This window comes from Elaeis guineensis, chromosome 2 (assembly GCF_000442705.2).
Source record: "Elaeis guineensis isolate ETL-2024a chromosome 2, EG11, whole genome shotgun sequence".
In the NCBI taxonomy this organism is placed as follows: Eukaryota; Viridiplantae; Streptophyta; class Magnoliopsida; order Arecales; family Arecaceae; genus Elaeis; species Elaeis guineensis.
This window is the reverse complement of record NC_025994.2, coordinates 15347520-15419608: the sequence shown is the minus strand read 5'-3', so window position 1 is coordinate 15419608 and position 72089 is coordinate 15347520. Positions and strand designations below refer to the sequence as shown.

The following is a 72089-nucleotide window of genomic DNA, read 5'->3' as shown; positions in this document are numbered from 1 at the left end:
ATGGTCTCTAAAACTGTCATGATGGTTATGAATGGCCATTGTTTTAAAACTTGCCATCCATTTAGAAGTAGGTGAACTAACCATTGAGCTGCGCATGTGAGTTACCCACTCAATAGAAGAAAACTTTTCATTACACACCTCTAGAGCTAATGAAGTCAATAAATATCTACCACTATAGATTAAGTGATTTTGCACATCCAATTCAAAGTTGTGACCCCGTAGGAGGCTACCTAATTTGAATAATGAAAGACGACTGTCATTCCGAAACATTCAACTCATTGATGTGGTCATTTATTTAATTTTCTTAATTGAGTTTAGTTCCTTAGATTAAAAGTGTTTTGCTTGCCAAGCAAGATTTCACGGGTGGCAAATGAAGACTGTTGACAGTGCGGACTTAATTAAACAACGCACAGTCGTGCATGACTGCAATATAATTCTTTCTCTCTCTCTACTTAATTAAACAACGCACAGTCATGCATGGCTGCAATATAACTCTCTCTCTCTCTCTCTCTCTCTCTCATGAAGCACCGTAACACGATTCTCTTCTGTAGTGGTCTTTGAAAGATTGGGACAACAATGGTTCTTAATTCTAGTTGGATTCTATGATTTGTGACGAAATTGTGATGTTTTATTTTCAAAGCTTTTTTATTCACCGGGTTTTGCATACCGTAGATAAATGCCGTTGTACTGATGCAGCATCTTTTATATATAAAAAATATTCATATGATACAGATTTTTTTTATATATGAAAGATATCTATATGATACAGGATCTTTGATACATGGAAGGCGTCAATTAAAAATTGATCAAATTATTTTATCAATATTTAATTTTTATATTTAAATATTTTTTCAAAAAAAATTAGCTAAAAGTTTACTTATTTATTTATTTTTTTTTTCAAGCACAAATTATTGTGTTTATAAATTGTAACTCCTTGAGTATCTTTGGCATCAATAAATTAAATCATATTTTTTTATTCTCAATTATCTTAGAGGTTTTTATAGCTTTGGCATTTTTCTCCTTGAATTATTCGAGAGCCCCAAACGGTGCTTCGAGTTTATCTTTTCTATACTTTGAACTACGTCAGATGGTATCAGAGCCTTGAGTCTTCTTCGACGTTCAATTCATAGCCCCTGGCGATGCTACAAGCGAGAACAACCTCACATGCAATCACTTTGAGGCGTTTTCTTTGGCAGATATAATGGCGACACTTCATGACCTATTAAATAGGATTGACATGATCGACCACCATCTAGAAGGAGTGGAGGCAAAAGTACAAGATCTGTGTCAAATAATGGGTTGCTCTCACCATCAAGAGGAGACCCACACCAACCAACATTAGGGTGTTGATGTTTGTCTTAGGAGTCAGGGCCATCGAAACCTGAACCCAAGGATAGATCATCGAGATCTGTATAGAGGAGCGAATGATCATATCTGAATCCAAGATACCCATCGCTCGTTTTCTATAGATGTGATAGAAAATAGTGATGAAGACGATCTGCTAGAAGAAATACCCCAGCATGGTCGTAGGAACTTATTTGGAGGAAGTCATATGAAGAATGAGATTCCTCCATTTAGTGGCTACATCTTTGTTGAGGAAGTGTTGCCATGGCTTTATGAAGTGAAAAACTTTTTTGAGTATGTCGGCATACTTGAGGAGCAAAAGGTGAGACTTATTGCATACAAGATTCGAGATGGTGCAACAGCTCGGTGGGAAGACGTTCTCGGCATCGTTTGCTCAAACCCCCAATTACAACTTGGACAAAAATGTGAAGGATAATCAAGACTAAGTTCCTTCCATCATATTATGATCACTTTCCATACAAACAATATCATAATTGTCACCAGTAAAGTTGTTTTGTGGGTGAGTATGCTTCAGAGTTCCGATGACTTTGTGCTTGCAATCAACTAAATGAGATCGAATCCCAAAAGGTTGCTCAAACCCCAGTGAAGACGTTCATCGTATTCGGCATCGTTTGCTCAAACCCCCAATTATAATTTGGACAAAAATGTGAAGGATGATCGAGACCAAGTTCCTTCCATCAGATTATGATTAGTTTTTATACAAACAATATTATAATTATCGCCAGTGAAGTCGTTCTTTTGGTGAGTATGCTTTAGAGTTTTGACGACTTCGTGTCTGCAATCAACTACATAAGATCAAGTCCCAGAAGGTTGCTTGTTTTACTATGGGACTTCGACAACCCATCCAAGACCGGGTGCGACTGCAACCTATTGTTATGATGTACGATGCTATCAGTGTTGTTAAGTATATCAAGGAGCAATTATCCTGCACTACCACTATAGCCTCTACGGTGGAGCAGGCACTCTCTGGAGTTGCTCATTTTGACCAAATCCAAAGGAGAGATGAAGTAACAAGCATCACTAAGCCATCTACTCAAAATCTCAATGCATGATCTATGTTAGATGTCTATTATAGATGCAGACAGTCAGGATAGATCAAATCAGTGCCCACAACCAAAAATGAATCGTCAAGCCAATATTGCTATTATCACAGAGGATGAAGATCAAGTTGAGCAACAACATGAAGATGAAGCATATGATGAAGATATGAATGAGGAGGTCAACTATGAAAATGTCGGTGATAGCCTTATCATCCGAGGGATTCTCTTGAACAAAAAGCAAGATGACTCCCAAAAGCACTGTATATTCAAGATCAGGTTTACTTACCAAGGAAAGATATGTAATGTTATTATTGATAGTAGTAGTATAGAAAATCTAGTTTCATAATTTATGGTTGACAAGCTCTAATTGAAAATCATGAAGCTTCCATCTCCTTGTTTCCTTGGATGAATCAAGAGAGGAGCAAAAAATAGTGACACAATAATACTTAGGTCCTATTTCTATAAGACGGTCTTACAAGGATGTGATTCTCTGTGATGTCGTTGACATGAATGTGTGCCATCTGTTACTTGGAAGATCTTAGCAATATGATATAGATTCAACTTGTAAGGGCAAAGACAACCTATTTATTTTCTATAAAGATGGCAAGTAGATCGCTTTGGTCCCAATAAAAGAGAACCAACCCAAAGCTTCTAAAGTGGAGGGGAAGTCTTTCTTAATTGTCAAAGATCTTCTACTCGAACTAGAGGATGGAAAAGATATGTATGCCCTAGTGCTTCCAAGAGCAGTTATCTGACTCCATGAGAATCTCCAAAACCTTTAATGTACAACATCTCTTCACATTTTATGAATCTTCCCAAGTTTTGATGGCAAGTGCTAACTCGATGACGAGTTGCATTCAAGTAGAGGAGATCTAATGCAGGATCTTTTATATATGGAAGATAGCCATTTGATATAGGATTTTTTATATATAAAAAATATCCACTTGATATCGAATCTTTGATATATGGAAGATGTCAATTAGAGATTGACTAAATTATTTGGCCAATATTTAATTTCTATACTTAGATTTTTTTTTCAAGAAAAACTAACTAAGACTTTCCTTATTTATCTTTCCTTTTTTCCTTCAAGCACAAGTCATTGTGCCTATAAATTGTCACTCCTTAAAGGTCTTTGGCATCAATGAATTGAACCACATTTTTTTTATTTTCAATTATCTTAAAGGTTTTTATAGCTTCAGCGTTCATTTTCTTCTCGAGTTATTCGAATGGTGCTTCAGGTATTTCTTTTCCATGCTTCAAACTACGTCAAGGAGAAAGGGTATCATTAGTCCGATATTGGTTGAGTTAAGTGAAATTTTGGCTTATATAGAAAGGGATCACACATCCCATGTGAATTGCCTTTTGGATCAAAATTTAGAGGGATAAAATCATGAGAACTATGGATCAAAAATAGACAATAACTTACATGCCGAGCTATGAGTCATTGACCGCAACAAATGCCATATAGGTTCATGGTGTCAAAGATGTACAAAATGTTCACATATTAAGCACATGTGTGCATGAGTTATTTCCCTTGAACACGGACAGGCACACGTGTGTGTGCATTGACATTGATCAAGAAAGCTCATATGAGAAAATTTTCATATAAGCAAATTTTCCATTAAGTTGTTAATCAAAGACTCAAATATCTCATTCCAAGAAACACATAATTTCTAATAATCCATATCTTTATTTTGTCATTAGACCTGGCAATTCTTGCAAACCAATCGAGCACTCTATTGGCATCTTTCAGCATGTTTGGTGCATTCCCCCATATGACGACTCAAAGTATTTATGCTGGTGGGATACTAAGCCAAAAACAATCATTTGTGACTTCCAAGGATAAAATATGCACATACCCTTGCACAAGGAAGAACTGTCCAGTTCATCACAAAAAGAAAGAGAGAATTGTCCAGTATGAGATTGGTCAAAAATTATGAAAATTACGATCGTGTACCAAATAGATGTTGGTTGATCAAAGTCAGGTTACCGGACAACATTATGCTATTTGATAAATATTTACATTTCAGTGATGCTCCTCAGTCAAAGTTTACCGATCAACATTACTAAACACAAGCTATATATATGAAGAAAGACTTGTTTTCGTAAAGAACTACCACAGATTTAAAACTGGCTGATATCAAGGTGAAAGCAGATTTAATTGGAACCCAAATCAGTGGCATCATATCCAGTGACTTTACCAACGAAACCAGTTGGCATTCTCAAACAACCAAAGGCATTCATGTTTTATTACTACTAAAAGCATTGCTAGTCAATATATTGTTTTTTTTTTTCTGTTTTGGTAAATCAATATATTGCTTGATCACTGAGCATTGCCAATATATCCACACACACATACACATATGTATATATTGCGGTCAAGGGTTGAAAGGCTCGGATGGCTCGGTTGACCTTTGTTCCCGCATGCGTGAGGTATTATCCTTTTTGGTTGTAGCCGTTCTGGCTACAGTAGGTCATATTTAATTTTTCGAGGACTTGTCTCGATTGGCTACAGTGGATCTTGGCCATTTTGAGCTTCACGATTTTGTTCTTTAAAAAACGTTTTACAGAAAGAGAAGGTTCCCTTCTATATAAGCTAAAATTCTTCTTGACTCACAATCTATGTGGGATTAAAGGTCTCCTCCTCTCGCAATGGTAGCCCCCCAATTAAAGGGGACTATATGCTAGGGGTGGACCCTTTCCCTAGGATCATTTTGTCGCGGTCAATGATCGGATAGCTAGACCGATCTCGCTTTTACATGCATGAGATATTGTCCGTTTTAACTCTGACCGTCCCAGCTATAATGGGCCGTGTGGCTACAGTGAGTCACTTGTGGCTATAATGGACCATATTAGATTTTTCGAGGACTTGCCTCGATTGGCTACAATAGATCTTGGCCATTTCAAACCTTATGATTTTGTCTTTTAAAAGACGTCTCATGAGAAAGAGAATGTTCCATTTCACATAAACTAGAGTTTTTCTTGACTCAACCAATATGAAATTAAAGATCATCTCCTGCCACAACAGTATGTATTACTTGAATTTGTATTTATTGTGACCAATCACAGTAACATTTGTATTTCATCATAAATATTATTGAAATATTTGTATTTGTGTTTATGTCGGTAAATCAAATTCTCATCATATTTCAGTAATGTCTTGGTTGACCGGTATTTGTGTAGTATATGAAATCTATATCTATTCCTTTGCTTAGTATACAAAATATTCGAGACCATAGATTTCAAAGGTTTGAAATAAACTATCATGCAATTATTGACTAACTTAATCAAGTCAAGCTTCACAATCATGAAAGGGTACAAAGTGCCAAGACTTTGGCAGGTCAGTTCACCGAGATCAAAATGTTCCATACCTAATGCAACTTAACTGCTTGTTCCCTTTCGACAAGGTAGCCATTGTATATTATGGTCATACTATTGATATAGTTTGAAATAGAATTTTTAATGTCTAGACTATGACAAAGATTTCATAAATAATGTGCCACATAACACGTTTTTTTTTTTACCTTAAAAGTAGATTGGACAAGCAACTCACGCAACTACATTGACCCACTTTTGTTAGAGGAAAGGGATAATAAATTCATAAGCCATGGTTCATCTGCACCTCCTGTTATCATCATGCATGACATCATAGGAGGCATGTTAAGCCTTAGAAAGGTAAGCCCAAAGGCAAACTAAACTTATGGGACTTGACAATGTAGAGGAATCTTGAGACTTCTACAACGGCATCGCATGGTAAAATGATCTCTACACTCCATTGAAGCAATGTACACAATATCTACTTTATATGAGCCAATTTAGGATCTCATGTTTGGCATGGTTTAGAAGAAGATTTAGATACCTAAATGCTTTCAAGGGATGTCCTAATTAGATCAATCTTTAAATAACATCTCTTTTTTTGAGTAAATCCGACACATTAAATTAAAGTAAACATGCATACATATAAGATCAGCAAATAAAATATTTGAACATTGAATAAGAAGATCAGCAAAAGAAACCCATAATGTTGTTTCCATATAGTTAACGATATAAGATGCCATCCAGTCAACAATATTATTATTATTACTTTTTTTTAGAGGATGAACTTTAAAAATTTTAAAAAAAATTTCTCCTCCTCATGAAAGTAATTCATCTGTGTGTGTGTGTGTGTGTGTGTAGAGAAGGAAAGAAAGAACGAGAGTATTCAGAGGATTAGAGAAGGGAGGGCTACTAACTGGCCCATAATTCCGACAATGGCGAGACAAAGGGGCCCATCGGCCGGTACTAGCCGTTGAAAGCCTGTCCGTTTCCCCCAGTCTCTATTCCAAGTCTTGACCCCCCACCGGTCAGTCTTCCTTCCTTGGGTCTTCATGACTTGATGCCCCTCCCTGATGATGTTATCACTTACATTAATTAGCTAGTCAGTACACTAGCTAACTAGTTACCCCACTCAAAATCTCTAACAAATATAAGAGTGGAATCCATGCAGACTATTAGTTTAGTTATATATCATAGTCCTCCCCTATGATCTCCTACCACTGCTATTAACTTTTAACACAGTGTCACACCTTTATAACAAGTTCATTTCTTAGTTTGGCCACAAGGAACTCATGGGTGGCTTAACTTGTCATCTAGTTAGCTATAAAGTGGTGGAGTTGGCCACGTCTCTCTCACTACTTTTCTTCTCGTCTTTTGGTAACCAAGGGTTGGCTACAGTGAGATTTTGGGTCGATTGACTCGGGTTATATGCATGGAAAAAGAGGGGTGGTGAGATGTTTTTATGGATTCGTTACCATGTATGAAAATGTCATGGCTAACCTGCCATATATCTATCTTTCCCTATAGCTATAGCTATTGTGACACATTAATAAAATTTCAACTGAGAAGCACACCGTCAAGCTTGACTTTGGATCTCTTCTTGACCGTCTTAATGGAGCTTTTAGACCATTCCAAAACCTTAATGCGCGTTATTTCCATAGCTACATACATGCAATAAAAAATATGGAAAATTAACCTACACATATATATAATGTGGCTATTATATTATTTGATGAAACATCATGTTAAAATGTGATCAGTCCGTGGTGCATGAGTTATATCTATGCAGATTTCTTGAGAGATTTTTTAGACTAGCAGGAACGTGGGGAGGGAATTTAAAAATGAGCAATGCGCCCCGAAAACATCACAAGGACGCTTCCTGAAAATGATGGAGCTGCACATTTCATGACACTTTTGTTTTCTCTTTTCTAAGAGAGACGCAATTCATGACTCTACTTAGTCAAAATAGAAGCTAAAGAGATCTTCTTTTGCTCTCTTTTCCGTTTGCTTCAAGGGTTGGTCAGGTATCAAATTCAAGAGATGCCCTATGCAGCACAAGTCTCTCCACGTTGTTGACAAAAATTGCGATGACTAACGAAGCATGCGATGGGACTTGGTTGTAAAAAGTGAGGGCCAAATGCATGAACACAAGAATCCACAATCTTTTTGAGGCAGCGATCTTGCGTGGGGGGAGGGGGGCGATCAAATGCTTGCCACCGACAAGTCTAACCGATTTGATTGGACCTAAAATATCTCATTTTTCAAATCATGTGTGCAGCGGGTCAAAAAGAACTCAAAATGGAATTGGCAGAAAGCATAGACATTTAGTGGCATACATGATTCCCTTTCAAACAAGAGATTATTGGTCAGATCAGATCTATTAGCTCAACAGTGGACCAGTCTAATAATGAACCAGTACATATCAAGATGAATAAAAGAAAAACAAAGGAGAAATGAGTAATACACCAGCTTAGTGATGGATCCTGATCCAACTAAAAATTTCACCTTTCAAACACATGATGTGGTGGATTAGCATTATTGGGCTATGGAATGTTTCATAATTTTCTTAATTTCTCTTTCTTCTTCTCCTTCTTCTCTTTTTGTTTTTTTTTTTTAACGCTCATTTTCCCAAACCACAAGGCAATGCCCATCGTTTCCAATCTCATACCACGTTCTTTTCCGGCTTGCCAACATGTATAGTACAAGCATTATAAATGAATCATGGTATGATGATCATAGTGAGGTCCCACCATCATGAAATGCTCACATTCCTCTCATATGGTTTATGTCTCACCTGCCATGTGACTCCATCTCCGGTGCCCGAGGCATGGCCGGGGCCGCCCATCCATGGGTAGCGGAGCTACCTTTTCTTGAAATAAGTCAACGATTGGCATCAATAACCAACCCTTTGTGTTCTTTGGATTCTTTTCTCAGACCGAGAGGCGCAATTAATCTACAAGACCTCAGTATCCAACTTGCGTTACCCCTTTTTGTCCTTTTCATCGGCCACCGACTCACAACCTACTTCCCCTTCCAAGGGAGTGAGTGAATGGAACAACTTCACCAAGGTTGTAATGTAATGGTGGGTTCTGCCATTATAATTCTCAGCTCAGATGTACTCTTTATAATGGACATAACATGGGATGGTGGGTTATTGGCAGTTGGTAGTTTTTTCTGGTGAGGTAGGTTGGGAGGTGGGGATTCCTCATTTAATTTGGAGGGGCACATGATGATGGGGGCACTTTTGCCAATGTTCTGCTGCAATCCCTGAAGAGAGAAGAGCCAAAGCCGGTGGGCCAAAAGGGGAGAGCACCACATGATTTGTACCCCAATCATCATACATTATTCCCACTGGAGTGTTGGAAGGTGAATGAGAGATTAAAATGTTCATTGAAAACTACTTGGAGTGGGGACATGCACAAGACCAAGCATAGATTCATCTAATCATACTCTTGAAGCATGATTCCTCCCCCCATGATTAAATGATGAGAAGGACAAGCTGCACATATTGTTTAATGCCGAGTTTAGCAGATGGTCACACTTAGAGACTTCCCGACTCTTTGAATAATAGATTGTGAAGATCTACCTTGAAAAATGCAGAGGCTAATATGGTGCTTGCACATGTGCCGGCATGTGCACGTTTAGTTCATCGGTGACGGAGGCACCTGAGGCTCGAGGTGCCCGAGCAATCACGACACATGGGTTGCGATCGGAAGTAGTAGTTATCATTAAATTTGCACTGGACGGTCTTAAATATCTTCTGATTAATCAATGGAAGAAGGAAATAGTACTTAGTGCGAGAAACAACGCAAATGACAAAAGAAGACGACGATTGTGGTCTTCCATTAAATGATAACCTTGTTCCTTTAGTCGATTGTTCAATGCAAGTGAAGCTAGTTGATTTATAATAAGCATAGGATTATCTTTTGACGGACGGTGCCTGCAGCGATTTATCGTTGATGCCTAGAACTGAACTAACCTGAGACTAAACAAGTAGATGCTATATTCTCCGCCCGCTGATACACAAACATAGATATGCCTTCCCTAGTTATGATCCACGCCAGAGACTTGGTCCCTTGTTTCACTTTATTCTCCAAGTGGAACTGGGTACAAGATCCACTGCACCACCTTATTAAGTTAATCAGAGACATGCTATTGGTTTATTTTGGTGGTTGTGCAGGATTAGGCCCCATGTGCTGACTGCCCGACACCGTGATAACCCAACCACCTGATCGGCACAGTAACAGATGGTTGGTCGGTCGGTCAGCGGGTATGTGTCGATGATGGTCAACATATACACCAGGGACATGGAGGAATCCCACATTGTTATAGTAATTGATCTAGAACCAAACCCATACCGGACTCTGCTAGCAATAGCTCAGCTTTTTATTTTCCATCCCCTTTGTCCATGCCCTCTTGGGTAACTTAAAGATTCAGGGAAGAAATCTTCTTAATCAATCAAGCTAGACACTTTTGATGATCAATGTTTTGATTTTTCTTTAGCATCATATTGGATCTATCACCGAGTTGACTTCCCTAAATCCTTAATTTCTTCCTATCAACTTACACTCAAAGGAGATTGGTGCATTGATGGGTATCATGCAATGCTTTCCTAGTTAGAATCCGATAGCTCTTGTGATTTGTGATGCTCGATCTAAATTTGCATGTTAAAAGTAGGTGAGGTAAATTATGTACCAATTCTCTGGCACTCCATCTCTGTATCTTGATTTAAGAAGTGGTACATTTCATCCTATCTAGCGAGACATAACCACATGGCTGCTGCTACTGCAAGGGGCCATGAGGTTAGGAAGGTACCTCAAGAAGATCAAAAACGGGCGGTGACCACCAAGTCGGTCGATCCAAATGATAATCCCTCCATGGACAAATCATGCTACTAGGATCGGAAATGATCTTGTGGTCCTGTAGGACAAATTAACCACCAAGGTGGCCACTAATGATCAAATTAGGAAATATAGAAAGGACATGACCATGACTATCGTCGCACTCTGCGACCACAAAGTAGAATCAAGACAGGCCGGTTGGGTCAAGCAACATTACCAACTCGTGCCAATTTGCCAATGGACTACAACTGTGATGGGATGCCTTAACCTATGATAATGATCTCCATGATCCCTATGGCTCACTGTTTGTCTGATCAATATTGAAAGGTTATGTTCAACTGTAGAGAACATGCTGACACAGATGAAGTGATAAATGATAATAGCTACGTTCCCACTTGTTAGGACTTTAACCTGCACAAATTTGGCAGCACCCTTAGATTTGGACAGAGTGGAATTGGAGGCTGTTTTTGATCCACCAATCACAGGAAATACTAGCAATGCTGGGGATTGCAGGGTGGCAACCAGTCATAGTTAGCTCAAGGTCAATCAAGGTCCATTTGAGTAATTGAGCCAGGTTTGGGCCCACATGTAAATGGTCGCATGAGTGAAAAATTTATGTTTTCTGCCTTATAAAACTTGTGCCTGTATTAGTGCTCGAAAGTGCAGAACGGTGGTCCCATCTTCCATCAAATTAGACTCATCTAATCTGATAATAAAAAAGTGAATCGGTCGAAGCCATCGATCTGTTCTGGTTCGTTACAAGTTGGGCCTCCTCCGATGGCTCAAATTAAATCATCGGAATTGGTAACATCACTATTGTTGGTCAATGAAGAATTAGGTTTCTTTTCTTCGATAAATGATGCTATGCTTTACCACCCAATTTCCTTGTTACTTCCTCGTGTTAGCATGGGGAGACGGCTGCGGTCCTGGTGGCTAGTGCAATTTCAACAAATTGATCGAATCACGATGTGACATGCCAATGCAATGTCAGCATGATGAGTCCTTTTGGCAGCAATAATTGATAGGGAAATGAAGCCATGCCAATCTGATTCCTGTATTCAAGTACCTAAGATTCATGCAGCATCATGGACTACGAAGCACGCCATGATCTACTCACATTAGCTAGTGGTATCGTGACAACCACTTGAATCCCAACTACTGGATCAGATTAGAAGATGACCATTAAAATTTGAAATCTGTGGAAACCTGATAGAGTAGGACCCTGATCCAACAGAAAAAAGGGCAAGTGCCCAAAAGAGCTAGCCTCTAAACCAATCTCCATTTCCATTATATCAAATGAGAAATAATGGAGATCGCCAAGTGTATCTGGCTTGTGATGGCACGTGGATCGATTCGAGAATGCCCGATCCAACGGCCGGGAGACATCCACAAGTTTATCATTTCTTAAGCAAATGTAGGATAAAATAATCCCCATCCTCAATGCGATGGGCAGTCAGCCATGAGAGCAGAGACCAATGGTCGGACCCAATCCAACATTTGTTAATTGTAAGTGTGTGTGTGTGTGCAAGACGAAGAGAGATGTGTGGAGAGAGATACGTCTGTTAGCTAATGATTGGAAGCTGAAGCCAGTTTATTTTAACTGAACAATTATAACACTTCTCTTTCTCCTGGTCTCTCTCAAGCACGCGATGGCATGCTCTCATTTCCAAAAGTGAATGTGGAAGGGTTGTTTTATATAATAAACGGGCAAAATATCCGGTTGGATGGATCTTTTGGGTGACAAGAGGGGGTGGTGATCTTGTTTTGTTAGGGGAGATATGTGGTGAAGACCGGCCATTTGACGAAGCATAGACTCCGTGGGCGGTGCCGTTTTGGAAGGGCGCCCATCAGGAGGAGTTGGGTTTGAGGTTCCAACAAGCAACATCTATTCTTGCTGGGTCCCTCCTCTTGTCTTCTTTCATTTTTTTTTTTTTTTTTTTTTGTGATTTTTAAAATTTCTCCTCCAAATATGTGGTTTGTATTACTGCCCGAGAATGGTAATGCTTAACTTGTTTGATCTGTTTAACTTAATTCAACCAACAATAGATTTGATTAGATTACCAATAAATAAGTTCGACCCAATTACCATCCATACTTTCAAGTTGATAATTAGGATTAACTATTCCTTTATCAATTCATTAAATTTTTTTTTAGTAACAAATTTGGAGTTAATAGAATTTTTTTGCCTTTGGACTCCAAATTGTAGGATCGGTCAAGTAAACGGTTAGGCCCTTAATAAAGTGCGCTGCTAGGATAGGTCGACTTCATTCAAGCAAAAAGGCCTTTAAGAACAAATCCTACCAAACGCGAGATGCATTAAATAAAAAGGAACAAGCATCTTAGCCAATGTAGGCAGTCCACGCCTAGGTCTGCCATCCCATCTCACTATAATATTTTTTTGTTTACCAGACATCTGAAGGCTACACAATGGTCACGTACTAACGAAACGGGTAATAATAAATCTTAAAGAATTATTTGATGCCCAAGCGGCCTAATTGGCCAACATAAGGACTGATCAGTCCCTTTCCTTTGTAGTGGGGAAGAAGGAGGACAACAGCAACAACCAACCATTAGAACGATCACCATTTTGCCACCTCTTTTGTTACCAGAGAAAGACCAGTAGTCATTGGCAAAAATTCTAAACACCGCGTTGAAATGACAAAAGAAAGTTTCTTCATTACGTTGGCCGTCTTTTAACTCGAAATACCCGATAAGCACCGCACACGGGGTGGGGGACCTGTAAAGACACAAAACGCATGTCCTCTAATCGTAGCCATTGTCAAGATGTTGATGTGATTCGTTCAGTCAACATGAAACAATAGAGTATACTGTCTTCTTCTCCATTTCTAGCAAAATTTCTATCCATAAATGACATACATGGTAGAAACATAGACAATATTTGCCCTATGAATGAGTTCATCCTACTCTGCCACCCATCTGTCATATCAAATTGGGAGAGTAAGACTTTAGAATGAAAATTGGAACGAGTAACTTTCATTCCAGCTATCTTATCGGAAGGAGTCCTATTTCAATTTCGATTTTCAAAAAAAATAAAAATTTTCTCAATTCTTCAAAATTTAATCTCTACTCTTCCATACACACTTTTTCTCCTAGTATTCAAATGCCATTTTAATTCCTGTTCCAATAATGAAGCAAATGCGTCAGGAGATACTGCCGGTTCTAATTTGAATTCCAATCTATTCTAATTCCGAGCACGAACCAAACACACCCTAAGAGTAAATTTATCTAAAATCCTATTCCACAACACACATAAGAGGTGAAAAAATATGCAACATTTGCAATACATGATATATGTAGTAAATCTTCAACCAAATGGGTGCATCCTCTTGTACCATTTGGTAGGTAGGTGTATGATAAATACTCGTATAGCTACGGTTGCGGTGGTCATGTGGGGTGTGAGGGGAAAACGGGCAGCATGCTTTGCCTAAAGAAATGGGCAGAGAGTGTTGGGAATTATAATGACAGAGAACCCAGTGAGGGAGAGGGAGCATCTCCAAGTCTCAAATTTCTATCAACACATCCCGGTTCTTTCCTCTGGAGATGGACATCCGATCTAAAATTCTTTCTCAAATCTTACTATTAACTATTTTGACTCTGGAGGTAGTCGATACGCCTGGTCTTTCATCTATTTAATAAAATCTAAAAAAAAAATAAAAAAAAAAGGAGACAAATGGAGATATCTGAGCCCACCAACGCAGTCGTGTCACTCTCCTCCCAGCACAACAAACCCCTCCGTCCCTTCTTCCCAAAAGTATTCCCCCCTGCTGTTTTCTTTAACGAAAAAGAAATTTTTTTTAGTTCGGCCATTTAGAAATCCATGTCGATCCCCATTTCTCCTTTCCGTGGAATCCACCACGTGGGCTTCTCGAAGGTGTCGTTGCTCAAGACAAGCCCCCCCCTTCCCCTTCTCTCCCACACTCTATAAATAGACTTCATCTCCCAATCCCCCTCCCCCAAATCGAACGCCTTCAAATCTTAAACAAAAAAACAAAAGGAAAAAAAAGAAAAAAAAGAGGAAAAAAAAAAATCACCGACCCGGACTCCCCCGACTCCCGAAGAAGCTCAAACTTAGAGCCCAAACTCTCCCCCCACCCGCCTTCCTTGCTTTCCTCTCTTCCTCCTCTTGTTCGAACCCAAACCATGACGGCCTCCACCAATCTCCACTCAGGAGTAGCCGACCACCTCTACACAGCCCACCAATCGAATCCTCTCTTGGGCCTCAATCGCTCTAAATCTTTTATCAAATTACTAAGAACGCCTCCACCCCAACCCACCTGCATCCATTGTTCCACCTCCTCCCATTCCATCCTCAACCTCTCCACCCACTCCTCTTCCTACTTCCCACCATCTCCTTATCTCAAGGAGGACTTGCCGTCGCCGGCGACGTCGACCAAGCCCGATCAGCGGAACCACCGCCCCCAGACCGCACGGCCACAGTGGAACTTCATCCAGCGACTGGCCGCCGCCGCCCTCGATGCCGTCGAGAACGCCTTCATATCCAACGTGCTCGAAGGCCCGCACCTGCTGCCCCAGACCGCCGACCCCGCCGTCCAGATCGCCGGCAACTTCGCTCCCGTCGACGAGCAGCCTCCCCACCATGACCTCCCCGTCTCCGGACGGATCCCGCCGTCCATCAATGGTGTGTACGTGCGGAACGGCGCCAACCCGCTATTCGAGCCCGTCGCCGGCCACCACTTCTTCGACGGCGACGGTATGGTCCACGCCGTCCGCCTCCGCAATGGCAGCGCCAGCTACGCGTGCCGGTTCACCGAGACGGAGCGCCTCCGGCAGGAACGCGCGATCGGGCGGCCGATCTTCCCCAAGGCCATCGGCGAGCTCCACGGCCACTCCGGCATCGCCCGCCTCCTCCTCTTCTACGCCCGCGGCCTCTTCGGCCTCGTCGACGCCTCCCACGGAACCGGCGTCGCCAACGCCGGCCTCATCTATTTCCACGACCGCCTCCTCGCCATGTCGGAGGACGATCTCCCCTACCACGTCCGCATCACACCCTCTGGCGACCTCGAGACCGTCGGCCGCTACGACTTCGACGGGCAGCTCCGCTCCGCCATGATCGCCCACCCCAAGCTCGATCCGGCCACCCGCGAGCTCTTCGCTCTCAGCTACGACGTCATCCAGAAGCCGTACCTCAAGTACTTCCGCTTCTCCCCCGACGGCAACAAGTCGCCGGACGTCGAGATCCCCCTCGACCAGCCGACCATGATGCACGACTTCGCCATGACCGACAATTTCGTCGTGATCCCCGACCAGCAGGTAGTCTTCAAGCTCCAGGAGATGATCCGCGGCGGCTCGCCGGTCGTCTACGACCGGAGCAAGACCTCCCGCTTCGGGATCCTCCCCAAGTACGCCGCCGACGCGTCGGAGATGATGTGGGTCGACGTTCCCGACTGCTTCTGTTTCCACCTCTGGAACGCATGGGAGGAGCCCGCCACCGGCGAGGTCGTCGTCATCGGCTCCTGCATGACGCCGGCCGATTCCATATTCAACGAGAACGACGAGAGCCTCAAGAGCGTGCTGTCGGAGATCCGGCTCGATCCATCGACCGGCAAGTCCACCCGCCGGCACATTCTCGCCCCCGACGACCAATTGAACCTGGAGGCCGGAATGGTGAACCGGAACAAGCTCGGTCGGAAGACCCGCTACGCCTACCTGGCCATCGCGGAGCCGTGGCCCAAGGTGTCGGGCTTCGCGAAGGTGGACCTGTTAACCGGCGAGGTGGCCAAGTTCATGTACGGCGGCAGCCGGTACGGCGGGGAGCCGTACTTCGTGGCGAGGGATGCGGCATCGCCGAGGGAGGATGACGGGCACGTGCTGGCCTTCATGCACGATGAAACGACGTCGGAGTCGGAGCTGCTCATCGTCAACGCTGCCGACATGCGGCTCCAGGCGTCGGTGAAGCTGCCATCCAGAGTTCCCTATGGCTTTCATGGGACATTCATCAACTCAAAGGACTTGGAGTCACAGGCTTAGAAGAGGAGGCCACCCCTCTTCTTCTGTATCTATCTTCTTCCTTTGAGGGTGAGGGGAGATTTACCAGAGGGATATGCTTGATGGAGGTCCCCGGAGTCTCCCTGGTTAGTTTATTCTGTTTGGTTTACCATGTTTTGTTTTTACCGTTGGTTTCTTTTCTACAGTTAGTAGTACTTTAGGACCGTGAGAGAGTAGAGACCAGCTCGTAGCTTTGTTTGGGGCTGTAGTTAGGTTTGGCGAGCTCAGCTGGTCTCTGTTATTCTTTCTTTCCCCTTTTTTCCCCTCCTCCTCTCTCAGTTTATAGGTAGTGAGACCGTTGTTGATGATAGCTTTGTTTCCATAATAATTCTCTTCACGATCTTCTCATGTCTTTGTCTATTGAGTGAAGGGGGATCATGTATTCGTGTGTAGGGAAGCACAGGGCCCCATCCCCTTGGTTTCCTGGCTTGTGAATATTATTCAGAATAAAATATATATGTATATGTTGTTGTTGTTGCACAAGATCGGTCTTCCTCCCTCCCTCCCTCCCTCTCTCTCTCTCTCTCTCTTGGTGACAGGATAGTGCAGGAGTGCCAGTGATAAAGACCAACTGATTTAATTTATTTATCATATCAAATTAAAAAAAAAAATTAAAGATCAAAGATTAAATTCTAAGGCTCTTAAAAAGGAGCTACTGTATCGACTTCGGATGTCTTCCCCCTCTTTTTCCTTCTGTTTGGGAGGAAAATAAGATAACCATGTCTCAATTCACAGCCCCCTCTCCGTCTCTCCGCTCCCATATGAAAAGCAGGGCCTTCACCTGGACAAACTTAACCAAGGTTTAGCTTAAGGAAGGATATTTTTTTCTCTTAACATACGTCTACGAGCGAGGGAGGGGAGGGGTGTGTGGGTGGACAGGGAGAACATGAGGTCAAAATTTCCGAGCACAGAGAGAGAGAGAGGTCAAAGTTTTAATGCCTTGAGATGCTCCGTGCCAGAGAATGGGAAGTGCAGTAGGTGGGTACTGTGAAAAAACGGTGCTATAGTTTTTCCGTTTTGCAGGAAAAAAAATGTAACGGAGGAAAAAAAAAAAAAAAAAACCTTACACGTTCTGCTGACCTATGGGACTTGATGAGATAGAGAGAGAGTGACAGGGAGAAAGAAAGTAGGATATAACTTTTTCTATGCAAAGAGGAAGAGGGTGACGTTTTTGTCGGGGCATTCGGGAACGACACGACGCCTCAGCCCCCCTGTCAAAAGGTAGTGCGTGTGACTCAACTCATACCTGAACCCTTCCCCCAACCCACACCACCCCTTCTCTCTCTCTCACACGTACACACACCAAAACACATTGCTATTTGTTAGAATCACAATCTTTGATTAAACTAATCCATCAAACCAAATTATCTAACTTTTTGTCCATATAGATGATATGTGATCTAATTCAGAAGCGCATGCACTTGAATATTAGAGAACCAAAATGCTCCAATGTGGTTTGCTAGAATAATATATGTACATCCTAACCAATCGAACTTTGGCTTTTATGTGATTTGGATGAGATTCACAGCTTCAGCAGCAGTGACTTGGAAGTGTTGAACACATCTCTTTACAAAACTTTATCCTCCTCGTTCTCTTTCCTTTTGTCATAAGCCCCACCAGCTTCCTTTGGTGTCCATCTTAACGAACAAATCCACCGGCCACTATTAATTACTCTTCCGAGGATATCTCATACACACATCTCTCTCTCTCTCTCTCTCTCTCTCTACATTCTCCGAAGGCAGTAGATCAGGGGAAATAAGTCAGTCAAGAAATGAAGCTTGGCTTATTTATGAATTCCTCCGTCACTCTCCTGCCTAGTTTCAATCCTCTCTCACACTATTTTCAGCCAAAAACCATTGTTCAACAAACCAAAAAAATCGCAAAACTTGTCCAGTACCACCTATAACCAATTCACATGAATGTCGATATCCCACTCCATTCAATCAATCGCATCCAATCCTGACATTTGCTGTTTATATTGTAATACAAATGTGACAACCTATTGACCTACCACCAATTTGGATGGCCATCGTTTGCTTTCAACTCCAAATGTTTCTGGTGAATGGCAAGACACCTTGCGCACTCGCAAGTTGCAACATGCAGTGTGACATCCACTTCTCCCACTGGGGTAATGCTGGTCTACCTCCAAAAACCGGGCAAAGCGAGGTTAATAATTAGGTGCACCGGAGGGTGAGACCAACGCAAATACCTTCGTAAAACCATCATTTCCCATCGTCATCACACTATCATCATCATCATTCACCGCCTTATACTGGTCTCATGGCTGTTATTGCATCTTCTAGGTCGAGAAAATGCGATGTTGGTCACACATAGAAGGCAAATCCCATAATCCCTAGGCAGTAGATACAACATTAGGCTCATCAAAGGAAATGCACCCTACTAGGGGTATGGTTTTCAGTCCTAGAAGTGGTTGCATGCGTAGACCACAAGAACAGTAGTTAACTAGAGGCCATCTAATTGGACAAGATGAGGAACGGCTACAAGTAGACATTGGTGGTTCATATGGTTGTGATTCCTTCTCTCATTGAGAGTGAACACTTTGGGTGAAGTTTGTTCATGTTTTTGGGTGAAGTTATTCCAATCGGATTGCCATGACCTCAACGACAAAAGGAAACATCACTAAAATGGGGCACTGCCAGACATTAATTGGAATGAGAACACAATAACAAACAACCAGTTTGTATTACCAAACGTTGGATATATGTTCTTTGGCTTGTTTGCAGGTTAGGTTTAGAGTTGAAAAATGGTGTATTAAGCTGTCAATTAAGACTGATAATTTGTACTAGGTTGGGTATCAACATACTGAGTGCTATGCTGTAGTTTCTTAATAATTGTTCCTTTGAGAAATAGTTTCTTAAGTAATTGTATTATTTCAATGCATATATTGACTTTATGTTAATTTACCTGCCTAATTCTCTCTGGTGAAATAAGACAATATGAATCTCGTAACAAATCAAGCGATCACTCTAGTTGATTCTTCAAGCTATGATATCACAATTTGATAATCACCGTTTAGACATCAATTCACAGTGAATAAAACTTTTCAATTGCCGGTTTCCCTTCAGAAAGCCAAGCAAAGCTTCATCCAGCAGGCACCAGCTAGTTCCCAAGTCCTAGGTTCAAGGGAAGAATTCTTAATACCTAAAAGCAAGATAAGATGCTTAGTAGGTCTAGTTAGCGTTGGATCTCTCTCTCTCTCTCTCTCCCCCCCTCCCCTCCCAAACCACACCCCCCCCCCCCCCCCACCACACACACATATATTAATAATAATCTTGTAACAAATCAAGCAATCACTCTAGTTGATTCTTCAAGTTATGATACTACAATTTGATAATTACTATTGAGATGTCAATTCACACCGAATAAAACTTTTCGATTGTAGGTTCCCCTTCATATAACCAACCAAAGCAAAGCTTCATGGAGCAAGCACTATTTCTCAAGTACTAGGTTCAAGGTAAGAATTCTTTATAACCAAAAGCAAGATAAGATACTTAGTAGGTCTAGTTACTTAGTGCTGTATGCATGCATGTGTATATACTTCAATCCAAGAGGATCCCTGGACCCCAATTATGGACCATGTTGGCCGCTTTGAGTAGGTCTAGATAGAGTTTGCGAGTAAAATCAGCTACATTCAAGACTCAATCAGAAAGCATAACCTCCAGATATCATGACCCTTTTTAAAAATCAGGTATCCATTTTCAGTATTTTAAGATCCAAAAAAAAAAAAAAAAACTCTCATGGAGCACTACAAGGAAAGAAAATTTTACGATGAAATTATTTGCCACGAAAATTTTTTCATTGGTAATAAAGATATTTACGATAGAAAAATAAATTCATTGTCAATAATAAATTATTTACGATGAAAATATTTTTCGTCGCAAATAGTATCATATTAGCGATGGAAAAAAATTTCATCGTAAATACTAATTATTTGCGATGATTATTTTCATCGTACATAATAAAATATTTATTTTAATTTTAAATTTTTAAATATTAATGATAAAAATATTTTCATCGTAAATAGTAGAGTATTTGCGATGGAAAGCAAATTTTCATCGTAAATACGAATTATTTACGACGTAAAATTTTCATCATTAATATATAAAAAAATAAAAAAATTTAAAAATTATAGATTATTAGAGATGAAAAATTTTTGTTGTAAATAGTAGAGTATTTACGATGAAAAGTCATTTTTCGTCACAAACACTAACCTGTTTACGATGAAAAATTTTCGTCACTAATATTGAAAAAAATAAAAAATTTAAAAAATTTAAAAATTATAGATTATTAGTGACGAAAAATTTTTATCGTAAATAGTCAAGTATTTACGATGAAAATTGACTTTTCGTCGCAAATACTCTACTATTTACGACGAAAATTTTTCATCGCTAATATATGAAAAAAATAAAAAATTTTAAAAATTTTAAAATTATAGATTATTAGCGACGAAAAATTTTCATCGTAAAAAGTGGAGTATTTGTGATGGAAATTGACTTTTCGTTGCAAATACTCTACTATTTACGATGAAATTTTTTCATTGCTAATACATGAAAAAAATAAAAAAATTTAAAAATTACATATTATTAGTGAGAAAAATTTTTCATCGTAAATAGTAGAATATTTGTGACGAAAACTCAATTTCCATCGCAAATACTCCACTATTTATGATGAAAATTTTTCATCGCTAATATATGAAAAAAATAAAAAAATTTAAAAATTTAAAAATTACATATTTATTTGCGACGAAAATATTACGTCGTAAATAATTGAGTATTTACGACAGAACGTCAATTTTCATCGCAAATATGAATTATTTACGATAAAAAAAATTTCGTCGCTAATATTTGAAAAAAAATAAAAAATTTTAAAAATTTTAGATTATTAATGACGAAAATATTTCATCATAAATAATTGAGTATTTACGATGAAAATTGACGTTTCGTCGTAAATATTCTACTATTTATGACGAAAATTTTTCGTCACTAATATATAAAAAAATAAAAAAAATTAAAAATTACATATTATTAGTGATGAAATTTTTTTACCGTAAATAAAGAAGTATTTGTGACAAAATTAGCTTTCTGTCGCAAATACTACACTATTTACAATGAAAAATTTTTGCTGCTAATATTTAAAAAAAATAAAAAATTTTTAAAATTTAAAAATTTTAAATTATTAGCGATGAAAATATTACGTTGTAAATAATTGAGTATTTACGATAAAAATTAATGTTTATCGTAAATACTCTACTATTTACGACGAAAATTTTTCATCGTAAATAGTAGAGTATTTATGACGAAAAGCTCCTTTCCATCGTCAATACTCTACTATTTACGATGAAAAATTTTCATCACTAATATTTAAAAAAAAATAAAAATTTAAAAATTATGAATTATTTACGACGAAAATCTTATGTCATAAATAATTGAGTATTTACGATGAAAAGTGACTTTTCATCATAAATACTCATCTATTTATGATAAAAAATTTTGTCGCTAATATATAAAAAAATTAAAAATTTAAAAAATTTAAAAATTACAGATTATTAGCTACAAAAAAAAAATTTTCATCGTAAATAGTCAATTATTTATGATAAAAATAGTTTCATCGTCAATATTTTTAAAAAAATTAAAAAATATAAAAATTACAGATTATTTGCGATAAAAATATTACGTCGTAAATAACTTAGTGTTTGCGATGAAAACATATTTTTCATTGTAAATAGTCTATTATTTACGATAAAAAAAATTAAAAATTGATCATTATTTGCGACAATACTTTTCGTCTTTAAGTTTCTTTGAATCTGTCTCATTGCTCAATTTTGCATAGATTGTTGGTTTTGTGGACTGACCAGAGATCACAAGGTACAAAGGCCTTGTATCTGCTCAAGAACATAAAAAAGAGGTGATACTGGATCTTTATACATTAAAACATGATCCACAAAAAGGTTATTCACATGGTACTTGATCTTTATACATTAAAACACGATATTGGATCTCAATTATTTACGACGAAAATTTTTTGTCGTTAATACTTCATTATTTACGATGAAATAATTTCATCGCTAATAATTAAAAATTATAAATTTAAAAAAATAATTTTTGATACTGAAAAAAAATCATTCTCTCAGTATCCAGACTTTATTGGATGATACAATAAAATTCTTTATCTACAATCGAATCAACCATCTATAAGATCCAGGAGCAAACCGCCTCAGAAAATTAAACGCAAGAAAATTTGATTCATAGAAAATATCAACTTCCAACTGTATAAAGAACAAAACTTTATCAACTATTTGTGGACTAAAATGTGTCATTTACTTCTAAACTATATGCGGAAGGCCTTTGCTGGGTCCTTCAATATTATTTTTCAAGAGTATATTCATGATCTTAATTGGTATGCGATGATTATTTGCCGCAGATACTCTCTAACTAGCTGAACTCTTATTATTGCTATCAAGTTTAAGATTTATCCTAAGATTGACATACTCTTGAGTAGGTATTATCCATTCTACTATACTCTTTTTGCGTTGGATTTCAAGGATCTTAGCTGCTCGCGCAGATTAAATTTGACTTCGAATGTCCATTCAAACCTTTTGATCAACTCATGGCAGTGTTGCCATCAAAAAAATAAATCTAATTAGTTAATTTTTTTTAATTATAAATTATGTTTGATTGTTAGTTAATATCCATAATTTATCAGCAGAAAAACGATTCTCATCCGACGATACATGATTACATAATTATTTTGCATACGTAACTTTTTTTAATATACATAATTTTTTAAAAAAAATCATAAATTAACTATTTATATAAATTTTTTTATTAATATTTTATTTTTCATCATGAATATTTTTTAATGTCATTTTTTGTAGTTAAATTTTTTGGATATAAAATTTTCTTAGTGAGAAAAATCTAAAATTAAATTTTTATGAAATTGTTATTGAAAATTTTTTTTGCAAAAATTATTTTCGATGAAAACTATATTTACGTTGCTAATAAGATTATTAACGACTAAAATTTAGTTTTCATCATAAATAATTTTTTTAATATAATTTTTTAAGAGGAAAAAATTTTTTAATGGAGAATTTTTTATTTTTTTGATAGATTTATTGACAACGAAATTTTAGTTTTCGTTGCTAATAACATTATTGATGATGAATCTTTTTCATTGATAATAATTTTTTAATTTTTGATGAAAATTATTAGCGATAAAAATTATTTTTATTGCTAATAAGATAATTAACGATGAAATATTTTATTTTCATTGTAAATAATATTTTAAAAAATGAAGGTAATTTTTTTTGACAGGAATTATTAGCGATAAAAATTATTTTTTCGTCGCTAATAACATAGTTAATGATGAAAATTTTTTTTATCGTAAATAATTTTTTTGGAGAAAAATTTTTTTAACGAAGAATTTTTTTAGCGAGAAAATGGAGAAAAAAATTTTTTTTGATAGAAATTATTAACGATGAAAATTATTTTTCCATCGCTAATAACGTTATTAACGATAAAATTTTTTTTCATCGCAAATATTTTTTTTGTGGCAAAAATTTTTTATCGAATTTTTTTTTGAATTATTAGCGACGAAAATTAGTTTTCGTTTCTAATAACGTTATTAGCAACGAAAAATTACGTTGCTAATACTCATGCTTTCAATCAACGTTAAATCGGCGTCTCTTCGCACGTAACCGCACGAAACCCTTATCCCCCCTCTTTTCTTTCCGTGATCTCTCTCCCTCTCCTTGAGCTCTCCTCTCTTCGTGCTCTCCCCTCCGTCTCTTCCCACCGGCAAGCCCCTCTCCACCGCCGCCGTCCGCTGATCGCACCGCCCACCGGAGGTAAGGTTTTCAACTTTATTTTTTGTGTTGATCGGGCCATCGGGGTGCGGAGCCATCCGCGGGGGGGGGGGGGGGTGTCGTGGGCCACCGACGACGCCATGGGGTTGGGAAGGGGTCGACCGACGAGGAGGGGGCGAGATCCAAACAGGGGGAGGGGGTGGGATGGGGCCGAAGGGGCGAATGGGGTCGGAGAGGGGGCAGCCGATGGCGATGGAGATGGGGCCAGGGAGGGGGTCTGCCGGCAGGGAGGTTATCGACTGGTGAGGAGGGGGTATGGGGCATAGGCATGTGAGATGGGATGAGGGGCGGGATGGGGCTGGGGGGGATGGGGCCAGGGAGGGGGCGGCCGGTGGCGACGGAGACGGGGCCGGGGAGGTTGTCGCCGGCGGAGACAGGGTCGGGGTGGGAGGCGGTCAGCGGCCGGGGGAGACGGGGCCGGGGAGGGGGCAGTGGCGGGGAGGGGTTTGCACGGTGGGGAGGGAGGAAGGGAAGAGAGAAATGAAGGAAAAAAAAGAAATAAAAAAAATAAAAAAATAAAATATTAATCAAATATTTTATTATTTGATTAATAAAAATAAAATCTGAATCACGATCCGAATTGGATCGAAGTCAGGATCCGAATCGAGATCTCGATTCAGATTGAGATCTAAATCGAGATCTGATCCAGGCGGCATAGGATCTGTGACAGTGCCAGCACCGTGGGAGTGGGGGCCGTGAGAGACCAAGTCCGAGTGGTGTGGGGTGTGTGACGGCGACGGCAACGACACCGTGGGAGCAAGGATCGCGGGGGCCGAGTCCGGACGATACGGGGTGTGTGACGGTACCGGCATCGTGGGAGTAGGGGCCATGGGAGGCCGAGTCCGATGCTTGTTCAGAAAAAAAATTATTTAGAAAAAAATATTTATAGATAAAAAATATTTTAAAAAAATAAAATAAAATTATAAAATAAAATTTAGATAAAAAATATTTTAGAAAAAAATAAAAAATCATCAAGTCTTCGGGATTAGGTTTCGTGTTATTATTTTTTGTTAATATTATTTTGCATGCTCAACTGCTTATAGTTTATTTTATATTTATTATATAAATTTATTTTATATTTATTGCATGCTCAACTACTTATAGTTTTTGTTATTACTATTTAATATTATATTCATTTATATATCAAGAATTGCAGGAATGGCATCAGGAGACAGACGACGATGTTCATGTTCACTGTCTACCTCAGAGGCTGAGGTGCCTTCATCGATTTCTACTATCGTACCAGTTCCGTCATAAGAAAGTCTTGCACTGGCAGGTCCCAGTGAGACAGGTTTGAGTGAGACAGATCTGAGTAGTATTATTATTCTTTTTATATAATAAAATTTATTTTTTTTATTTGAATAGCTATCATATTAATGATTTATTTATTATTGTTTCAGGTCAGTTTCTACCGATAGTGAGGTGAGGACGAGGTCCATGAAAGAACCTCACTCTAGAGCATTGGAGACGCGAGTACTCGAGACAGCATCTCCGTATCGAGATACCATCCGGCTACACCAGGCCCATTAGGGGATGGTGCGAGCCATGGCAGACCGAGCTGGGCATCATATGCCGCAGCTATGCCCCTGTGACGCTTTTCGATTGACGTCACGTTGTACCGATTCAGAGAAATATTTTCTACACCCACTTACAGGTAAAATAAATTATACCGTGAATATTTAATTAGTATGGTATTCTTCTAATATTTGTTATTAGCAGGATATTTTTGATATTATTGATTTTGAGGAGGATCGTGTGCGACGAGCTGTGGGCGCTCATTTATCTTTGCGTTTCAAGAATTATTGCCACCGCATCCATTAGCATTGGTACCATATGATGCAGGATCATGGGGAGGAGGCAGCACGGCAGTGGCCCTATGACAGCATCATTATGGATGATTGGACTGTCATATGCCAGCATTATGAGGATCCGGCATACCAGATTACACATCCAAATTTTATTTTTTTAGAGTTTAATCATTGAATTATTTATTCTTAAATTAAATTTATTATCTACTAATTTAACTGGTAATTATACAGAGAAGATTGTCCAGAATGCCACGAATCGGATAAGACAGACTGTACCACATTATGGAGGTTCAAGATCATTCGCTCATCACATGAAGCAGATGGTAAGTAATTTTTAATTAGTATATAATTTTTTAACTATTTAAAATTTTTTTAATTAATTGTTCTCAAATTGCAGAGAGATGCTGAGAGTGACAAGCTTCCTGATAGGATTGACATCTACCAATAGACCCACCAGCGATGGTCAGGAGAGTGGACGATAGGGAGCCAGAAGCTTTTTATAAGTTTTTTTAATTATTTTTTTTATTTACAGTTTGATTTTTATTACAAAATTAAAATAGCTATAACTTTAACTTTCAGGACTGTATGACAGACATGAGATCCCAACCTACCTCTGAGGGCTCAACCGCACCCACAGATGACGAGATCTGTGATCAGGTGCTTGGTACGAGATCTTATTATGTTAAGGGTCTAGGATATGGGATTACTGCTCCCTCATCCTCACGCTCGTCTAGGGCTGACATCCATGCTGCCTGCGATGTTTGGCTGACGGAGGTACAGAGGCAGACTACTGAAGATCGACAGCAAGCTCATGAGTTGGCTGCATGCGTCGACGAGCATCAGCGGCTCCAAATCCAAATAATGAAGTGGATGACGTAAATGGAGCGGACGATACAACTGATGAAGTAGCAGCAGGCCGATCTGAGCACTTTTCTTCTCCAGCTCGTTCTCCTTCTGCAGATGCCGACACTTGATGACCTCTTTATATAATTTTTTATTTTTATTTCAAACCTCTTGTAATTTTAATTTAATATAATAAAATAATAAAATTTATTTATAGATTTATTATGTAAATTTTTTATTTTTAATTTATAAAAAATATTATAAATATAAATTAAAAATATATATATTCATAAATTATTTTTTAAAAAAATATTTATAAATTATTAGTGATGGAATTATTCTCCATGAAATATTGATCGCCAAAAAGATTTTGCTACGACGAAAAATTGATCGTAAATAAAATTTTTAATAAATTTAAAAATATTAAAATTTTATATTAAATTCATAGCGACGAAAATATTTTCGTCGCTAATAAGCACATTTACGATGAAAAATTTTTGTCTCTAATATTTTTATAAATTTAATTTTTATAAATATTTTTAATTAAATTAATAGCAATGAAAAATTTTCGTCACAAAAAATCTTATTTGCGACGAAAATTTTTTATCGCTAAAAGTTTTAAAAAATTTGATCTTCATAAAAATTTTTAATTAAATTAATAGCGATGAAAATATTTTCATCGCTATTAATTTATTATTTATTAGCGACGTTAAATTTCGTCGCAAATATTTTTTTTTACGACTAAAATTTTTCGTCGTAAATAGTTTTCAAAAAAATAAATTTTTTTAATGATGAAAATTTTTTGTCACAAATAAATGATTATTTGTGATGAAAATTTTTTTCCATCGTAAAATATTATCAACGATGCGATTATTGACGATGAAATATTAACGACGAAAATTTCATCGCTAATAGCGAAAATTTCATCGCTAATAACTATTAGCGATGAAAATAGGTTATTAGTGACGAAAAATTTTCGTCGCTAATAATCTATTTTGTTGTAGTGGAGTACTAAGATTGTATAATAGTTTTATAGGAGTTTGTTATTGTTTGGAACTTAAAACAAGCCGGTGAAAAAAAACTATCCTTTTCGATTCTTTTTGACTATGTGTATCTTTCAATCTAAAAGGAACTATATAACTTAACAGGAGACGAAATTAATATAGAAGTTGATGTCTAACTCTAGAACGAGTTTCATTCCAATATAATTTTCTAATGCTTTTAGGAACATATCCTCCTTTGACTAGAAAAAGATGCGACCCAAATTTGGCAAACTGGATCTCATTAGTGTAAATAAAAGCTAGAAAATCTACTTGTGATTTTTAATTTTCTTATTGTTTTCTGTGATAGCTTATAGCTGAGTAGATTGAAGGAATTACTTTCCCCTCTCTCTCTTTCTCTCTCTGATCATATCAGCTTTCATGCAATCTTTAGCTTTAAGAAAATTCTTATGGATGGATTATTTGGATAAACTCTCACAGCAGAATATTCCAAGTAAAATCCTTTTTATATAATAACATAAGATCTTGAATTCACCTTTTGGATCTGTAAGCGAATTACACTCCACCCACTTTGCGTTAATTCAATAGCATAGTTTCCTACTAATCCTTTGTCCCTCTCAAGTTATTATTCCTTTTACAATGGATAATAAAAAGGAGATGTTACTATTAGGCATCTCTCTTTTCATTAGGCTCCAACAGCATTCAATAGCATCCAATATTCTCCTTATAGCTGAGCCATATAAACATTTTGAACCAACTAACTAAATTTTTTCCTTTTTGGTTGGAGACTAGCTTCATGTCTACTCTCTAGAATTTTCTTTAGAGATTCAAATTTGACATCTAATAATTTTTCATTCCCTCTCTAAAAGACATAATCAAAGCCTATGGTAAAATACCAATAGACTGTGCATCTAAGTGCTAAGAGATGAGACCAATTAAGATATGCTTTTGTAGGTTTCTATTTTTTTTTTTTTAAAAAAAGACATGCCTTTCACACTACGAAAATATTTCTTCCCCATGCAAAAAAATAATTAAATAAAAAATTGCATGTAAGGCATAGCGGTTGATCTTTCTTTTATGAAGCTAATTTGGTTTGAAATACTTGATTTAGAATATTCTATCACAATTGGTTATTAAAAAATGTGGACATGTTATGATCTCCCTCTATCTCTGTCTACTTACACTAATGACATAAAAAATGATAGGTTCCATCCAATATTATACCAGTATTAAAAGGTATTCCGAAGTGGAGCATGAAGCTCCGCCTCAGAACTTCGTAGATCTCCTTCTATGCCCATTGCATGTGGTGAGTTCTAGTTGACTTTACAAGTAAAAAACTGAATATGTACTAATATACTATTTTCTCCTCCGAGACACTGTGCAAAGAGCCATAGACTTTGTTAACATCCAAAGGAGAGCGCATATTATAAAGCATCCTCTATACGATGCATTATAGAGGATGCTCTGTAGAATTTTTATCCATCTAACAAGACCTCTATATGAGAATGAAGCATGTACCAAGTCAACAAATTTCATATCATGATTATTTATTTTGAAAAAGAACAAACAAAATATACATAAATGCAGGAAAATAATGAAATGAACACAAGCAGAGATTAAATGCAAGTGAATGCAACTTGTATGATAAACATATTATAACTGTATTGTGATTAGTACACATAAGACACGACAACTTTCGTTCAGATAAATTCCAGTGATCACTTTCAGAGCGAAAGCTTTCACTCTAGAAAAGATAAGAATCCTTCGACTCGTTTTCTTGAGGTTATGTGACAATCCACAAGTGGGAGAGTTTTCATGGGCCACATCCCACGTGGAACCAAGGTGATGCTTGCCTATAATAGGTGTTTTGGATCACAAATACCCCGCAGCCCCGGAGAGAGAGAGAGAGAGAGAGCACCCCTCAATTTTGGATATTGAGATGTTGTGTTGTTTCGTCCTAGAGCCAAGTGGACTCGACACCAGAATTCCCCTACTTGCTCTTGTATAGAAGAAAGAAGTGGAGGAAAAAAAGACACTAGGAACGCCGGGAAAGAACATTACAACCAAATCAATCACAAAGAAAGAGTCCACAAAAACCATGAGCAGTGATGAAGGAGGTGATGGTTTTGGCTTCCCATCTACAGCAAAAGATATGGTTATTGCATGAAAGCTTCTTACAAAATTATGCAGCACATCCAGATAACATTAACTTCGGCTGAAAAGAGCAACAGTCAGTCCACCACCACCTCTGAAGCAAATGCATCAAAATAAAAAGAAAAGGCACCAATCTCTCTCATGGGTCCTCAGTCCTCGCCAACCAGAACCCTTTTCAGGTCTTAAAATTAGCCAATTGATAAACCCACTTGCCTCCCCATCTCTTCTTTGCCACACACATATTCACGTCTCCATCGCAAGTCGTAACAAGAAGCAAACTTTCTTTGTTACAAGAATTCTTCTTTTGATGATTTGTTTAAGGAAAACCTAGCTTAACCATGTTCTACTTTTCCTAACTCATGAATATAATGAGAGAGAAAGGATAGAGGGAGATGTGGCCACTCTCAGTCTCCCCACTTCCTCTATTGAGTTGCCTTACCACATTCTGCAGAGGGATACTTACTTTTCTTCATCTCCCAATAGGTTAGGCAATATCAATCCTAAAACAATTCCCATAATCTAAACCACCCCTTAAGTGGGTGGCGTTTGACAAAGCATGCATCAAGGCCAACTAAACAGCTATGGATATTGAACTAGAAAGAGAAAAACAGGAACAATAAAAGAGAGATTGAGCTGATGCATTGTGGGTTGGCCAGTAAAATACTAAGTTATTAGCGCAACCGTACTTGCAGCCACCTCCTGCCTCAATGAGGCTGCTTGGCAAGTGGCTTCACTTAACGGACACCATGGTGTATCTTTGTACATCCATGCATACAGTCTTTGTTGTTTTCTTCTAAAGCTGGGGGCTTCTAGAGCTAATTGGTATCAAACACTCGGCTCGTCATCGTCTACAGGGGCGGCAAGGAACCAGTGATACAAGGACCACCATTGATAGAAGCTGCTCCTTGCTTGAATTGATTGCTTCTAATAGGTGGTGCAGCACATGACCTCATCTAGAGGGCACTACAAATAAAATCACTAAACGTAATGTCACGAACCATCGTGTTCATGCTGTCACTAAGCCTGCCGCCTTTTCTCCCTCGACAGCGACTCAGCCAATCGAAACCATCAATAAAGATGATTCTGTACAGTCAAAAGATATCCAAATTGAAAGCAGAGGTTGACCCCGAGAAAGTAAACAACCAGTCAGCTTGATTAATATTAGCTTAAACCTTTTGGCTACCGAGTCCAATCCACTACTTGAGACACCATCCATCCACCAACTGGCGGAGGGTTCTCTTACATGTGGACCTACACAAGGTGGTAGCCACATGCATGCATTCCTATACACTATCCTTTTCTTCACATTTTTTTAAAGTGTTACAAACTAATTAATAGTGAGGCTTTTGAAGAGGAAAATTCAAAAGATGAACAGTCAAAAACAGCAGCCCAGGCGAGACTCACCTCATGGATGACGAAACCTAGACCCCGGGGTGGTGGAGAAAAGGCGAGGTGGGAGCTCATGAGGACGCTTCTCTATCGAGATAAGGAGATGAGGAGGCGACCAACGTGGGAGTGTGGGTGGGAAGCAATGATGATGTTATACTGGGGCAGGGCATGAACGATGTTGGGTGTCGGGAGATCCTCCAACCGTGCTAACGAGTCCAGACACGCACGAGACACGAGTTAACAGCAGCAACGGCAAAAGAACTGCTGCCGCTCATCTTGTTGGTTCGGTGAATTTCCTCCATCAGAAAAAGAGTATCTTTGATTGCCCTTAGTTTCAAGTAGTTCACGATCCAGAAAGAGGACTCCATGGTCCCTTCGATCCCAATCCCACAAACAACGATCTTGCACTATTTTTCCAATTGTTCCACTTCCAGCATATAGGAGCACAGCACTCTCATTTTGATTGAAGGAGCACAGCACTCAAATAGATGGCTCTAGGTTCATAGGAAATTCTAGAATTCGGCATTCCAGCAACAATGGCTCCTGGCCCCTCCATACAAACCAAAGCATTCTGATTCTTTTCTTAAATAGAGCTTTCAAAGGACGAAACAGGCTGGCTCGGGCTATGTCATCGGCGATCATGAACGAAGGCCGGTTATTATGTGATGATGCAATACTAGCGTTTATGAATTTATTGGCTGTTGTTGAGTTTGTTGCTGCTTGGATAGGAATTAAATCAACTCCGGAGATTTTAAGGGTTATCCTTTGACGAGTGAATGACATAGAAAAATTAGTCAACTTTTTCATCAATCAACTTACGCATATTTTCATACTTTTCTAGACAGACAAGTTAGTTTTTCATAAATAACATTTATCCATGAAATGAAAGAAAAATCTTATCTACCTAGATAATTAAATTATTTTTTCATCCGTCAGTAAAATAATCTTTTTATTTTATTCCAATAATACCTCTAATTCTATATTAGTAATGATATGATATACTATAATATATAATGTATTATATCATATTATACGATACTATATTGTATTACTTATGATAATATTTATATAACAAAAAGATATTATGAAAAATATAAATAAATTTTAGCAATTTATTCAAAAAAAATAATAATATTTTTAACTATTTTACAATACATGAAAGAACATTCATAAATTATTTTTCTATCTAAAATTTTCAGCAAAAAATGTAGATTTTCAATTTTTTTTTTTTCTCCTACAGGGCGCAAGCCCTAAATATGTAGACATTATGGATTGGAGGAGATTCATATCAGCTGGTTGAGTTCTAATAGTTTGGCCACCCTTGTCTCCATTATTAATAGAATATGTCCAACATTACAAGCTATCCATGTCTCTAACTTATTCAGGATGTTTCTCACATACTCATGAGGTCCTAATTAAGGACTTCCCTCCTTGTTGCTCAAAAAAAAAAAAAAAAGGAAGAGAGAGAGAGAGAGAGACGTGGATGCACACCGACCAATCAATAATCTATTCACGTAGCACCACCTGTCACACATTCGAGAACGCCACATTCCCTATCCAGTTAGTTGCCTCATGTGCATGCCTTATTCTGCCCGTAACTTGTGACAATCTCTCCTCCATAATAAAATCACAAGCTTCAATAAGACTCGGCTTCATTGCAGCTCAAATCTCCATAGCAAACATTTTCTAGCAGTTCAGAACAGAAATAAAACATCTGATTCAGGAGCAGAGGTTGGTAGACGTACTTGAGAGCCCGGAAAATATAACACATGTGCCCCCTCCTTTTCTCTCTTGGTTTAAGAAAAATATTAATTGGGTGAACCGGTCCAATAAGAAAAGAACACGTTGAAAAATTATTAAATGGACCGGATCTCGTGAACCAATCCAAATCCCAAAACGTATGTACGATGGATAATAGAATGAGTTTCTCACCTCTCTTTTGATCTTGAGTAGTTCAAATACAAAAGGATAATATGGCAAGTGACTATTGGATCTGGTCATCTAATAATTTCTCCATACACACACACACACATAAAAGAAAACAAGGAGAAAAGCTGGTGCGTGTTGCTTTGGGGTTGAACTAGTCCCGTCTTAAGTTAGTGGGCCTAATCCAACCAATAATTAAAGAGGCCACTTATACTCTCTCTCTCTCTCTCTTAGTGGCAACATGTAAGAAGAGTGTCGTTTAGCTCAGGCAAGCAGTGACGGACCAGCCTCAAGCCTATTTTACGTCGCCTATAGTTGCGTTGCGCCAAACAAAACGAACCAATAGCCTAAGCGCACGAGGATGACTACGTCACCTTTCCAGTGCCCCCGCTCCTCGGGCTGGAACCCGCGGGCGCTTTATTTTTTGCGCCCGGCGGTCGGGGCCGGGCCCCGGGCCCGCCGCGTGTCCCTCCACGTGTCCAGCCGTTGGATTCTGCCAAGGGCCCTTGCCGAAAGCCACGACTCGGAGGAGACGTGGCTCCACGAGACATGCGAGCGGACGTCGGGGGATCGGAGGAGCGGAATGATGGGAGTTTAAAAACCAAAATATTTGGGAAAGGAGGAGGGAGGACTAAGTGCCACCAAGGCCCCTATAGCTAGCTTGGAAGCTGGAGTTACAAGTGGGGTCTTGTCCACCCAACTCTGCTTCCAGCTCGTGCGGTTTATTAACGGCCCCTGAAGGTGGGGGAGACTGTGATCTCCAGTTCCCAGGGTACGGATGCACATTTTGGATAAGCTTCCACCCTCTTGGATGGATTTTTAGCACATGCTATGCAGATGATTAAAAAACCCTAGTCTACCGAAATTGGCGAAGCATTAACTACAAGATATTGAGTTCCATAGTCATGATCTCAATGAAATATCAACCCACTTTGTGTATCTTTAATCTGAATGAAAGAAAAAGGGGAAAGAGTCAAACAATTATCATCCCTTTGGCTGGTTGAAGAATGATTACTACTAGAGAAAAGAGTGAGCTAGGGGAAAAGAAGAAAGCTTTTTGCCCCCTCGCGCTATGTGGTGCCATTTTGACGTTATCGCACGCGGCACCATGGAACAACCAACAAGAAGTATCTCGGAACGACTTTGCTTTATGTATAACATGATATTTATGCCTCATACCGAGCTCACCTAAGAAAATTTTGAAATGTAGTTCAAAAATGATATATAAAAAAATATTATCTTCTTATTAGCTCAGCCGGTTTAAGCTAGTATATACTGAGATGCATGTCCATGTGAAATTGATATAGCTCGATCAAGATATTCTACTTTCTTGTGACTACTTCACCATAGGTTTTTCCGATCAATGAAATCTTAGATGTTTGTGCCTGAAAGCAAACTTGACCTAGATTTATACTTCGGCCAATATTTTGATGTCACAATCACCACATATATCTGACAACCTAAAATCCCAGTTCACCCCAGTTTCCTGCCAGCTATATTATTGGGATCTAAATTCCCTGCTCAAAAGACCGAAGTCACATCTACATGCCCTTAGAGCACATGCTGAAATAGAGTCAACCCAACCATATGAGATTCTCTACTGACACAGAAACGACCATGTCATGGACCCTACGAGTGGATAACTTCGAAACAAAATATTGCTGAAAGCACTGCAGATCCAAGAAATGGCATGGCATCTCCTAGGTCAAGATGATATTTGTTGCCTTGACGCACTGATGACAGTATATACACTCCAAACATTGTCAAACACTGAAGGATAATATACAATATAGCATCAGGCTAAAGAGGAATCCAAGGATCATAGCCTCCAGCACTTGTAAATATCTTCAGTCCAGTCCAATATGGATAGACCATATCTGACAAGACATGCATCACCACATGGGCAACTTGAAATGATAAGGATGCGGAGTGAGCAAAAACAGACCACAATCTAGTTGTCTGATCTGAAACAGAACAAAACTAGTTCTTCCATTCTCAGAATAGTAGAAAGAACACACGTGAGTCATGATGGAAAACATGCTTGCAGCTAAGCATGCATGCCCATACCAAACCTCACCATGCCCAGATGCAGTGGTTGCATCCTTTTTGCCCCACTTCCATCCACAAGACGATGAAAGCTACCCATGAGTCAGCATGCCCACAGCTTGCTGTGGGGCTGGAAGAAATACACATGCACATTCTTCTATTCATGGAGCAGCACAGGCACCATGAAAAGAACAAGTAGCTGTGCCTGCTGGGCCTTGCTCGTGCCAAAAATCAACACCAAATCACGACGACATGCCGTCCTGCCCGACTGCCTGTGATTTACATCAAACGTGCAGACACTATGCAGTGTCCTACATGTAGCATGTTAAATTATTATGTCATGTTAAATGCTTTTTTCTCATCTAGAAAAGAACAGAAATCTAGAGCACATCAAGAAGTGGTCTCCTTAAATAGCAAAAGAGCTACGTGGCAGTCCTTGCTGTCGTCTGGAAATTGAGACAACCTGATCCCTTACAATGCAGGGGAAAAGGCAGAGAAAAGAATAGCAAAGAACGATCTGCTAAGTTGTGGTGACTTCATACAGAAACATGTGGTGTGTTATGGAATTGATTGTAGGTTCTAGAAATTGAGAAGAAAAAAATGCTAAGGGACATAGCAGTAACAATAAATAGAAGCAGTAGGAGGAAGGAAGTGAATACACTGGATTCAACTAACTTTGTATATATATATATATATATATATATATATATATATATATATATATATATAAGTCACTTACATTCAAAGGAAAACTAGTGCAAAAAACAGGGAAGGCTGAAGCATCCTGTGAGGGATTTTTCCCAAGTAAAGCATTTTCCTCAAAAGACTATGCATAAAACATGAACATTTTTCACAAGCATTTCCAAAGACCTAATAGGTTAAAAGTATTGATTTGGGCATCCTAGTGCTTTATATTGCACAGAATAGCAAGATGGTCCCTATTTTATGAAAATACTATATCCCACAATCTAATGAAATGGTCAAGAAGAAACAACTGTTAAATATTTAATATATCCCCAATAAACATAACTAATGAAACCTTCTTTCTGGCCCTGTTTGCTCAAAGAGCAAGACCATTCTCCCTTGACTTCTTCTTCTTCCATCGACACTAATTATTCTCCTCTAAGCAGCCAATTAAAATTCATTTTGACTCACTTAGTGTGAAGTTAGAGTAAAGCTTTACAATATATTGACCCTTTCTGAAAAAATTCTTTTAGTCTTTCCTACAAGAAACAGCTTGTTCCTTTTCCCCTGTTAAACTAGTAAGTCCCTCGTTAACCTCCATGGGCTTAACGGAAGCATTTAGAGCTCTTGCTTTTTACTAGAATATTATTTGAAAAACTCTTATTTCTTTCCCTCTCATGAAGACCTCAATCCAACTTTTTAACAATTCTGAGCTATTTCCAGAACCAGGTCTTTTGCATCTCAAACTCTCATGAAGGAGCTACTAACACAATATTATATACTAGATAAGACTCGATGCTTGCAAAGGATAAACAATAAGAACTCTAGTGGACTTCATGACAACTCGCATGACTCCTACAATGTTTCAGCACATGAACCAACATGGCAAGGGAAAGAACGTACAAACCAGGGTTTGCCCAACCAACGCAAACCACTCGGTTCACGCAAACCGACTTGAACCGGTGCGGAATCGGGTTGATTTGACCACTTGGTTTGGAAGAAATGCAGAATAGGTCAAAGCCCATTGGGCAATTCCACTTGGTTCTGCTCAACTTTGACCAGCACTTATTGGTTTGGCTAAATTGATTCCTTTAGCAAACTCCCTCCTTTCTCAAACTCCCTCAATCACTTCACTCTCTCTCTATCCACCCTCCCCAAACTCTCTTGGACCTCTTGATCGCTTGCGTGCCTGCTCTCTCTCAATCTGTCCTTAAAGGCTTTTCGCCTACTGCTTGAACCACCAATAAGATGTGAGCCAGAGGAAACATTACCTCTGTCAACCATCAGCCCCCGTCATCACCCTCTAGCCCCTCTCAATCTTGTCCGTCCCTCTACGAACCACCAACCCCCTCTGCGACCTCCAGCCTCCCCCAATTGATATCTCAGAATTCGAATCAACAACCTCCAGCCCCTAATCCACCTCCCTTCTCTATTTGGGTCCTTCTCTCCATGCCTTGTTTTTCTCCCTTTCTCGCTCACTCTCGCCGGCGCCTAATCATCACCACATGTGTACTGTATGTCACTACGATATGGTATAGTACCATATCGACCTAGTACCTAATTGATACAGGCCATGATATTGGCATTATGAACCCTAACATAAATATAATATTTATGCATTAATTTCTTAATATCATCCTTAGAAATTTCAAACACTGCCTTGGGTCTCAAATGTCTTTCAAGCAGTTGCAATTGTTTCAAATTGTTTTGGTAAAAACTTAAAAAAGGCTCCAAAATTAGTTTGATGCAATGAAGATACGTTGTTAAAGCCTTCAAGCTATCTTTCTCTACAAGAACATCCCTTGTATCTATATAACCATTTGTACGAGCAACGCTATTTCTTTGAATTGATACGAGCTAAGCTTTTAGAAGTGCCAAAAAATTATTGAAATTAGAATACAATTCCACAAAAATGAACATCAATTACAGAGTGAATCCTTTGTTTGTTGTTTAATGTCTATATCCTCCTGGAGAATCATAACATCACTAAGCAAAACAAGCAAGTTAATTTATAATGTCCGTGCATGGGGAGACCAAGTGACAAGAAAAACAATATTTCTTTTTCCTTTTCTTTTTTCTAAGCAAGTGAAATGGGTTATTTCTTCCTATCATGAAGGAGGAGAATAAATGAGATAGATGGGAAAAGGGTCCTCACGATGCTATTGGATAGAGATATAAGGAAAGCTTTAATTGGATAAATGATGCAGACCAAAAGTATCCCCTACGCTTTGGTTCATGCAAAGGCCAAACAATCAACACAAGGTGACCCAACAGAGCCATATTTTATGGCCATGCATGACCATGTGATGGCACTTGACTAGCCCGAGCTCAAAAAGCTCAAACTTTTGAATGTTAGAATGTGTCATGGGTGCTAGCAACTTCCAAAATTCATTAAAAATGGCACAGGAAGAATTTCAGGAAGAAATCACTTCCATTGTGTCTGCAATCATAAGTATTTTAGCAAAACTTGAACCATATCAATCAAAGGTTAGACAAGTATGGACGACCAAAAAACTGAACCTATATCAATGCAATTCAAGTCAGTAGCCGAAGGCAGAACCATATTGTCAGACCACTATGAAAACATTGTGGATGTCAGAAACCTGCCATCAATGGTATTTTCGAGTTGTCATTAACTTAAGAGTCATCTGATGGTATTTAGGATGCCATCAGATCAATCGACAGCAGATATGTCATCAGCGAATCAGCTTTTTCATCTAGAAGTGCCCTTAAGGCTCAGAATTTGTTTCTAGAAGCCCTAATTTGGATGTTCATCAAGTCCTAGTCAAGTTCTAAGGGATCCCATGTCTCTATCAATGCAAAGACCCACAACCTTCTTTTGCTATGTGGTCCCTTGACCACCTGCATACCATGATCGCCTTTTTGAATGCTAAATTCTAATATTTAATATCTTACTTTAACTACATTCTCTACTTTTTCGTTCTCATTTCTCTTTTATATTGCAATTAAATACAATAAATTGTTTTTTTGTCTAAAAAAGGGTACTAAATATGATCTAATGCTATATATAATAACCTTCAATCTCCAAGACTACATCAAACTGATATCAGTCTCCAAGATCTATAATAAATGCACAAAGCCACTCTGCTACACCAAGGTGAGCATGTGGTGAGGCAGAATTGTTGTTACTTATTTAAGTTTCAAGAGGATCAAGAGGAGTTTGGGTTTGTACATTCAGCATTATTGTAATTTCTAGATTTATTCTTAGGTTATATTTTCAGTTCTAGTCTCTATTTTAGACAGTCCTATTTTAGGTATAGGTTGGCTGGGGAATCTTTTCACATTCTGGAGATTGTATTTCAAGATTTTTTTTTTTTTTTTGATATCATCCCTCTGGGGTTTGAGTGGAATCTATAATTTGCACTTTTTAGAAGGATTTGATATTCCTTTCTTTTAGGATAGTCTTAGTTTGAGCAAAGATCAGGAAGAAATTTACAAAAATGAGAGCTACAAATCAAACTTCTGGTCACTAAAGAATGGACAAATGGCTGGACAAAGTCACCGAAGGGAAGCAGCCCATGCATATTTGAGAAATACAGATGGCCGAAATTCAAATATTGGAAAGCACTGTGTTGATTTCACCACCAAAAATCATGTCATACGCTGATCATGACTTCTCAGAGAAACTGACACCTATGGTACTCGGGTACATCCGTACAGTGCTAACCCACTCCCTCCAATCTATTGTTTATGCCCCACAAAAGTCCCCTGTCTGAGCTCCAAATCCCTTCAGTGACTTTGTCCATCCATGTAATTCTAGGCACCCCCTGCCTCCTTCTGCCTTATTTGCAAATAATGCAACCCTGAAGCCCACTATTCCAAGCCCATCAAGAACCTCCCAACTGTGGTAATTAATATGGTATCTCCTGCATCTCATCCACTATAGAACTACACACAAGCTGAAATTTGCAACAGCTTTGGGCTGCTCGGCTTTGGCTTCTTATATGAAGGGGTATCCAAACTCAACTCAAGCAAACATGATTACCACTCCCAGCCCATTTTTCTGATACTGAAAAACTACTTTGGAAAACATGTTGGCTGCATTAGGGTATGCACTCCTTGGACTTATAGTGCACCCATTCACTTATCAAATTCATGTCAAATCCAGTTAAATCTGAACTAAATTCAATCAAGTCCCTATTTCATAGGGCTAGACCAGAATGGTTTAACCGCTTAAAATCAGATTTAAAAAATTGTGTCACGTCCATGCTAAATCAGGTTCCATAAACCCATATAACCTTATCGGGGAACCGATTTTAGGTTATATAGACAAAAAAAACTATGTATCCAGTTTCATGTGAGGGGCAACGGGATCATTCCAGGTCAATTTCACATTACCTCTACAGACAACTAACCAACAATCAGCAAGTCAAATTGCTAGCCCAACCAGATAAAAAATCAAATACTGAATTTCAAGTTCAGTTCTGATGGATCATTCAGTTTCGATGTTTTTGGGATTTTCTGTACAATTTCCACAGTTATGCAGGGAGAAAAATTTTAGAAAATTAAATGAAAATTAAAAGATGTCAGGATTTACATACCATTTTATAGTATAATGAACTGTCTGTGAACCTTGTGTGCATTGTCTTTAGATTAAACGGCCTGAAAGCATATAAAAACTGCTAAAGATTTCAAAATATATTTATATATGCAATAAAAAAAATAAATGCATAAATCTCTTGAAAAATTAGAACATACACTAGTTACCAACAAGTATTATGTCTGAGCTCATAAGAATTGTATACAATATGTCAATGAGTTGAGTTTGAAAAAACAAAAGTTCTTTCTACTATTATAGAATATATGATAACTTGTGGATTTCAGTTGTCTAGTGTGTAAATAAGGTCTGAACAGTCTTGCTTACATGGTACCAATTGAAAAGCTTTAGTAACAAATGTTTGAAAAAGACTAAGCTTCAATATATTTTTTTTTTTTTGGCAACTTTACGCCTCTATGCTTTCAGATCTACTCAAAACTCTTAAGATATGAGATCTATGCTACAAAAGTGTCTCCAAGTAGCCAAGCCCGACATAAAGAAGAAAATCAGGCATTAATATAAAATAAGGCTTTCTGCTGATAAAGATAAATTACACCTGAAAATTATTAGTTTTGGCTAAAACCACCAGAACAAGAGTCGAATTATGTAGTTTCAGCCAGAAATGGTGGAAGTTATTGAACACGTTGAAACTCAAGCTGCAGATTTATTTAACTGGCTTGAAATATGATGATGAATAATTTGGACCTGTGAAGAAGAGCAATTAAACAATAGATGTAATAGGAAACTTTTTACATTTTTTTGTTAATCCTTGTAACAGGGATGGTCTTGGTGACAGACCAATTGAAATTGGGTTTAATGGCATAGCTGAGGACTTCTTGATTAATAGATGTTGCAATCTTTTGATTCTTGACTATCTTAGGTTTAACCAAGAAATCCAAGTTTATAGTGGTTGGTTGCACGATGCAAACCAGAAACAAGAAAGAAAATACTATAAAAATGATGCTAGAAGACAATGAGTAGCAAGTTGTGATTTTTCTGCCTGCATTGGATATATGTCAACAAATATTGTGAAAAAGGATTCCAAGAGATGTAGATGGGCATTGAGGTGACAACATTATGAAGTCTCCACATAATTATACCGCATGACAGTATGAGATGGCCAATACTAACATGGCAATACCTTGAGGACCTGTGTGTCACTTTTATGGTTGTCGATACAAAGCTGAATTATGAATCAGGACAATCATGAAAGTAAATGAACGTGACAATTCTATTTCCGATATGCAGAAAATAAGCATATCAATGACCAGAGTTTGCCTCTGCAGCAAAAACAAAATGTTTTAGAAACAGCTGGAGGGTGCTATCATGGCAAATGGAGCTATACTGAATAGGTTTCTTGATTTTAGACATTCTTGCGGTGTACACCTATAAAATGGTCAAAAGAAAGTCACACACTAGATGAACTGGTTCTTTGAACTGGAAAAAACAGTAGAAATCTACAGGTCAGCAAACAGGTCAGGACAACATCAAAACCTCTTTCCCAGGAAACAATCACCGAGAATCTGTTTCCTTTCAAAAAAGCTTTATGCTTTTGCACCTTTTCAATAGCATTTTTAGGATTTTACCTTGCATCTTTGCATGAAAGTGGGATTTCAATCTTATTTTTGAAGACCTGGTTGTTCTTTTTTTTTTTTTTGGCCTGTCACCCCAAAGATTAAAAATTTTATATGACATGTCCCTCAATAAATACTAGTAATGTGCATGTACCACACACATTTATGCAGTAGCATTAATTACTTAACATTAGTAGTTAATATGCACTAAACCAACATATCAAAATGAACTAAAAAAGATGGTTCGATCTGGTAGATGGGAACTTTTTCTCTTCATGTCTGCTATTTTCACAAACATAACAACACAAGATGCATTAATGTAAAAAAAAAATATAAACCAACAAATTATACATGCTAGAGAGTATAGATTAGCATGTTATTGAAAATATGGACACAATTAAAAGGTAGCAAGAAATGACCTTGTTTGGAGATAAAGATCTTTTAAGATGATAGAACATTAGAATTGGTGAATAAATTATGAAAACAGGATTCCAATTAAGAAGAATCTTAGATTGCATATATGATAGCAGAAGCTGGGGAAACACAGAATAATTTATCAAAAAAATCCTACATTAAACAAGTATGAGCATCAACTATGGAGCAATCATTTATTCTTTCCTACATCAGAGTAAGCTGAGAAGTGTTGAAGATACCAAATATTATTCAGGTCATCCTCTGCATCACATAGTAGAGGTTGGGCATCAAAATTGCAAATAACATAGCATCACTCAATGATAAGAGTATGCTTTCCTGATTTTTAAAAAAATAAAAAAGAGAGAGAGAGAGAGCAATGAATAAATATGTACATAATTGTTTATCATTTTCTAATCAATATTTATCTATTATGTTGTTAAAATGGTCGCACAATCTTGCTAAGGATGGACTTAATACCTGACAATGATTTTCCCAATTTCGTAATGAGGAAAACAAGGACTATCTTGCAGTAAAGAAGCAACCAAATATTTGCCAGAAGCAAAGGAAATGTTACTAGATAGGAGTAGGAAAGGAAGAATTTGGCTTCTCATCATTTGACAATCAGGAATATTGGTTCCAAAGAACAAAATGAAGAGTATTCAGTTGTATTTATTGCTGGACAGTATAAATTGACAAGTCCATAGTAATGATATAAAAAGATAGCGCCATGAAAAACTAGACAGTTGACCTTGAGATCCTTGAGTTTCCAAGGAGTATTCAATAACAAGCAAGAAAACATCCAAGTGTAAAATAGTTCTTTTCCAAAGAACGAAATGGATATCCATCTACCACAGTTTGTATTATTTCTGAGATGGAATTAATGCTACATTCCTATCTAATATCTAAACAAAATAAACTATAGTTGTTAGCCTTATATCTTAAAATAATTTATTTCTTAACCATGTAGGTAAGTCTTACAAAATGAATGAAATAAAAGCTGATAAGCATTAAAGGAGTACGCATTCTGTTTGTAATGATTAGGGCCCATGTAATCATTTTTTTTCAGCACAGTGCAAAATCATCACACCTATTCCAGAAAAAATGATGGTAGAAGCTTGCTTGTATTAACTTTACTATTGTAATTTTTATTTACTGGGTCCCATTTCAATATAGCCAAAACTATTTCCCTTTTTGATTTTCAATTGTAAAAATGACTTGGAAATGAAAGCGAAAAATCAGGCACTTACTTTGTCCAAGAAGGAGAGAGATGTTTGTGTGCATTTATTTAGATTAATTCATGGTTTTGTGAAAAAATTACATGGAGGACATTTTAGTCAATCATATGGGCTTGACCATAGCCTCCTACTATTTACTTAACCACCCCTATAGTACCTATACATTAACAAATTACTTCTATAATAGACAGATCACTTTTGTCTCAGTATCTTACAACTAGTAGTTATTGTCTTCCATGTACTATGATTTGGTGTAAGATTTTTAGTTCCTGCAGAAGTCTTCCATCCACGAAGGTTTAGAAACAGCAATAGATGCTTCATAACTGCATACAAGCAAATCTAAATCCACATTTTTGCTCATTATTGCATTATCACATCATCATCTGCAACAATTTAGAAACAGCAATAGATACTTCGTAACTGCGTACAAGCTAATCTAAGTCCACATTTTTCGTTCATTATTGCATGATCACATCATTCATAGTGAACCAATATATTCCCTTAAAAAGGTGATCAAAATCATACAGCCAGAATCCCTATTTTGCAAGCTATCTGAAATCCAGTGAGTTCATTGACCGAACAAATGCAATAGAAATTTCAGATTCAGTAAACTATTCTTGACCTTTTAAACAATTATATTGCCATTTTATATCTCGAAGTTTGTGGTCAGAAGCAACCAAAATCAGAAGGTACCATCTTGAAAATTCGAATCAATGCTTCAATCACCATAAGAAAGAAAAAAGCCCTCGATTTTTATGCTAAATTGGTAATCAACAAAAGAACTGTTTTTACAGCAAGAAAAAAAGGATTTTTATATAAAAAAGAAGTGCAGAAGGAGACTTAGTCTTGGAGCCGAAGAAGAAAGAAGGATGAATAAAAAAAAGGAAAAAAAATGAAAACGGAGAGAAATATACACCACTTCAGCATAGATCCAAATGACTTAGTCTTGGAGCTGAAGAAGAAAGAAGGATAAAGAAAGGGGGAAAAAAAAGAGAGAGAGAAATATACACCAGTTCAGCATAGATCCAAATTGATTTGATCCCTCTTCTCTGATTTAAAATGTGAGAGATGTCATCATCTTGTTGTTCTTGCTCTGATTCACTTAACAGCTGCAAATGTTGTGGGATTGAACATTACAAGGAACAGACAAGAGAAAGGTAACAATAGATGGAAAAGGAGGAAGTAGGGGTTCAGTTGTGAGGGGTGATGCAATGGATCTTTCATCCATTAAGATATGCATACGATGATACATTTTTGTGTATTTATTTAGATTAATTCACGACATTATGGAACATTGTATGGAGTGTGTTTTCGTCAATTATATGGGTACAACCAAAACATCCATGACCAAAGTCCCTACTGTTTGCTTTTAGGATCAGCATTATGTATTTAAGTACACGATGATTTTGTGGCTGGTTGAAACAAATATCGGTGAAACCACATGTCCTAAGCAGTACCTACATCAAACAACCATCTTGCATCAGGCAAACACCAATAATGCCTCAAATGTCACTGGAAACAACTCCAATAAATCTCTTGCCCCACATAAAAGGGCATGCAACAATGACCTCCATATTCCATAGTGGTTACAACTTACAAGTCTTCTTAAACATCTAATAATGTCAAACTTCATAGTACAAAGCATGCAAAATAGCATCCCCCATCCTCATCCTCGCTAGTAACACACATTGGTCCCAAGAAAAGCTATTTAGTCAAAGGTAAAGCAAACTTAAATGTATATAAGGAGACATTCCCATATGAACCAAAACTTATCTAATATTCTTCGTAAAATCACTCACAAGTACTATCTTGCCTAGCATAGTCGCACACAAATTCTAATATATGAATGGTGTTAGAATTCTAGATGCCAAAAGCATTGTGTTCTCATGAAAAGAGAATCATGACCTTTCAGACTAGAAGGTCCTTCATTAATTATTTTGTCTTCAAGGGTGAGCCCCCATCTTCCTAACAGTTTTAATCCTTTTAAAATGGAGGATCTTAGAAAAATACATATTGATCCATCTAATCATGGCATTGACATCAGTGGAAGAATCAAGAAAGGGAAAAAAAAAATACTTGAGAAAGCTCAATATCCCAATACAAAGTTCCTCCCAAAACATCATGCTCTTCTCTTGGTCAGCATTTAACTTATCATGATCACAAACCATTCATTCCATCTCATACATATTTCCCTAATAAAAAGTGCTAAAGGTGGCACTAACCCTCTAATCCCTCCTTTCCAAAAAATAACTTAACTAATCACACAGTATCAGAAGCCATCAACTGCTCTGTCCTAACATTGACAACACAACTATTTCCCAACAAAAGAAGCATCTAGCTTCATGATATCCTAAAAGCTCATATCTGCCGCCTTTTACTTGAGAAGCCCCTAAATCTCCATTCTTCTGCAGTATACTACAGATAGATCTTGCAATAGTTTCTGAAACAGCGATCTACATAACCTACAAATGATAAACCACATAGTGAGCGTGAATACTTCTCACCAGATCAACTCTTCCGGGAAAGATGAGCCAAATTCATCCTTCTACATCTTTATGTTATATTTCCAACAGAGAATCCCAATCATACAATTTCTCCAAACATCCAAACAAGGCACTAGGTATTCAATTAGAAATTTATAATCAGCATTAATTCAACCCAATCTATAAGTCAACACCATTCTCATTGTCTTAATTTCTACCAAAGAAAACAATAACATCAGGTTCTGAAATCCACTTAAAGCAGATAAAAAAAAACTTTATATTTCACATTCTCCAGGTTATCAATTCTAAACATTGGGGCATTATTTGTGCACAAGTTAAAACTCAGATCCATGTCCATCTGACGAACTTACTATTCCACCAATAACCTGCCCTATCAACCCTCACATACATGTCTTAAACAACTCCACTTCTGTGCAAAGAAAGGAGAAATAAACCCTAATTTTTTTATTACAGAAAAGAACAAACAAGAGAGAAAAGATAAGTTAACTGAAATCGAAGTTTCATTATAAAAATAGAACACTTCAGCTATGCAACTTTGACCCATACCCTATCTATCCATCACATGCCTTATTCAACCCCAATTCACACTTTCAAAATAAGTATGAGACCTTCTACCCCAATTCTCATGCTATAAGATAAAACAACATCATACAACAATTCAAGGATGCAATAACTGAACAAAAAAATTGGCAGTGAGGCAACCAATAAAGAGGTCTTGTCCTTTCAAAATAGGTAGACCTTCTGATTAGCTCCTTAAAATCATATCATGGTCTTGATGTCTGCTTGATATCCTTGACCAAGGCATCTTGCTTCTTTTGAATATGGCTGGTACTTGTAGATTCCTTAAAACAATGGTACATCATGAAACCTCATAATATGCAAAGCATATGGATAAACTAAAAAGAAAAGAAATTAAGTTAAGGAGTGCATTTCTTTCGTATTTGGACATCTTTATTCAGTTCTTTCTCTTTGAAGGCCTTCTCCAGTTAAAGTTTCTGAAAATAGTTGATACTCTGAGTTTGACAATTCTGAACCATATAGACCATCCTGCTACCAACATGAGAGAGAGAGAGAGAATGACCTCTCTCTATTACTTGAAACCTTGTTGAATTCATATTCGCTAATATAATTCATCTTCACAAAGAAAAATGAAATCAATTATACAAGTATCCATCCTCAAAAATCATCCATCCATCTCACCAAGAAGCTCACCGTTCTTATCCACTTACTCTAAAAAACAACCTCAACAATTCGTGTCCAGACCAACTCATTCTTTCCTATCCAATCATTACCTTAAATCATCAGCAGACATCTCATGTTAACTCCTCAAAAACCCAGTTTTCTCTCACCTATGCATCTCTTGCACAAGCATGTAAATGAGATTCTCTTGACATCCCATATTTCTTCCGCATTTTGAGTTCCTTTACAAACTCAAAATTTAAAATGATAATATTTAAGACATCTCATTATTAAGTAACTGCACTAATCAAGCCTAGAATGCAAACCACAACATTTAAGCTTACAAGGTTCAATTCCTGCTAACTAAATCCAAAAGCATAGCAACAGAAAACAATGCCAATGATCATTTGGACTTTCTAAGAAAAAAAATAAGGAATTCAAAAACTTGTCAATCTTATGCATTACCAAATCATGTGCAAAGTTGGTGATCTACTTCTTCATAAGTGCCACATCAATCAAATTATGTCTCTTAGTAATGAAAGATACAACATGTGCTTTTATTCAGCATGATACTTCCTGCTTCAAAGGGAAAGTCATCACAACCCAAATCAGCCATAATGCACCAAGGACCAATCCATATAAACCGTACCTATATCACTCCACAAAACCAAAAAATGCCACTTAGTCTACCTGTTGTCATGCAAAGACCACTCACAGGATCCTCCCTCTTATTTGACTCTAAAGCTTCTCTGACAAATATGAAGCAGTATAGCAAAAGCTAAGCATGGTTTCTCTCGCTTTGTCATAACAGAAACCCTACTTAAATCACTCCACAAAACCAAAATGCCACTTAGTCTATCTGTTATTATGCAAGACCTGCACTCACAGGATCCTCTCTCTTATTGGACACTAAAACTTCTCCTTCAACAAATATGAAGAAGATTTGCTTCCAGATAGAAAGCAGATTTTGTTTATATCAACTAAGAAATCTTGTAACCACTGATGTTTTCTCTACCTTCTTCAACACTCATATGTCAAGGGATAATCTTCATGAAATATTTGAACTCCTTTTCATCACAAACTCCTCGATACCAACTATATAAACATTACATTCTTTTTGCAAGTCCACAGATTGGACTAGTCAAGAAAAAGTAAAGTAAGATGGAAATCACATACACACAGAGGCGCACACACAGATACATACATCAGATATGGCCGGTCAGTGATAGTTGCAATAGAAGAATTGCACATCATCCATCAACATAAAAATAACAAAATGTCTATTATATACATGATGAAGCAAAGACTCCTAGGAGTTCAGAACTCAGAAGTTGTATTAAATTCCACCGACGAAGTATAAGCACTTAACATTCAGCACATTCAAATGGATGGATATTTACAGAAGTGTAAGACCATTAAACAAACACCACAAAAAAAAAAAAAGCCATCTGAAATAGGGATAAGAAAAAAATGATCAAGGAAGTGCATACTGATTATTCACTCATCATGAAACCACCACCATATCTCCTCTATGTTAAATGGCTACTGAAAAAAGCAATATAATAAGTAGCATGATGAGAATGTGACATTACATCCAGCTTGTTCTTCTTTAAATGCCAAATTCTAACTAACCTCTCCACGACTCCCCAAATAATTCAACAAGTAAATTACCAAATTTAACATGTCCAATAATGAACACCAGGGTCAAGAAACAGTTCATCTTCTTCATATGACCCTAAATATCTAAACTGTGCTTCATCACTTAGCATCTATTCCAGTCTTGATCACGAGAACAGCAAACCATGACCCATAACATCAGAAAGCTGGACAGAAAGAAAACTTCAACAGAAATGGTAATCAGGCAGCACCATTATCATCTTCGAAAGTTCAGCAGCAAGTATCACAATCTCATAAAATCTAATGAAATAATAATACCATACTTCAAAAAAAAAAAAAAAATCTAGAAGAAACAAAAGAGGTGAAAAACCGCAGAGAAATCCAAAGCAAACAGAAATAAGAAAGAAATAGAGGACCAAAACAAAATTAATCAAGAACAGAAACAGAACCCTAACCTTCACAAATTGCCATCTCCCTCTCGAGTAACTACGTCTCCAATCTGACGAAGAAAATCTTGCTAAGATTAATTAGATACAGAGAAGAAGAGAAAGAAATCTGGGATTGAGAGCTGTTACCGTAAGGCGATCGTTCTAACCTTTCCTTTCTTTTCTTTATTCGCTCTCATGTTCGTTCTTGGAGATAAAAAAGAACCGTCGGCTAGATTTCTATTTTGTTTTGCACGAGAGACAGAGAAAGCGAGGCAGCAGCAGAGGAAAATAGAATAGCAACCGACAAAACCGCCTGCTGTGTCGCCTTCTCTTCATCCCTCTTTTCTCCCTCTCGCCTCATTTCCTTTCTCTTTCTCCGATTGGTAACCTACTAAAATGCCATCGTAGGTGGGTTGAATCCCATGCTACGCCCACATGACCGGCCACATCAAACGAAAGCTCAGTGTGTAACGCCACCACCAGTTCGATTTTCAAATTTTTTCACTAAAAACTTGTTGGCTACTGTAAATGATGGAAACTGTCAAATTTGAGATCTTACATTTCACATTCAATATATAGGTGAAATATGTTTGTTAGGACAACAATCCACGGACACTTGCAACTTAGTGACCATTTATCGCATCATATGCAGGGAAATATTTTTAAGACTGAACTTGATGATAGGACGATATCTACCTGCGGTTCTTATAAAATTTTTTGTATTCTAATTTTTTAAATTACTCTCGTATCAATAATATGACTGTCTGTATATATTAAAAAAAAATTAATTAATATTTTTAAAAATAAATTATATCTTATATTGCACATATTGGTATTATGGTACATCATATCAATCAAATTATCTCGTGGAGGCTCTACTTATTATATGTTTATCTCTATGATTAGCCTGTAAAAGTATATGGTGCACAAGTCATATGGCGTAGTTGATGCTTGGTATGACTATTTGTTTCTAAAAAAAATTTTTGTGCACTACAGATAATGTAGAAAATTCGACATAGAGTGCATTGCTTTACGTAATTGATTTACGTAGCCATCACTTTTGAATATATATTTAATGTCTGCAGTTTCATTTTTTTTATTTAAAATTTTTGAATGACAAAAATATCTTTATTTTTTAAAAAAAATTATGATATATTATATCCATATTATTACATGCTACATTCGAGAAGTTGTAATTTTGATACAGGATATCATAATATATCACAAAATATCATATTTTTTTTTAAAAATATGAATATTTTTGTCATTCAAAATTTTTAAATAAAAAAATGAAACTACAGGCGTTAAATACACATTAGAAAGTAATTGAATAAAAATGCTCCTTCTATATTATGACATCTTGCATGCGGAAGTCATAATTTGATATTGGATACCATAATATGTCATAAGATGTTATAATTTTTTGAACCATACTATGACATCCTACGATAAAAAATCATAATATGTCACAAAAAATCATAATTTTTTGAAAAAATAAAAATATTTTTATCATATAAAATTTTTAAATAAAAAAATAAAATTATAAATATTAAATATATATTAAAAAATAATCATTATATAAATTAATTATGTAAAATAATATATCCTATATTATATATATATTTTTTTACGCGGTCTGTGGTGCACAGAAAATTTCTCTTCGTTTTCCGTGACAACATTGGCAGGGGGTGGAGCCATGTTGTGGTGGGGGAGGGGAGCATGGTCCTTTTCGTGATCTAAAAATTTTCTAACTAGTGGTCCACGCCCGATAGGTGGCAGCCCACTAGGTCCTATCGTTGTCCCTCCTCAAAATATATCCGTCTGTGGACGTGGGCCCCTGCCTGCAACTCCCCCACTTCCCGCGGGGGTCCTTCCCTCGCACAGAGTTTAAATTCCCGAGAGGAACCTTGCGTTTGAGTGGATGAATAAATTCTAATCTTTGGTTTCTCCGAATACCAATTTCTACGTCTCTGTAAAGCTTTGACTAGAAAAATCAAATAAAATTTAAAATATTAATTTTTTATATAATATAATATAATAATATTTATTGCGGTCAATTTTTCATCGTCTATCATAAAAAATAAACACCTGCAAAATAACATTCACGCAAATCGAATTTTTGTTCAGTGGAGATCCTCCGATGTCTAAGTCGGAGAAAGAAGTTGGTGAACAGAAGTTGAATATAAACAGTAACAGAGTTTTGGCCCAGAGTTGGCTTACTAATCCCGTTTCTCTTATCCCCTTTTATAGATGAGATTTTCGTAATCGTCGGATGTGGTCCCGTATTTTATGGCACTAAATCATCAGGCCATAATCACATAGTGAATCGTTAATTCCCACTGATTGCCGTGATATGCGGCCGGTAACCGTTCGTGACGGTTATAGTATGTTGAACAAATTAGCCGACCATATGTCGGTAGAACCGACCATATGTCGGTAGAACCGACCATATGTCGGTAGAATCTGTGAGCGACTGTCGGCTAGTAGTTCTGTTATGCCGATGGTCTAAGTCGTCTGCTGTCGATTGATAGTAGTCGAATTATTAGTCGGTCAGCCGGTAAGAGATCGATGTGATTCGCTCAGTTGGTCGATGAAGAGTCGAAACCGCATATTCAGCTGATGTAGAGTCGAAGTTGTATGTCCGGTCAGTTGGCCGAAGTCGGTAGTCGGTTGACCTGAGTCGGGGGTTGATTGACTTATCCGAATAGTTGCCCCCCACTCCCAAGTCCAAGATGAGTTGACGTATATATTACCACGTAGTTTGTCACGTTGGACGAAGGGAGTTATTTTTTATCACATTGAATCTTGATTTTGATATCGTTTTCTTCGAGATATGGGTGATCGACTATTTTGTCGTGTTGGCAGATACAGTCATCTGTCACACTGATCGGACGATTCAATATCATTGTCAGTGTCAGGCGTCATTTCGGAAAGTCGATTCAGCGTCTGATGATATGATTATGATAAGTAGATTTGTTTCACGTGTCCTAATATTATTGGGTCGGAATTGTTTACGCGAATAGAGGTGACGTGGCTCAATCTAGAGGAGGTATATCGAACCGTCCGATCAATGGTCGATCCAGATGTTGTCATGTGTCGTCATCTGATAGATCTTCGATTTGATCGTCTTTATCTCAGCCGTTAGAGATCCTATATATAGGGTCACTTTCAGCCAAATTTTTATTTTTCATTGCTTTTGATGCTAGGACTCTGCCGGATTGTTGCCCTAACGCCCAAGGTTATCACTTCCAACTTTCAGGTCAACTTCATTTTTCTTTTGAGTCCTTTCCTCTTTCCTCTAAAGTCTCTGTCTTCTTCAGAGTTGTTCTCATGACTAGGACTTCTCCTTCTCGGGAAGATCGGTCGGAGAATCCAACTGATGAATCCTAGTCGGATCTGGATGTGGAGGCCTCTTCACTTTCGGAATCGAATGTTGAACGGCTCCAGAAGCAGTTTTGTATCTCGAAGCAGTTTCAACTTTTCGCCCCTGAGGCCGATGGTTAGGTGAATAACCCACCTTCGGGTCAGGTGGCATTCTACGTCGAAGATCTTCGGACGGATCTTCGATTTTCATTTTCGAAATTTGTCTGAAATATTTTGAATTATTATGGACTGTGTCCGACTCAGCTGGCATTGAACTCGGTTCGGCTGATAATTAGCTTTACTTTGCTGTGTCGGATATTGTCGACCATGCCCCGTCCTTCTTTTTTCTGAGCCTTTTTCATCCTCCGACCTCATCGAAGGCCTGAGGGTGGTGGTTTTTCAACTCTTGAAAAGGTCTTTCCTTTATTACCAGTCTTCCATCATTTATTCATGGATGGAAGAACTAATTTTTCTTTGCCTCTTCTTCCCTTCCTTAGGGTTTTCCTTCTCGTTGGGATGATCCTCGAACCGGTCCCAACGACAACAGTTAGGTAGAGGTCGACAACTAGGAGGGCTTTCACCGGCTGAAAGACATGTTAGTGCCGAAGTAGAAAGAGCTTGTAACCGAACAGGCCCTTTATGATGCCGGCCTTAGTTCGGTTCCTCATCTAGGTATAGTATAGTTGGTCAGTTATTTCTGACTTTCTTTTTACATGCTGAATTGTATTGACCTCCGTTGTAATTGCAGCCATGCAGCAGAGGGTGTGAGTGTCGAATGTCGATATTTGTCTGCACGCTGCCAAGAAGAGGGCAGCATCTGAGGTCGGACCTTCGCGACTGCCGAAGAGACATCAAGCACCAGCTCCAGTCGGCGTTTCAACGTCGGTCGTGGAACCCGATGCCCCATCGACATCGATTCCCAAACCAATCTTGGCACTGTCAGCTCCGACAGTGCTCCCTGCTGCATCGTCCAAGGAAAGGACGGCGAGGGAGACTATCGAAACAGCATCGTAGTCCCACCACCTAAGGAGGTTCGAGCTGAGGCAAGAGAGCCCGAACAATTTGCGGCTGCATCAGTTGCTCCTTCAATTGGGGCGCAATCAAGCTCAAGCTTCCCCTCGCTTTCAAACATGGGGCCGCCAACAACAGACTGGGAAAAAGCTCCGGTGGCATCGGTGGACGATGTAGCATTGGAGGGCCACGCGGCGCACTTCGACCTCCAAGTGTCCGTCGATGAATCGGCCCTGGCTAATTTTGTACTGGCCAAGCGACTATGCCAGGTGACTCTTCTTTCGGCTGATCGAGAGCGTTGGAGGAAATGGTCGGTGGTCGAAATATCTTCGTCCTTTTATTCGACAATCATCGTGGTAACTCTTTTTGATAATATTTCTTTCTTTTTTTTTAATAATCCGACTTATTCTCTGTCTGCAGTTGATCCACGACATGTCTGACCTGGAGGTCGGCTACATGAAGTTCGCTGACATTTGTAGTGCGTAGAAAAATAAGATGGCAGCCGTCGATGCTGAGAAAATGACTGCACTTAAACAACTTAAGTCGGCGGCAGAGCGGAAAGCCAAATTTCAAGAGGAGATTTTTCGATTGACTGATGACTTGGCATCCTTGAAGGCCGAACTCAAATCGGCTCACGGGGCTATTTTGGCTCTTGTGTCACAGGTCAAGAGCAAGAAGCATTCTATCTACCGGCTTCGATGAGAGCGAGATGGATGTATTGAAGAACTCGAAGCCGAATATGGACGTCATCGGGCCAGCCTGGAAAGGTTGGCACTGACCGAAGAAGAATAAGTCAATCAACATTAGCTAAAAGCATATATAGAACAAATCAAAAGCATGGAGAGTGGGATGTGGCTTTAGGCACTTATTTGTGTTGCTTCAATGCTTGCCAGAAAAATATATGTTTGCTAAGAGTATCAAAGAAGTGCTTCTACAGGCATTAAAAAGCAAAAGCAATATAGAAACCAGGTTTCTGGTCCCCATTTTGCATAGAGCCTTCTATCCCAGGTATCATAGCTGCTTCCTTATTCACAACCAACTTGGTAGAAGTCAAATTCTAAAAATTTTGTGGTGGAGATTTTGATGGTGCTTCAGCAAAGCGTAGTATCTCTTCTCTTCATTCAAATTTACATCACTGGTTGTATCTCGTGTGCAAGTCCTTCTTGTTCCTTTGGAATTCTTTAAAAAGTTAAGATTTTAGCATATAGATGGTAAGATATTGGTATTATTTATTGCCACTCACATATTAATAAATTAGATTTTTAATTTTTTAATTTTTATTTTTTTTCATGGTTTTAAAGTTGTGTTAAAAGAGATATTAGTTTAAAATTCATTTGAGTTTCTGTTTATTAAATATTATAGCAACAATAATCTTCATGTTGTGTCCTATATAAAATTCCTTTCTCCAACCCTACTGCTAGACCGGTTTGTAAGCTTGTGCACACAAAGGACCCCTCAAGCACAGTCAGTGTTCTCACCCATTTGTAAGTTTGTGCACGTAAAGGACCCCTTAAGCACAATCAGTGTTCTCGCCCACTCTAGCTGAAAATATATTGCACAATGGTCTAGTCATGGTCAAATGAATCAATTAATAGTAAGTCCAAATAAAATGGTTCATGATGCCTTTGTTAAAGTCCATTAGGGAATCAAAATATTACCGGAGTATCTCCGACCCCCAACAAATGCACCTTACTAAGCACATGAGTTCATGCATGTTTTTTTGAAGGCCACCATGTCATAGCAGTCTCATGGCTATCAAGCTTAATATAAATAGAGCCTACAATATAGTCTATTGGAGATTCCTTGAGGGCACATTGGATAACTTTAGTTTTCATGCCTTGTGGATAAGGTAGATTCTGAGCTATATTAGTACCTCATCTTTCACTGTCTTGATCAATAGCACCCTTACTATCTTTTTTTGTTCCTCTATTGGCTTACATCAAGGTTGTTCCATCTCCCTATCTATTTATTTTGTGTATTGATAGTCTTTTCTGTGATCTGCGGACTACTTGTATTAGCCACGCCCTTGATGCTTACATTCGGCACTGGGAGATTGGCACTGAGAGCTTGGCCAATCTTCCACATGCTTTTTGTTGGTTCTTGCCTTTTGATGGCAAAGGCTTTTAGAATACTATGGCTTTTAGAGTGCACTATAAGAATTATATATTTAGCTATGAAAAAATTTATTGTTAAAAAATAAATTTTGCCGCCTAAGTTTGTTACCAATACCCTATCACTAAAAGTCATCAATGACAAAAACAGTAATTCATCATAAAATATTCAATATTTTATGATAAAATGAATTTCATCCCAAATACAAACATAATTCATGATAAATTAATTCATCAATAAAAATGATCAAACAACAATATCTATTTTATCGTGAAAAGTTAGCTCTAAAATCATGTGCATTATTTTTTTCTATAAAAATAAGTTTTTCATGATGAATGCACTTTCATTATAAAATATGTTGGTGATAAAATTTTTTACATTACAAAATGATGGCTATTAGCAATAATATTATTTCATCACTTAAAATCAAAAATTTCAGATAAAATATTTTCGTTGCAAATTAGGACCGAAAATAAGTAAAATATTGTACAACTGAATTTGTTTTGTATATTCAAAATCCTATCAGATTTAGATAGAAATTCTTTTCTAAATCTAATTAAATTTAGAAAAAAATATAGGAATATCCTTTTAACTTTATTCCGATTTCACTTACACTCCATATATTTCAAAAAGTATCAAATGGACTATTCTATTTAACAAAATATTCTAATATGGTTCTACCATCAATCTTCATTAACGGAATAACGTCATGTGACCTGGATATGATACAATATTTTTAAAAAATGACAATAGTACCCTTACTATCAATTGCTAGGGGGGTGTTAGTCATAGCACCAAAAATGTTAATGCACGTGCCTCAAGTGACCTAAGGTTTTGGATGCTGATTACCCAAAATAAAAAAAAGAAAAAAAATATAAATCCAATCAAATGGATGAGAGGAAATTCTAAATCTAGCTAGCAAAGAAGAAGAAACTCCCAATCAAGTCGTGGATGGAAAAGAAATCCAAAGAGAAAAGGGAGGGCTGTAGAGTGAGAAGGAGGCCATGAAGGATTTTCAATTAAATTCTTTTGGTTACTCCTAAACTACCAATTTTTTCTATTGTGGAATTATATTGCCTTTGAAAACCTCATGAATCAATAGAAATCCTAGTTAGCATTTGTTTGGATGTAGGATGTATAAGGTATGTGGTTGTTTTTCTTATTTTTAATTTATTATCCAATTTTTGTCTTTAATCTCTTGCCCCAAACTATTTTTTCAAGCACATAGGAGCTGCGGTTATTTCTATTGGCATGATCCACTTTCAAATACAAGGGATAAGGATATTATTAAAATGTTGTTACAACGAAATAGGAAGCTTGAGGATCAAAGTTCAAGCTATAAAAAAAGGCCAAATGGCTTGTTTACTATATCAGTACAAGAAAATAGATCTTCATCGGTATAAAAATGTGCCATAAAGTTAAAAAAAAAGTACCACCAATATCTTTAGCGACATTTTTATCAAATATTGACTTAATATCGTCAATCACTGATTTTTCAGCAATATTTTTATCTATGCCACTGAAAGGCTCTTTTTAGCAATATTTTTTAATACTTATTAACATTCTAAACATATCGCATATTCTATTAGTGGCACAAAAAAATACCATGCAAAGAAAAGAAAAACGAACAGTAATAAATAATAATATTTTCAAATATGGGTAAAAATAAATCAGTGGCATCCAAAAGGATTGGTGAAACATTATTAATTAGTGATATTTTTTGAATATCATTAAAGTTTTTTTTGTAATAATTTTTTTAATATTTATTAGTATTTCTGAAATGCTATAAATTTTTTTAGCATCACCAAAAAAATACAACACAAAGTAAAGATAAAATGATATATATAAATAGCAATGATACTTTTATAGTTTGATTTTTCGATATCTTTTCTGTAGCATTTTTATATGTCAATGATAATTATTTTTAATGATTAAGCACCGTAGTTTCATTCAACCTGTATAGAATCTATATGAAATATATATTCTATTCATTAATATATCATATAGTGACATATTTTGAAATAAGAATGATACAATAAAAAGTCTAGCTAAAACCATCCACATAAAATCTACAATTATCTTAATGATATTTTTTGAAGACATCAATAGTATTCAACAAAACTAGATTGATAATAAGATCAGGATCATGATCCATTAGATCTATTGTAATATAGTTTCAACATTCAATTGCTTCAAAGGATGATTGGATGAGGATGGCAACTCTTGGAGAATGGAGCCCTTCAAGTTTTAGATCAACTTTATTATATCATCTCCATAGCTAATAAGATCAGCACCAAAACCTAGATCTTCAATAGCCTCAATTTGATGATCAAAATCAATGATGTTGGGATCAAAGTGGATCTTGACTTCTTCAAAGATCTAGGAACCAATAGCATTTTTAACCCCATGCATCAACCATAAGAATTGCTCATTCAATAGATTCTGAGTAGCTTATACATGCTATTTCTTTTGATTTGAACATGACCTATAGAAATCTCTTGTTTTGAAAACCATCAACCTATCACTGATTTTTCAGCGATATTTTTATCTATGCCACTGAAAGGCTCTTTTTAGCAATATTTTTTGATACTTATTAACATTCTAAACATATCGCATATTCTATTAGTGGCACAAAAAAATATCGTGCAAAGAAAAGAAAAATGAACGGTAATGAATAACAATATTTCCAAATATGGGTAAAAATAAATTAGTGGCATCCAAAAGGACTGGTGAAACATTATTAATTAGTGATATTTTTTTGAATATCATTAAAGTTATTTTTTGTAATAATTTTTTAAATATTTATTAGTATTTCTGAAATGCTATAAATTTTTTTAGCATCACCAAAAAAATACAACACAAAGTAAAGATAAAATGATATATATAAATAGCAATGATACTTTTATAGTTTGATTTTTCGATATCTTTTCTGTAGCATTTTTATATGTCAATGATAATTATTTTTAATGATTAAGCACCATAGTTTCATTCAACCTATATAGAATCTATATGAAATATATATTCTATTCATTAATATATCATATAGTGACATATTCTGAAATAAGAATGATACAATAAAAAGTCTGGCTAAAACCATTCACATAAAATCTACAATTATCTTAATGATATTTTTTGAAGACATCAATAGTATTCAACAAAACTAGATTGATAATAAGATCAGGATCATGATCCATTAGATCTATTGTAACAAGGTTTCAACCTTCAATTGCTTCAAAAGATGATTGGATGAGGATGGCAACTCTTGGAGAATGGAGCCCTTCAAGTTTTCGATCAACTTTATTACATCATCTCCAGAGCTAATAAGATCAGCACCAAAACCTAGATCTTCAATAGCCTCAATTTGATGATCAAAATCAATGATGTTGGGATCAAAGTGGATCTTGACTTCTTCAAGGATCTAGGAACCAATAGCATTTTTAACCCCATGCATCAACCATAAGAATTGCTCGTTCAATAGATTCTGAGTAGCTCGTACATGCTATTTCTTTTGATTCGAATGTGACCTATAAAAATCTCTTGTTTTGAAAACCATCAACCTCATAACTTAAGTCTTCTATGACTTCTTTAATTTATTTTGCATGAAGATAGAATCTAGATATCATACAAAGACTATATCAAATAATTATTCATAGGCTAGAAATCAAGAACAATATAAATGAACATGTTAAGTAAACATATCCACATTCTAACCATTTGTCAATATAGCTGCAGAAATAAAAACAGCCTTGGCAACCTTATATGCAAATACTTCCATAGCATAGGCTGCCAAAATCATGCCCCACCAAAATAACCTATAAAATATTTTAGGAATTAATGCAGCTTTCAAGTGTAAATGGTAAAACAAGAAATTCTACTAGTAAAGTAGAGATATAATGCCTTCATCAAGAATTAAGTGATTGATCTCTAAATCGTCAATCTTTACATCTTGTTTCATAAAATTTAAAAAAATTATTTCAAGATAACAAAACATTTAACCCAAAAGAAGTGCATGAGGCAAAATTAGTAACTTAGAATAGTAGAACTCTAACATCAATATTTATCAAGATTTAGGAGTACAAAGTAAGGAAATACTGGATGCGTGTTTGCAATAGTATATCCTCAAACCATTTTTTCTATTCTCTTCCCTCGATTTCCTATTATTTTCTACCCCAAGTCCAAGGAGTATTTAATATGAATATAAGATAGCAATAAACAGACAATACCAGTAAAAGAATAGACAATACTAAAAAAGGATGAAAGGAAACCTTTTTCTCCAAAAGTAGCTGATATAATCACAAAATCAGATCCAAGTATTTGATACAACCTGCAAACAACATAACATAATTCTAGAAATGGAAGGAAGTAGATGTTAGACCAGCAAAAGAATTATTTTTTAGTTAAATTTGGCAAAAGGGAGACATGGGCTAACCAATATGTTAGCAAAAATAAAAGAATATATAGCAACTTCATTCTTGCAATCAAGATGGAGGGGAAAAACATGATTGCAAAAGGACAACTGTTGCTCATGTATGGCTACCCAAGAGGAGGGGTAAATTAAATATTTTAAAAATTTTAAATCAAATTTAATCTCTAAACAAATATGTGCTTCTAACTTAAGTAACTGTATGGTGAGAATAATAATTAGCAGCAGAATAAAAATTAAGCTAAGCAAGTATTAAAATAATATAAATAAAAATTAAGAGTTAAGCAAAGCAAATAAGAAAAGCACAATATAAACACACAAAATTTGTAGTGGTTCAGAATAATCCGCTCCTACGTCTGCTCTCCAAGCTCTTCTTAAAAATTATACTATAATTTTTTAATTATAATGTGTTTGTTTTTTCAGATTCACAAAAAAACCCAATTAGTTTTTTCGAGCTCACCAACCACAACCCTACATCGGTAGTTTTTTGAACTCACTATTAATGTAGTTGATTTTTTAGGCTTACCAACTAAAACCTTATAATGATTATTTTCTTGGGCTAACAATCAACCCACCATAATATCCAACTCAAGATTTGGACCAACCCATATTTCTCACCCTAAAAAACTTGAAAGAAAATAAAATATAATTCAGCACATAAAGAAAATAAAAAATAAAACTCTATTAAGCGTGATGAAGAGGCCAAATGATTGCTCTTTGATGCTTGACTTTCTTTTCTCTTGATGCTTGAGATGATGTTTCAAATATTGGGAAAATCACTCTGGAATAGCTCTCTAAATAGTGCGCTATTTTCTCTCTTTTTTCTTTCTCTTCTCTCTAAATAGATCACTCATACTATCATATATCATATATATGAATTAAATTTTGATCATAGAAATTAATTTCAGATCTAAATATGCAATCACATATCATATATATGAACAAAATTCAGATCATAGAAACTAATTTCAGACGTAAACATGCTTTCATATATCATATATATGAATAAAAAATAGATTTCAAAATTTTTTTCAGATCTAAACAATGACATATATATCATATATATGAAAAAAATTAGATGTAAAATTTTATTTTAATCAAAAAATTTTTAATATCATTCTAAGATAATTATACAGCATAATAAGTTATGTCAGGACAACCTTATATCGGTACGATATCAAAAATTTTTAAATCTAAAATTTTTTTCTATATATTTTAGATCTAAATTCTAAAATTTAGACCTAAATATGTTATGATATTGAAACTAGTTTTCGATTTTCAGATCTATAAAATAATTTTAAATCTAATCCACTACTCAAATATCTCATATATGATAAATAATCAGATCTAAAAATTAATTTTTTAGATCTAAATTAATAATCACATATCTCATATATGATTTAAAATTAGATCTAAAATCATGTAATATTGATATAGGACAACCTTTTCAACGTAAGGGGCAAACTCTTTGCTAGGACAGCCTTGTTTCATATCAATATTGAATAAATCATGATATATCAAATCTAAAAATATTTATACATCTCATATATGAATAAAAATTAGATTTAAAGTTTTAAAAATACTTTTCAAAACATCCAATGGTCGATATAGGATAAACTTTTTTCATAAGGGGCAAACTCTTTGCTAGGACAGCCTTGTTTCACATCAATATTGGATCTATATTAGATTAATTTGAGATTTGATTTAGAAATCAGATCCCATTGTATTCTCATGCATATGAACTCGTGGCTTTGATACCACTATTAGATTTTAGATATTTTGCATACAGATTTCAAAATAATTTTGAATTTAAGCAGCAGAAGTCAAGATTAAAACAGTTTTAATCCTACGTATGCATAGATCAAAATCTTGTACCTATTGATCTAATTCATATGATAATAAATAAGATATAAAGTATCTGATTTTAGAGATTAAAACTTTATTTATGATCAAATTATATATCTAAATCACAGAACTCCTTCTCGAATCTGGATCTGTGGATGCTTTCAAGTTCTAATGTAGCCGCGCATGTGTCCGACCTCTACGGATATTCACACAAAGCTTGATCTGATAAGAGGCTCTATGTTCTCTCTGGGGTGCTAGCTCTTTTACAGAGAATGCTATCTTGATGGTTGAGCAGGATCTCCTTCAATCTCTAAGACTTTTTCAAGAAGAAAGAAGACAAGGTGCAGGAGGAAGAAAAAAACTAAAAGAGAGGAAACCCTTTCTCTCTTTTTCTCCCTCTCTAAAGCTCACACCCCAAGCTAATCCATGCCCAATTGCTCATTCCCTAGGTAGACTTTTAGATGCTCTCCCACATCCATAAGCCCCCTTATTTATAGATGGCATCCAAGGGTTTCAAAGAGTTAGAGTTTGGCTAGGTTTGTTAAGATGAAACCCAATCAAACTAGGAGTTCTATTTTGATCCAATCAAAATCAGATCAAATCAGATTTGATCTTAACCAAAAATGGATATAAGAGAGGTGCTGTGGAGATGTTTGGATTGGTCCAACCATATGCCAAATCAGATTTGGTGTTGGGCTTAGGTGGCGTAAAAAGAGAGGTGGTGCCAAGAAGAAATTCTAGTCTAATTAAGATTTATTTGTTTACTGATTTAAATCTATTTTAAATCTGATTTAATTCTAACCAATTTAGGATTAGTTAGCAACCAAATTAAGTTAATTCCTAGTTTAATTAGAAATAAAATTAAATCTAGATTAAATTTTAATCTAATTAAAAAATTGATTCAATCAAGTCCTAGTTAAAGTCGGAGTTATTCTCCTTATGCAATTGGGTTATCTTATAAACCAATTAAGCTTGATCTAATCAAAACCAAACCTATCTAAATTAAATCTAATTTAATTATATCTAATTTGAATCTCATAGCTCAATCAGATTGAACCAGACAGCAATCTAATTGCTAATTGATCCTCCTACAATTTACTAACACTTAGTGAATCTTTCAATTATAATTTTTGCATTAGATTAATCATCAATCATATTGATAATTAAATCTTATTATGATCCATAATCACAACTCAATCATCTGATTAATCAGAAACCACTATTGTGTATGACTTCATAGGTTCTGTTCTGTCTGGTAGTGAGATATATTATGATTTCTATCACAATATCATCAAAACTCTTTTCAATAGGTTAGAATACTTCTAACTCACACCCATCAAGGATCATTGATTCAGAATGATTCTAATGAACTCTCACAATCTATTAGTGACATCTAATAGTATGTAGTGACAATCCAGCAGAATAAAAATGATGAACCTCTTGATGCAGTTTTTGTTTGATTCAGTCCCTCTATCATGAGTCTGGACCAGATGGTAGGTCATGGATAAGTCGTCAAACCTCAACATCGATCATATGATAGATTCAATTAGCTCCAGTCCGATTGTAATTCTCATAAAAACTCTTTTTCATCAATCATACTGCTATAGCCATAGACTTAAAGACTAAACCTCTTAAATCCCATAAGACTACTCTCTTGTGCTAAGATCGATAGGTCCCATCTAGATACATATCTTGCTCTTATAGTGGATCAATTATTGTCAACATCCACTACAAGGACTCATTGAGTCAATATTTTTATGTAATCAAACTCCAGCAGCCTCACTGTGAGCAGTTGTGGCACCGTAGGTCAAAAGACTATTTCACAACTACAGTACCGAAAAAATTACTAACGAGTAAGTAGACATCCATGTGACTTCTTATGTTGATCATGCTCAATGCCAGTTATTCTCTAACAACCACTTGCAATCTTGCTCCAGTGTCCCTACACTGTAGATTTGGGACTTATCTGTCCGAAGGAAGCGATCCATGCACTAGTCTATCTGGATCAATCATCATTTCCATGATGATCCTATGATCGAGAAAAATTTAGGAACCAACCATCAATGACAAATATTTCAAATTCTTAACTCTTTGAGAATATGTGTCATCATCTTATTAATCTCTTGGATAATTCATGGACACATACAATATGAATGAAAATAAAAACTATCCGTCAAATACAAAATTATGTCCTAGTAGTATGATATGCATCAGCCAAGTTTGGCTTCTAAGGCATACATCTAACAACCAATATATATAAGATATGACATAGCTGAATAAGATGCTATAGCAATATAATGGGTGGAGCAAGCAGCTTGTGCCATATGAAGATATGTAAGCATATGAAGTGGAACTAGCTGGATGGGTGGAACACACAAGCAACATACAATAGTAGAAACTATATAGCAACATACAAGTGACCAGGAAAGTAAAGAAAATCCATGCAAGACAAACCATTAGCATAGGAGATGAGCTTAGGATTACAAAATTTAATAAGTAGCCATCTGCAGGAGAAAGCATTGATCTGATGCTGTAAAACTAAAAATAAATAGCAGTAAACATGCAAGCAAGAAAAACTAAGCAACAGAATGCATAGCAAATAAATAGAAACCAAGATTGATGGTCATATATTGTGCCATAAGCATTAGCAGCAGCGATAATCAAACCCAAAACTTATGGCATGGCTGTGTGAGATGTAAGAAGAAAAGAGTCTTTTAAGAGCCTGAGAAGCCAACCAATTTGTAGCTTGATTTGGCTTCTTGATAAATATGTGTTATTAACCAGGCCAAAGAAGAAGATTCCCATTAGTAGGAGCCAGTCCCCATCGCATGCAATCCCTATAATTGAAAATACATAATTAGAAAAAGAAAATTTTTCCTTTTCTTCTTCAAATAAGAATGCTTGAGCATAAAAGGAAGGATTTCTTTAATTCACAGGTGGTGCTAGAGACTCTCGTCGAACACCAAAAAGTTCTTGAACTTAAAAAACATAGAACACACAATGAGATCTTGCCATTGCATCCAAAACTCATCAATAGATAAAACCAAACCTCATCCAAAATTCCACTCAACATGGGAATTTCCTTCTAATAAACAGTAACCTTAAAAGAGAGGAACTTGAAGATGGTGAAAGAACTCAAGCGGCATGTTGCTGAAGATGCCGCTCTTGATCGGCCTTGGCAGTAGAGGCCTACTTCCGCTACCTAGCTGCAAGCTCTCCACCTCAATTTGCATCTTTTTGGGCAGCTTTCCTATTACTGTCTGTTAAATATATGCTCTAGAAGCCAATCTGACTGACATATTTATTATTTTTAGAGCATAATTTTATACTTAATCTTATTATTTATTAATAAAATTATGTAGTTTATTTCTATTCATATTGTGTATGTGTTTATGAATTATCTAAAAAATTAATAAGATGGTGACACATATTCTCAAGAGTTGAGAATTTAAAGTATGTGTTATTGGTGATTAATTCTTAAATTGCTCTTAATCGATAGATCATTATAGGGATGGTGATTGATCCGATAAAATTGATACACAGATCGCTTCTCTTTGGATAGATAAATCTTGAGTTTACAGTGTAGGATCACTAGAGCGAGAGTATAGGTGGTTAGAAAATAAGGATATCGAGCATGATCAATATGATAAGTCACTTGGATATCTATTCATTCGTCAGTAACTTTCTTGATACTGTAGTGGTATGATTAATTTTTTGATCTGCGGTGTCTCAACTATTCACAATGAAGTTGCTATAGTTTGACTGTACATGTACTTGGTCTTTAGATATATTTATCCTTACGGTGTATGTTAGCCACAGTAAGTTTATTGTAGGAATAGGATGTATACCTAAATGGAATCTATCGATCTTGATAAATAAGGAGTAGTTCTATATAATTTATAAGATTGAGTTCTGAAGACCATGATCATACGAGAAGTCACTTGAATATCTACTTACTCATTAGTGACTTTCTCGATATTGTAGTGGTATGACTAGTTTTTTGACCTACAGTGCCTCAGTTATTCAAAATAAGATTGCTATAGTTTGACTGCATATGAATTTGATCCCTAGCCATATGGATCCTTGCAGTACATGTTGATTATAGTAGGTTTATTGTAGGAATAGGATGTGTACCTAAATAGGATCTATCGATCTCAATAGATAAAGAGTAGTCCTATATGATTTATAAGACTGAGTTCTAAGATCATGATCATGACAGTATGAATAATGAAAAAAAATTTCATAGGACTTTATGGTATGAATTCAACTTGAATAAATCTTACATATGATAGATAATGGGGTTTGACGAATTTTTATAACCTCCGTCTTATCAGAACTTATGATAGAAAAATAGTATCATATGATAATTACACCTAAGAGGTTCAATACCTTCTATTCTACTGGGTTGTCACTACCTGTTGCTAGGCATAATTGGTGGATTGTGAGACCAACAAAAATTATTTTGATGATCAATAATTCTTATTGGATGAGTTGAAATTATTTCAATCCAATGAAAAAAATTTCAATGATATTGTTGATGGAGATTATAATATATCTTATTATCGGATAGAATAGAATCTGTGAAATCACACACAAAAGAGATTAGATTAAGGATTTGAGGTTGGACTTGAAAAGTTCTAATCGAATTAAGATTTGTAAAATCCTAAAAGATTTTAGATTTTCATACTAGTACATGGTTAAACCCTAGATTTCCCATGCCATTAAGAATCCTTATGCGATAATGATTTTGATTTTGATTTGAGCACATACCTAATTATTAATCATGTCGAGAGAGAGAGGGCACCATGAGCTTGAGTCTTTCTCAAATAAGGATTTGAAGAGATTAAAAGGGTTGGACTAAATCAAAAGATTTAATTTGATCAAAGTCTTATGGAATAAGGACTCCTTTTTGATTTGAGATTTGATCTCCTCTTTAAAGCCCAACGCCAACTCATCAAAGCCTTTCCTTTTTTGTGCGTCATATTTTCAGTTAGGAAAGTCTTAATGTGGAAAGGAGAGAGCACCAAGTATTTCATATGTAGGACTCTTCTGTGCCTCCTATGATCATGTGAAGGAGGTTCCTTGTGTGCTCTTTATCCTAGCATAACAGGAAATTTGAATCTAGGTAATACTCTACATGCCTAAGGGGTTTGAACATGTGAAGAGCTCATGCCTATAAAAACCCTAAGGGGCTTCAACATGTTGGGGTAAGAAAGAAAGATAAAAGGTTGAAATCAGATCCCTCTCCAATGCCTCCTATCCTCTCCTCTCTTCTCTCTCATGCCCATAAGTGGGATGCCCAAAGGGTTGGGTGGCTTGAAAAATTTTTCTCTCTTCCTTCTTGCATCTGGCAACCAAAGGTTAGAGCATGATCAAAGGCTACGAAGAGAAGGTTGCATGCTGATTTTCTTGTGAAGAAAATCAAAATGATTTGGGGCGAGTTCCTGATCTTTCCTGTGTGGATATCTGTAGAGACTGGACGATTGTACGATTTCAAAGAACTATAAACATATCCATAATTATCTGATTGTGGTGAAGAACTATCCATGCGAAGGTGAAGATCAAATCTTCTTCTTGTATTTTAATCTTAATCTTAACTATGAGGGATCTTAGTGTTTTAGAGATGCGATCTCTTGTAGACATATTTAGATTAAATAGTTTTAATCTCCTTTTCTTTCCATTGTATTTTATTTTTTTATCTTGCATGCAACCTGATTTCCTACACTATCTCCTCTTACTGAGATCCATCCATCCATTAATTCCATAATCATAAAGAAACCCTAACACTGTAATCAAGAGGAGGTGGAAGGAAGATGGGAACAAACCTGATTATGGATGCCAAAGAGGATCTCAGATTCGAGGAAGATGATGATCACCCAGGAAAGGAGGAGGTGACTTCCACATTACTGGTTGATCGGGATTTGAGGTGGGCATCATTAGGGAATCGAGGACATGAGGCAATGGAGGGGGGAGGATTTCAAATGTGGGTTAGGAACAAGGGCTAGATGCATTTTTCTTTGTGGTTGGAATGAAGTGCAAATTTGTTGGTTATGTCTATCGTGAAATCAAATTTTTTTGATCCCAATAATAGCATGAGATTCAATTTTTAATAAAAAATTATCGTTGGTTAATAGTAGCATACACCTATCATATGCCGCTGCAACATATATCATCTCTATGAAAGTTCTTATCTCAATAATATTAGATTATTAATTCTAATAAAAAAATATAAAATATCAGATAAAATTTAAATTACCGACATTTTATATGTGTGCTGCAAAAATAGTGTTGTTTCATTAAATTGTTGTAGTGTATGTCAGCATGTTGGATTATTATGACTTTTTATATAATCATATCTAAGTTTTAAACATAATAAGTGTGCTCGATTGAATATTTGAGATTTGTCTCAAAAGTGGATGTTTTATTTTAGAGACATTATGAGATCAATGTTTAATCTCTAATGATTTATATAATAAGAAATGTTTCTCTAATTTGTCATCTTATATGCTTATTGGAATTGTTATCTTGTTCATGCCACAGGTGCATTTTGGTCCCAAGTAAGTTCTAAAGGCATAATAAAAGAACAAACATGTAATGCATTTTCTCAAATAAGAATATCAATTCATACGGGTGAGGAATACATTTTCTGAAGTAAAAACTAGTGTCATAGTAAAAGAGAACCAACATGAATTTCATTTTCTAAAGCAAAAAATATCGTTAAATAATGAATTAACTAATTTATGAAGTTTCGATAACATCCCTGTTCTTTTCTGAATATTGCGATCTCATACTCTCAAAATTAGAAAGTTTTGATGATCTCCTCCAAATTTTTTGTGTTCTACTTACATCCCTTCTATATTTTATTAAAAATTATGTTTCAAAGTCAATCATCAGTTTGTTGACGGTTGTGCTTATCATTGTAATTATATATAAATTATTAAATTAATAAATATTATTTAATTTTTTCATCACTGTGTACATCTCATTTTGAACTCCTGTTATGTGATGAAGTCTTTAGGACTATTTGATTCGATATAGGAAGATATATCGTTTAGTCTTTAAATGAGTTTATGATCAAATGATATGCTATTATTAGGATGACAGACATATCAAGTGTAGGTCGTTGTGTGCCATATAGGTTAGTTGTCCTCTTAATCAAGAAGAGTAGAGATGCTGGTATGGCATGCAGGTGAAATATAGGAGGATATTTCACTGAACGTGACCAACTTCAGAGCACTCTATTGTCAAGAGTCACTCCGAAGGGATATAGGTATAAGTATCTCTCTGACCTGAGATCACTACGGTGACTTACAAGCAACTTACTATGCTTTGGTATCGGACTATCTGAATTTTTAATTCAGCGATGAAAGGTTTTTGAACATAGTCAAGTATTTGTGAAGTCAGTGTGTGAGTCAAGATGAAATTGACCTCTCCGAATAAGTAGAAGTTAATGTATCAGTGTATTTCAATTCAGTAAAATCTTGATCGGGATAATCCATGTGATAGATTTTAAAAATTGAAATACAATATGGATGACCATATCAGGATTGACAGTTAAACTTTAGGTCACCTTGAGCATTTGGGTCAAAGGGATAAATTATACGGTAACTATATTCAAATAGGTTCTTGAGTGTTGCTTAGCATATATTCAGCCTATCCGGATGTTGGGTACCATTGCTAGATGGTTACTTTGATTGGTACAGAAATCAATTTCTGTGCTACCGGCTTAGAATCGAACTTATGAGGTCACACACATTAGAAATTTCTCTCTGATCACATGACTAATTTGAAAAGTTTCAGTCAATGGAGACTCTGGTGAAGAGTCCCACTTGACGGAGACTCTGCTAAAGAGTCCCACTAGACAGAGACTTTAGAGAAGAGTCTCACTAGACTTGGACTTTATCTTTAATAAAAGATTAATTAGTGATTAGATCACTAATTAGCTCAATTTAATTGAGCATTAAAGTCTGGATCAAGTCTGATTGAATTTGATTCAATCAAGTCAAGTCTGATTAGATTATGAGATGACCTAATCGGTAAGAGAAAAATGATCCTGATTTGATCGGATCTATGGCTCAATTAATTTATTGATTTAATCAAATTTTATTAAAGTTATAAGAATCTAATTAGATTAAGTTCATTATATTTTATTTGGATCTAATTGGATTGGGTTTGAAAGAAATCTAATTGGTTAAACCTTAGAGTCCCAAATGAGTTGGACTCTATCCCTTGCGCCACCCAACTTGTCTCACACCTTTTCTCACCATACAAAATTAGTTTGTACATAATAAAATTAAAAAATAATCTTTTTTTGTCACCCATTAAGGATAGAAATTGATTGATTTTGATTTGAATTCAAATTAGTTTGAATTTTAACTTAAAACCTTATCCATATCCTTTCACACGTTGGCTGCTTTTGAAGGGATCTATTGTGTATGAGAAAAAGAGATCTTTTCAACTGATTTTTATATTCAATTTTTTTTGATAAGTCTCTCTTTAAGTTAGATAAGGGTGAGAAAAAGTTAGAGTCAAATTGAAATTCAAAAGAATTTGAATTGCAACAAACTCCAGCCCTTATACTATTTTATCTGGTTTGTGCGACAACCATAAAAATGCCATAATTTTGTGTGCCAAAAGAAGAGAGCTCTTCACCATGAGATATCAAAAAGAAATAGGGTTAAAAATACTTCTTTGGGATACGAGGATTGGGTGGGTTTCCTTCCTCCTTGGCATGAACAAAAGAGGAGACCGTTCTCCTCTTGGGTGAGAGACCTAGAACTGTTCTAGATTTTTGGATGAGGGAAAAACCAAAGAGAAAAGAGTCTTCATCTAAATTTTCTTCATCATCCAATATCCTTCTCTAATCCATCTTCGATATTAAAAAGATTTGAGGTGATCTAAGAAGGAGATCAAGTCAGATCTACCATCAGAAACTGACTGCGTGAGCTAGCACTCCCACGGAGGGCTGATCGGTTCGAAGGGCTTCGTGTGGACCATCCGTAGAGGTCGGATGCTTATGCGGTTGCTCGACATCAGTGAGAGCTTCATACCATACTTACCAATAGCAAAGATCATCAACCCATGAAAAGATGATGAGTTCTGAACTCTACCGACATAATCTAAAGGTTAGATTAAATTCAGGGCATCGATGTGATCGATGCAGTTTTTTATTTTAATTTAAATTTTATATATAAATTTTTTATGTTATAGATCTTTAATGATAGTTTAGATCTGATCTAAAGTATATTTAGAAGATTAAAATATTTAATCTTTTATTATTTTATTATAAAATTTTAAAAATACATGCTTTGAACTACCCATTTTTCTTTCAAATGGTATCAAAGTAAGGTTTCTTATGACATTAATTTTTTTGCATATAATCTGATTTTAATTATTTAGATTAGATCTAAATAGTTAATTTTGAATCTAAGTAGTATAGTAATATGATTGGATAGATCCTCATAGCCGTCCGATCATAAAAAAATCAAAATTTCACTATCCTATT

The 72089-nt window shown here is 36.5% G+C and overlaps 1 protein-coding gene and 1 long non-coding RNA gene across 4 annotated transcripts; one reads left to right on the top strand and one right to left on the bottom strand.

The window, feature by feature from the left end:
• Positions 1-12080: 12080 nt before the first annotated feature.
• Positions 12081-50409, bottom strand: LOC105059608 (uncharacterized). Of its 3 annotated transcripts, none has more exons than XR_012138528.1 (4): positions 49998-50409; positions 49858-49901; positions 40884-40944; positions 12081-13298 (listed from the first exon to the last, which is right to left on the bottom strand). It is a non-coding gene; the product is annotated as an uncharacterized lncRNA (long non-coding RNA). The 3 variants fall into 3 exon arrangements; XR_003798394.2 differs by lacking the exon at positions 12081-13298 and adding an exon at positions 32905-33351; XR_834312.4 differs by lacking the exon at positions 12081-13298 and having other exon boundaries at positions 40734-40944.
• LOC105059614 (9-cis-epoxycarotenoid dioxygenase, chloroplastic) lies at positions 14527-17071 on the top strand. The gene has a single exon (XM_010942986.3). It carries the CDS (start codon positions 14723-14725, stop codon positions 16568-16570), a length of 1848 nt encoding a protein of 615 aa, XP_010941288.1. The 5' UTR covers positions 14527-14722; the 3' UTR covers positions 16571-17071.
• Positions 50410-72089: the final 21680 nt, after the last annotated feature.

Excerpts from the sequence above, each read along its gene's own strand:
- LOC105059614 (XM_010942986.3), top strand. The coding sequence starts at position 14,723 with ATGACGGCCTCCACCAATCTCCACTCAGGAGTAGCCGACCACCTCTAC.